This window comes from Pelobates fuscus, chromosome 4, assembly GCF_036172605.1.
Source record: "Pelobates fuscus isolate aPelFus1 chromosome 4, aPelFus1.pri, whole genome shotgun sequence".
Lineage (NCBI taxonomy): Eukaryota > Metazoa > Chordata > Amphibia > Anura > Pelobatidae > Pelobates > Pelobates fuscus.
In genome coordinates, this window is record NC_086320.1 from 366,397,001 (window position 1) to 366,469,089 (window position 72,089).

The 72,089-nt window shown below is 39.8% G+C and overlaps 1 protein-coding gene across 1 annotated transcript; it reads left to right on the forward strand.

Annotated features, from left to right (window-relative positions):
* The first annotated feature begins 12,702 nt into the window (after positions 1-12,702).
* PAXIP1 (PAX interacting protein 1) lies at positions 12,703-54,937 on the forward strand. Its single transcript, XM_063452680.1, has 21 exons — positions 12,703-12,789; positions 15,253-15,387; positions 19,395-19,438; positions 22,275-22,338; positions 24,388-24,501; positions 29,951-30,586; positions 31,488-33,084; positions 34,404-34,498; positions 35,045-35,140; positions 35,980-36,117; positions 36,761-36,882; positions 41,463-41,647; positions 42,576-42,619; positions 49,030-49,091; positions 49,774-49,876; positions 50,210-50,378; positions 50,676-50,776; positions 51,247-51,381; positions 52,491-52,566; positions 52,654-52,713; positions 54,251-54,937. Exons 1-21 carry the CDS (start codon positions 12,709-12,711, stop codon positions 54,265-54,267), a joined length of 4,074 nt encoding a protein of 1,357 aa, XP_063308750.1. The 5' UTR covers positions 12,703-12,708; the 3' UTR covers positions 54,268-54,937.
* Positions 54,938-72,089: the final 17,152 nt, after the last annotated feature.

Sequence of the window (72,089 nt, forward strand, 5' to 3'; positions counted from 1 at the left end):
TCCTCCTCCAGCTTAGCTTCGGGCACCTCTCAAGATACCACGCACCCGCCTGCCGCCACCACCAACACTAGCACCACAGCCGCTTCACTTTATCTGTCAGAGGAGTTATTTACACATCCGTTTGAAGAAATGAGTGATGCGCAACCATTATTGGCAGAGGATGTAGATAACAGGGATATGTCTCAATCAGGCAGCATAACACACATGGACGTACGGTGTGATGATGATGTACCCGCTGCTGCTTCCTTTGCTGAGTTGTCAGATACAAGTGAAGCGGTTTATGATGACGATGCGTCCATGGATGTCACGTGGGTGCCCGCTCGGCAAGAAGAAGAACAGGGCGAAAGTTCAGATGGGGAGACAGAGAGGAGAAGGAGACGAGTTGGAAGCAGGGGGAGGTCGTCACAAGGAGCTAGTGGCACAGTCAGACAGCATGCATCGGCACCCAGGGTCAGCCTGACAGCATGCCAATCAACACATGCTGTGTCCACCACCAGAATGCCATCATTGCAGAGCTCAGCAGTGTGGAATTTTTGTTGTGTGTCTGCCTCTGACAACAGCGATGCCATTTGCAACCTGTGCCAAAAGAAACTGAGTCGTGGGAAGTCCAACACCCACCTAGGTACAACTGCTTTGTGTAGGCACATGATCACACATCACAAACGCCTATGGGATCAACACATGAGTACAAGTAGCACACAAACTCAAAGCCGCTATCCTCCTCCTGGTCCAGCATCTTCAGCCACATCAACCACTGCTGTCTTCCTTGCCCCCTCTCAACCATCCGCCACTCCGTCTCTCGCCTTGAGCTGTTCCCGCTCATCTGCCCACAGTCATGTGTCTGTCAAGGACATGTTTGAGCATAAGAAGCCAATGTCAGAAAGTCACCCCTTTGCCCATCGTCTGACAGCTGGCTTGTCTGAACTATTAGCCCGCCAGCTTTTACCATACAAGCTAGTGGAGTCTGAGGCGTTCAAAAAATTTGTAGCTATTGGGACACCGCAGTGGAAGGTACCCGGACAAAATTTCTTTTCACAAAAGGCAATCCCCAACCTGTATTCGATTGTGCAAAAGGAAGTAATGGCATGTCTGGCACACAGTGTTGGGGCAAGGGTCCATGTGACCACTGATACCTGGTCTGCAAAGCATGGTCAGGGCAGGTATATCACCTACACTGCGCACTGGGTAAACCTGCTGACGGCTGCCAAGCATGGAATGCGTGGCTCTGCAGAGGAGTTGGTGACACCGCCACGACTTGCAGGCAGGCCTGCTGCCACCTCCTCTACTCATCCTACTGCATCCTCTTCCATAATCTCCTTGGCTGAGTCCTCTTCTCCTGCTGCGTCTTGCTCCACATCAACGGCACCCCCCAGCTCCCCAGGTACTATTCCACATCCCGGAAACGGCAGTGTCACGCCATCTTGGGTTTGACTTGCTTGAAAGCAGAGAGTCACACCGGACAAGCACTCCTGTCCGCCCTGAACGCACAGGTGGAAAAGTGGCTGACTCTGCAGCAACTGGATATCGGCAAAGTGGTTTGTGACAATGGAACAAATTTGTTGGCGGCATTGAAGTTGGGCAAGTTGACACATGTACCACAGTGGTTTCTTGAATTTTTTGCTTTTACTGACAAGCCTAATGCAATATTCTGTTGCCTTCAGTAGTGCAACTTTTAAATAATCCCATTTCTCTTGGACGCCATTTAAATTGCTCCAGTCTGATAATGACTCCTTTACACATATTCTAATTTTAGAAAAGTCTGTTTTTCTAAAGTCTAAAACTTTTGTTTTTGTGTGGTGTGACTCAGTCACTGTTCTTGTATTAAACCACACTGACTGATGATCACTGGATCCTAAACTTTCACCTACAGTAATATCGGATACCAAATCTCCATTTGTTAACACTAAATCTAGTATGGCCTCTTTACGAGTTGGCTCCTCAACGACTTGTTTTAGAGACAATCCCAGTAGGGAGTTTAGAATATGTGTGCTCCTGGCACAAGTAGCTATTTTTTTTTTCCAATTCACATCAGGAAGATTAAAGTCACCCATGATGATAACTTCCCCCTTCATTGTCCTTTTAGCTATTTCTTCAACTAGTAGATTATCTAACTCTTCAATTTGTCCTGGGGGGCTATAAATCACACCTACACGAGTTACTGTGTGATTACCAAATTCTAACGTAATCCAAACGGACTCTATGTTCGCCTCACTAACCTTTATTAGGCTAGATTTTATGCTATCCTTTACATACAGGGCCACCCCTCCCCCTTTCTTGCCTTCCCTGTCTTTTCTATATAAAGAGTACCCTGGTATTGCTATGTCCCAGTAATTTTTCTCATTATACCATGTCTCAGTAACAGCGACTAAATCTACACTATCAGTTGCCATTATTGCCACAAGTTCATGGATCTTATTCCCTAAACTGCGAGCATTTGTAGACATGACTCTAAGCTTATCATTTTTTAACACACTTGCTACAAGCACCTTCTGTCCTTGTTTTGAGGGACAATTGGATTGATGTTTTATCACCCTTTTGCCCCCCCTCCTAGTTTAAATACATCCTAGCAAAACCTCTGAACTGCTCACTAAGAACATTTGTTCCCTTTTGAGACAGATGCAAACCATCTTTTTTGTACAGTTTATTTCCATTCCAAACGGAGCTACCATGAGCAATAAAGCCAAATCCTTGCTCCCGACACCATTCACGAAGTCACAAGTTAAAGTCCCTAATATGCATCCGCCTATCATTCTGAGTGTTATGCACAGGCAGAACTTCAGAGAATGACAGTGTGGAAGCAACCTGCCGTATATCATTGGCAAAAACACTAAAAACTTCCTTAACCTCTGAAACCTCATTGCAAGCCAAGTCATTTGTCCCTAAATGGACAAGTACATCCAATTCCCCTTCCTGCTTTGCTTGCTTAACAATATTACAGATACGTCTCCTGTCTCTGTGAGCAGTAGCTCCGGGAAGACACCTCACAAGACCACCATTGTCCATCTCCACACCTCTTATGATGGAATCCCCCAACAACAACTGCTTTCTATTAGGCCTCACCATAGTCTTCAAGCCTCTCTGCACAACACCACTAGCCTCAGTGCCTCTCTCCACAACACCACTAGCCTCAGTGCCTCTCTCCGCAACACCACTAGCCTCAGTGCCTCTCTCCACAACACCACTAGCCTCAGTGCCTCTCTCCACAACACCTCTAGCCTCAGTGCCTCTCTGCACAACACCACTAGCCTCAATGCATCTCTGCACAACACCACTAGCCTCAATGCCTCTCTCCACAACACCACTAGCCTCAATGCCTCTCTCCACAACACCACTAGCCTCAGTGCCTCTCTCAACAACACCACTAGCCTCAGTGCCTCTCTCAACAACACCACTAGCCTCAGTGCCTCTCTCCACAACACCACTAGCCTCAATGCCTCTCTCAACAACACCACTAGCCTCAGTGCCTCTCTCAACAACACCACTAGCCTCAGTGCCTCTCTCAACAACACCACTAGCCTCAGTGCCTCTCTCAACAACACCACTAGCCTCAGTGCCTCTCTGCACAACACCACGAGCCTCAGTGCCTCTCTCCACAACACCACTACCCTCAGTGCCTGTCTCCATGACACCATTACACTCTGAAAGTGCAGAAAATGAATTATGTAGAGCAACAGACTGTGCAATATGCCTTTTATCCACAACTCTAAGTCTACCAGATCCTACAGTAATCCATCTGCCATTCCTAGTATGTCTCTGTGGCAGTGGCTTTGCAGCAGTTCCAGCCTGAGTTTGTTTACCAGATAATTTACAAATCTCAGACTTCAAAAATACAATCTCCTGCTGCAAGATAGAGAACTGTCTACAGATTAGACAACAACTAAACCTCCAAAAAGTGGAACGCGAAACAAATGCATAGCAACTATTACACTGAACTAAGTCTGCCATTCCATTGAGGTAAATAATTTAAATCAAAGAAATCTTAACTTTCTATTTATCCTCCTGAATACCTCAGATTACCTCCAGTTTATCTCCAGAATATCTCCAACCCCACACAATTAGAAGCAACACTCTCCAGAATATCTCCAACCACACACACTTAGAAGCAACACTCTCCAGAATATCTCCAACCACACACACTTAGAAGCAACACTCTCCAGAATATCTCCAACCACACACACTTAGAAGCAACACTTAGATGAAGCAACCAAGCTATATTAGCCAAGCTAATGACAACAACCCTTATATACTCCTAAAATCACCTCCCACTAGGAATGTTTAACACCTGGGTAGGCCTCTGCTTATTTGCAAACAATAGCTAATTTAAACAGCAATCAATAGCAAGTAGCTACCTAATCAAATCAAATGCCTTATAATTACCAACAGGAAATCACACCTTGTGCAATCAGTAACATTTTCCTACAGATGAATCTTACCTGTAACAGTAAAAAAAGAAAACTCTTATCACAAATCTTAGACAGTTGAAGCTTCTGTAAAACTCTCCAGAATATCTCCAACCACACACACTTAGAAGCAACACTTAGATGAAGCAACCAAGCTTAAAAAAAAAAAAAAGGCACATAACAGGGATTAAACTGATAGGAATAGTACTAATTAACACACCACTCCTATCTGGTGGCACATTAGATTGCACGCGCAGTGCGCCAAATTTGAAGTAGGAGGACCGACCAACCATCTTTTTCCATCTCCCGGTTCCTAAAATCGATGCCATATACACGTCCCCTGATAGGGCGCCAGCTCGTTATTCTCTTGGGCGCCAGCTCGTTATTCTCTTTTTCACTTCACTAGGGACACTATGGGCACTTAGACCCACTCTTTGTCTTGCACAGTGTTATTCCTAGCCAGCATCTGTGATGGGAAATCAGGCAGTCATCTAAACGTTTAGATTGAGCTTTAGCTTAGAACACCCTTGAAGGTGTTTAAGGAGATTAGGGCTAGTTTAGAGGATTCTTCTTAGACCTCTCTGAGTCTTTATAGCCCTTCTACCTATCCAGCATTTCTGGAAACTAGCTAAGAGAAAGGGTGGAAGTGTGTCTGTGATACATTTAACTTTATATCACCTTATTGACACTTTTTATGACAGCATTACTCCGGTCTCCATACTCTCTGCCTATACCCATCTATTTAGAGGGAATTTCCTTGCCCCTGCCAATATTATATAATAGGTAATAGTATTACCATTATTACACAATTAGCCACTATAGGGGATGAGTATAGTATCCCTTTGTTATTTATAAATAATACAATAAAGACTTTTGTCCATTACTCAATTTACTTTAACAAAGGGTACTAACCACGGTATTAGGAAGCATTACTCTGCTTTCCCTTTCTTCCTATATTATACACCTATGCTCACTAGGATTTGTAGGTATCACTTTATTATAGTTGTCTAACCTTTTCCCATGCCAGTTTTAGATCTCCTTCTTGGGAGATTTTTAATTTTTTCAGTTTATTAGCATACCTGGGTACAAGCCCTCGGTGGGGCTGGCACCACCACCTGACCACATTTCCTCGTTTCTTCCACTCATACCGCTTTTTCCATCTTTGAAGGGGTTTGGCGAAACAAGGAAATAGTCCTCTACTCGTAACAGGGATTAAACTGATAAGAATAGTACTACTTAACACACCTTAAAATAACGCAGAGAGAGGTAACGCAGAGAGAGGAGTCTGAAGAAGAGGAGTCAGAGGAGGAAGGTGGCTTTGAGGAGGTGGAAGACCAAACACAGCCGGCGTCCCAGGGGGCTTGTTGTCACCTTTCGGGGACCCTTGGTGTTGTACGTGGCTGGGTGGAGGAAGAGACCTTCAATGACATCAGTGAGGACAAGGAACGGACATGGCTAGCTTGGTGTCCAACCATGTGCAAATGGAGAGTTTGCGGTTGTGCAAATGGACTGTTTGCGGTTGTTTGCGGTGCGTTAAATGGGGAGTTTGGTCTGTCACTGTGAAGCGGGCGTAACCCTTACACTACCTGATCGATACAACATCATACAGTAGGTCCCCCCTCATTATTTTTATGGCCCCCACCCACCGCTCACGGGTGGGGGTGGGCGGGAGGAAAGTAGGTCCCCCCCATTGTGATTTATGGCCCCCACGCACCGCACAGGGGTGGGGGCCAGGGGGGTGGACAGTAGGTCCCCCCCCTTATCCTTATTTACTGAATATTCCCCTGTATAACGTACATGTTTGGCATTTAGTGAATATTCCCTATTCTGCTCTGTGTCAGTGTGTATCAGGGTCTCTGAGGACAGGTGTCAATCCATATCTGCCAAGTGACCCTGTGTAGGAGGAACAGTCCCTATTCTGCTCTGTGTCAGTGTGTATCAGGGTCTCTCAGGACAGGTGTCAATCCATATCGGCCAAGTGACACTATGTAGGGGGAACAGTCCCTATTCTGCTCTGTGTCAGTGTGTATCAGGGTCTCTGAGGACAGGTGTCAATCCATATGTCAAGGTGTCAATATGTCATATGTCAGGTGTCAATCCATATCCATTGTGATTTAGGAATGTTAGGTGTTTTATGCCCTTTATGGATTAAAACCAGACTCTGCATCAACTGTGTAATTTTCCATGGGAGTTTTGCCATGGATCCCCCTCCGGCATGCCACAGTCCAGGTTTTAGTCCCCTAGAAACAACTTTTCCATCTCTATTGTGGCCAGAAACAGTCCCTGTGGGTTTTAAAATTCACCTGCCCATTGAAGTCTATGGCGGTTCGCAAACATTTGCGGAAGTTCGCGTTTGCGAACCAAAAATTTTGTGTTCGCGACATCACTAGTTATATCCCACTGGTACTACCACTATGCACCTGGAAAAACAGAAATTGTACTTATCGTAAATTTTTTCCCCCTTAATATAGTGGCAGTACGATTCCCTCCCTTTTGATAATAAATTTATACTGAGCATGATGTGGCCTATTGTGTTTTTTTTCTTTTCATTTACCGACGGTCCTGGGTTAGTCCAAGGTTTTAAAGGGGAATGAGTAGGGACTATTTACATTTTTTTAAAATTTATTTATTGACAGTCTGCTTTTCCATCAAGAGGATACAAACCCACTGGTACTGCCACTATATTAAGGAAAAAAGAATTTACGGTAAGTAAAATTTCTATTTTTTATTGGACTACAATTTGGAACATGCTTCTTAAAAATATGACATTTAGAGTGTAATGGATCCCTTATAGGCCACCTGAGTATATACGTTGCAGAGTCTCCCAGATCCCGAAGTGAAGCAGTGATTATAAATCTGATCTCCCAAACATCAACCAATACTTGATGAATGGTAAAAGAAGAACTATTTTATTAGCACCCCTGCACCCCTACAGTCCGTAATGAACGCTGCTGCTAGACTGATTTTCCTCTCTAGTCGTTTCTCTCACACCTCACCCCTCTGCCAGTCCTTACATTGGCTTCCTGTATGCTATAGGAGTCAATTCAAGGTACTAACTCACACCTATAAAGCACTGAACAACTCTAGCCCCTCTTATATCTCCTCACAGATCCATAGGTATGTCCCTTCTCGGTCTCTCCGTTCTGCCCGTGACCACCTCCTGTCCGTTGTCCGCACTCGTACGGCCAACTCGCGCTTGCAGGACTTCTCATGGGCGGCTCCCTTCCTATGGAATAGCCTGCCTACCGCCATCAGACTCTCCCCTAGTCTTGCATCTTTTAAGAAGTGCCTTAAAACCCATCTCTTTAGGAAAGCTTATGGCCTCCAAGACTAACCCTTACCTCACATACCTGTCTCTTGCCCTCTCCTAAAGGGCAGCCCACCTTATTTGATTGTAAATTCCTGTCTTAATGTGTTTTACACCCCACCTCCTATAGAATGTAAGCTCGTTTGAGCAGGGTCCTCTTCAACCTATTGTTCCTGTAAGTTTATTTGTAATTGTCCTATTTATAGTTAAATCCCCCTCTCATAATATTGTAAAGCGCTACGGAATCTGTTGGCGCTATATAAATGGCAATAATAAATAAATAAAATTAGGCCCAAATGGCCTGTTTATATATACAGAACCCCAGCAGGGAGTCTCCATTCATTACAATGGTAAGCCCACCCAGGCATCTCAGTCTGGGAGATAAGGGAGCTTGCTTTAGCTTAAACTAATTATCTCTAGAGGTACAAAATATTACACAAAACACCCCAAAATATACATATCGATAGGAACCCCCACAAGTATATCCCGGGATAGCCTGGATCTAAGCGCCCAAGTTGTCCAAATAGCGCTAAGATCCATGAATTCTAGCCGAATCGCCACCGGGGTAAAGTTCTGACTGGCCGCACACCTGGTCCCATTCCCAAAACTGTTATAGGGCCAAGTGCCGCTGCCTGAGTTCAGGAGACTAGACTATACGAATGGCGGCCACCCAAAGCACTAAAGTTTGTGGTTGTTTTGTAGTTAACGAGCCAAGGGGGTGGTCGATGTTCGATAGGTTGCATATACCGAATGAAGGAAATACACTTTGGGTTCTGGGTAAACTTGCAACCCGAACTAGGAGAAATTGCTCTTAGAAGCTGAGGCATAGTGAGGTCGTCACAGGCGGCTGGTGAGTTTAACTCCCGAACAGGGCCTCCAACCTAGACCATAGTTGGTGGGCAGGAGGCCAGCTGCCACACTCCTCCAGGAGTTTGTGGCAAACATCTTTGGTTAAAGAGCGTTTGTCACACAGAGCATTGCTAAACAAAAAGCCACATATGATAAAAATCTGTTTTTTGACATGGAGGTTAAAGCAATAACAGCAAGGATGTACCCCTATAGAACAACTCAGGTTTTCAGTCGTGGCTCATTATAAAACTAGCCCTCCACCTAGCAGTCAGAGCTTAGTACAAACTATACCCTCCCCCCCACTCACAGCCAGGGCTCAATATAAGCTAGATCACCCCCAACGCCAGCAGTCAGGGCTAGATTATTATAATTGGGATTTATATAGCTCCAACTTATTTCGCAGCGCTTTACAATATTATGAAAGGGGGAATTTAACAATAAATGAGATTTACAAAATGATAGAAAAACTATAGGTAGATGAGAACCCTGCCCAAACAACCTTACTGTCTAGAAGAGGTGGGGTACAAAAGCACAACAGGCAGCAAGGTGGACAGCAACCAAACAAGGTGGAAATGTAACATAACTTGATTGTGAGAGTGGAGTGTGGCTCTTTAGGTGAGAGCAAGAGACAGATGTGAAATAGAAGTTACTCTGGGAGGCCATAAGCAATTTTGAATAGATTAGTTTTGAGGGACTTCTTAAATGACTGAAGATAGGGGAGAGTCTGATGGTGGTAGACAAGCTGTTCCAAAAGAAAGGAGCCACCAGTGAAAAGTCCTGCAAGTGCGAGTTAGCAGTCAGGGTCTGAGCAGCGGACAGGAGGAAGTCAACAGCAAAGCGAAGAGACAGAGGGTATATCTATGAATCGGTGAAGAAATGTAACGGGTGCTAGAGATGGTTAGAGCTTTATAGGCAAGGGTTAGTATTTTGCATTGACACCTATAGAATACAGGAAGCCAGTGTAAGGATCAACAGAGGGCCAAGGTATAGGAGGAGCGACAGCTGAGAAAGATCAGCCTGGTAGTAGCATTCGTCATATATTGTAGCGGGGCAATTCAGCTTCTGAGGAGACCAACAAGGAGAGAATTACAGTAATCCACGCAAGAAATTACTAGAGCATGAACAAGCTCCTTGGCAGAATCTTGTGTAAGAAAGGGGCGGCTGCGGGCAATGTTTTTAAGGTTTTAGCAACATGCTAGATATAAGGCACGAAGCGGAGGCCAGGATTAAAGAGTTGAGTGAGTTGTGTATGTGACGTTGACAGTATTCCTCGAATCCAACTCACTGCTTCAATCTGGAATCCACGCTCGTCACTCATGTTGAAATAGTTGTGACCAAAGTATCCAATGATCTTATCACTGCTAAATCCCATGGCCACTACCCTATCCTAATTCTCTTTGACTTTTCTGCTGCCTTTGACACTGTTGATCATCAACAGCTTCTTCTCATCCTCCATAATCTCGGTCTACGAGATACTGCTCTCTCCATCAGCTCCTTCAGCCAGATTTCTCACCACCCCTCTTGACTCGTGTCTCTGACTGCCTCTCTGCTATTTCCAACTGGATGGCTGCTCATTTCCTTAAACTGAACCGGTCCAAAACAGAACTTCTGGTCTTCCCTCCCGTAAATGTTGCTACTCCCTTGTCTGTGTCCCTCCAAGTCAATGGTGCTACCATCCGCTCTACCTCTAAGGCTCGCTGCCTAGATGTTCTCTTTGACTCCGACCTCTCCTTCATCACTCATGTCCAATCAATCACCAAATCCTGTCGCTTCCATCTCAAAAACATTGTACGCATCTGACCCTATTTAACGCCTGATACAGCAAGGGTGCTTGTCCATGCTGTTGTCCTCTATCGCCTTGACTACTATAATCCACTTATTAGTGGTCTTACATGTTCCCATCTTGCCCAGTTACAGTTTTTAATAAATGTGGCGGCAAGGGTCATCTTCCTGTCTGCCCGCACCTTCACGCCTTCCCCCTGTCAGTACCTCCATTGACTTCTCGGAAGATATAGGGCTCAATTTAAGATCTTGACACTTGCTTACAAATCTCTACACAATGCTGCTCCCACCTACTTCTCCTCACTAATACACAAATATGTTCCATATAGGCCCCTATGCTCTGCTGGAGACCTACATCTAACCTCTGTTCGTACTCCTACCTCCAATGCTCATCTTAGACATCTCTAGGGCTGAACCATTCCTATGGAATGCCCTTCCCCTCTCTGTTAGACTTTCACACAATCTCCACTCCTTCAAAAAAAAAAAATCTTTGAAAAACATATCAATTAAATGGTCAATAGCTTTCCCTCCCGGCACCCTAAATCCTCTCCTGAAACAGTCATCAAAACAAATTACTAAGCCCTCAATGAACACTATCCCAGCAACCTACTTCTCTACTCTACTCCCTCTAGCATGTAAGCTCATTGAGCAGGGTCCTCAATCCCTCTGTTCCTGTGTGTCAAACTTGTCTGGTTACAAATATGTGTCTAAGTCCACCCATTGTACAGCGCTACAGAACTTCTTGGCGATTTATAAATAATAATAATAATAATAATAACACCAAGACAACGAGCTTGCAGGATGGACAGATGCAAGTACCATCAACTTGCAGGGAAAACGAAAGACAAGAATCAGCATTATGGGGAGTAATGATAAGAAGCTCTGTTTTAGAGAGGTAGTTTCAGAAAGCAGGAGGACATCCAAGCAGAGATTGAATAAAGGCAAGCGGTTACACGTTATGGGACAAAGGGAGAGATATATTTGTGTGGCATCAGCATACAGGTGGTAGCAGAGTCCAAAGGAATTAATGAGTTTGCGGAGAGAGGCAGTATAAAGAAGAACAGAAGGGGACCAAGAACAGATCCTGATTCAGTCAGGATGATGGGGGATGCAGTCAGGGATAGCAGTATGATGCAGTCAGTATGATGGGAGATGCAGTCAGGGATAGCAGGATGATGGGAGATGCAGTCAGAGCTAGCAGTATGATGGGAGATGCAGTCAGTATGATGGGAGATGCAGTCAGGGATAGCAGTATTATTCAGTAAGTTTGATGGGAGATGCCGTCAGGGATAGCAGTATGATGGGAGATGCAGTCATGGATAGCAGTATGATTCAGTCAGTATGATGGGGGATGCAGTCAGGGCTCGCAGTATGATGGGGATGCAGTTAGGATGATGGGAGATGCAGTCAGGGATAGCAGTATGATGTGAGATGCAGTCAGGGATAGCAGTATGATTCAGTCAGTATAATGGAGGATGCAGTCAGTATGGTGGAGGATGCAGTCAGTATGGTGGAGGATGCAGTCAGGGATAGCAGGATGATTCAGTCAGTATGATGGGAGATGCAGTCACAGATAGCAGTATGATGGGAGATGCAGTCAGGGATAGCAGTATGATGGGAGATGCAGTCAGGGATAGCAGTATGATGGGAGATGCAGTCAGGGATAGCAGTATGATGGGAGATGCAGTCAGGGCTAGCAGGATGATGGGAGATGCAGTCAGGGCTAGCAGGATGATGGGAGATGCAGTCAGGGCTAGCAGGATGATGGGAGATGCAGTCAGGGATAGCAGGATGATGGGAGATGCAGTCAGGGCTAGCAGGATGATGGGAGATGCAGTCAGGGATAGCAGGATGATGGGGGATGCAGTCAGGGCTAGCAGGATGATGGGGGATGCAGTCAGGGCTAGCAGGATGATGGGAGATGTAGTCAGGGCTAGCAGGATGATGGGAGATGCAGTCAGTGGTAGCAGATGTGTCTCAGGCTGTGACATCCTATAAAGGCGCCTTTTCCTGTGCTTCCCGTGTGTTTATAGGGCAGGCGCTCGGACTGTACCATGTATAACGGAGGGGGAGTATAACTGAATCCTCCCATATCCCGATCCCCCCTCTCGCTCGGTGTACGGCGGTATAATCACAGAGTATTTCCCCGTATAACGAACTGGTTTCCATAGCCAGCCTGTCTCGGTCCTCGGGCCAGCGAGGTCTCCCCGGCTCCCAGCCCCTCCCCCCCCTCCCCGCCTGGCAGTGGTACGCTCCGCGGCGCGCTCTCCGCAGCCTGCTGACCGTGTGGAGAGTTCCCGCCTGACAGCGAGAGCCGGGGCCGTGGCATGTAACCAGAGCCAGTCCGAGCCTCTCCTACCCGGCGGTAACATGGCGGAGGGCGAGCCCAAGGTCCCCGAGGAACTCTTCAAAGATGTCAAGTATTACCCAGTGGGCGACCTGGATCCTCAGGTAGGCGAGTGAGTGAGTGTGGCCAGTGCCAGGCTGTGAGCCATGGCCCCCTCTGGGGTCTCAGAACTGACTAAAATACCATAATCTCTACCGGGACTACAACTCCCAGCGTGCTCAGCCTGGCTCAGGGCTCAAAACTGAATAAAATACCATAATCTGTACCAGGACTACAACTCCCAGCATGCTCAGCCTGACTCAGGGCTCAAAACTGACTAAAATACCATAATCTGTACCAGGACTACAACTCCCAGCATGCTCAGCCTGGCTCAGGGCTCAAAACTGAATAAAATACCATAATCTGTACCAGGACTACAACTCCCAGCATGCTCAGCCTGGCTCAGGGCTCAAAACTGAATAAAATACCATAATCTGTACCAGGACTACAACTCCCAGCATGCTCAGCCTGGCTCAGGGCTCAAAACTGAATAAAATACCATAATCTGTACCAGGACTACAACTCCCAGCATGCTCAGCCTGACTCAGGGCTCAAAACTGACTAAATACTATAATCTGTACCAGGACTACAACTCCCAGCATGCTCAGCCTGACTCAGGGCTCAAAACTGACTACCATAATCTGTACCAGGACTACAACTCCCAGCATGCTCAGCTTATCTAAAGAGTTCCAGAGCATCATGGGAGTTAAAGTTCTATAACAGCTGGAGATCTAGCCCTGTGCCCATAGCTGCCCCCAGGTACCCCAGCTCTAATTAATCCCTTCTTGAAATCAGCTGGCTGAGTATCATGGGAAATGTAGTCAGCCACAGGTGGAGAGTAAGGGGGTTAACTGCTAAGCCATCACTGTGCCTGGGCTGCTTTATGGAGCCTGAGGATATTGTTTGCCATATAGTGAGCTAAGCTGACAGGCTGTGGGTGGCAAGGGCTGAGGGTGATGACGTAATGCAGGCACTTCCTGCTAAATAGTGACCCTCACTCTGTTGGTTAACACTGGGTTGCTCAGTCTGTGCTTCTTGTCACCAAAGGGGGCAATTCAGACTCAGTAATTCTACTACAAGCCAGAACATAAAACTAGCCTTCATTGATGGTTTATTGTTACTTAAAAAATAAAATTATTATTATTATTATTATTGTGGTTTATACAAACTTAAGTATTTGCAGCACAACTCTACCAAAACCACATCTCCCCTTTTGAAAATTGGATAAATTTCCTTTATTCATTTTCATTTTATTTGTTTGGAAGTCGTAGAAAACAATTAGGACATCTCAATAAATTGAAGTATGATACTCTGGTGTAATGAAATATCGGTTTTGTATATTAAAGGGATTCTATGGCATCAAAATTAAACATTTTTATTTTTAATGTTTGCTTATAGTCTCTCACCCCCTTGTTAAATAACAAAACAAAAAAAAAAAAAAACTCATGGATCATGGCAGTCTCTTTGCAGAAACTGTGCCTCGACTTCTGAGATCATCCTGATGTGTGATCTGTAGATCAATACAATGCTTCTGATAGTCTGACAAATGTGAAAACATTTGAAACTTGAAAGTCTTGAAGAGGAAATGTGTCCATTGTCTGTCAGCCTGATAGCCACTGGAGGCATGTTTCTGGCCCTGCGTAAACAATGCCACAAAAAAGGCTACAGGCCTGATGAAATTGTTTTTTGAAATTGGTTATGGCTGTTATCGGTTTACAGAGCAACGTCACTTGTCCTGTATGATGAGTGGAACTACTTCTAATATAAACTCATGATAGACAAAGGTTGATGGGATAAAAGCAGACTACATTATTATTATTATTATTATGTTATTATTTATATAGTGCCAACAGATTCCGCAGCGCTTTACAGTGGGTGGACGAACAAACATGTAGTTGTAACCAGACAAGTTGGACAACACACAGGAACAGAGGGGTTGAGGGCCCTGCTCAGTGAGCTTACATGCTAGACCACAATGAGGCTCCTGGTTGCGGAGTCTTTCCTTGGTGAGAGAAGGACCTGCCTTCTACTTTATTCAGCAAGTGTCCACTTAATTAGAAACTTTCACAGGGTTTATTTGTGCATTATCTCTGTTAGGGATTGACCAATTATCAGTTTAGCCGATATTATTGACATATATTCAGGATTTTGGCAAATATGGACTCATAATGATACTAATATTGCCGATAATGCCTGCGGCAGTGGAGGCACCAGTGCATGCTATCTTCAGCATCTCTCTCCAACTCTTGTGAGCTCACGGCTGTAAAAGCGTTGCCGCATGTTGCCACGGCAACACTCCATGCTGCATACTAGGCTCACGCGAATTTGAATTTATGGGCTAGGCAAACCCCAACATGCAATACGTTGCTTCTGTGTATTTCTGGGAAAAATGACTTCCTGGCTTCTGTTTTGTCAAGCTTTACCTTACAGAGCTTGAGACTTGACAAGTGAATTGTGCATTGTAGAACCCAATGGTCGAATTATTGTTTTCTCACCTAAATCTTGCATATTTCATGTTTATTTTGTAGGTTGTTCAGATGCTGAAAGCTGGCAAAGCAAAAGAGGTTTCATACAATGCGTTAGCTACTCACATTATCGCTGAAGATGGAGACAATCCTGAAGTTGGGGAAGCACGGGAAGTCTTTGATCTTCCAATTGTGAAAGTAGGTGACTAAAATTATGCAATAAACGATACAGTATCTTTGCGCAAATGATTTGGTCAGAGAATTACAGGAAATTCAAAATGATCTATGCATTGTGCTGAATATAGAGCTAGTAGTGGTAAAAGTAGGTTAAAAATACAGAATAAGGCAGTAAAAATAACACTGCATTTGTTTTTAAAATCAAAGCCTTCTCATAGAGAAGCATTGTGCATCCCATTTGAAGATCTACAAATATGTAAAACAGTTGTTGGTATGCAAATATATAACATTGTTGGAGAGTTACTCCAATCACCATGACCACTTTAGGGATTTTATGTGGTCATGGTGGTAGGATTATGTATGTGCAGTGTTTCTGCTCGAAACACTGCACTTCCAGAGTAATAGTCACTTGTGTAATGGGGGCAAGTTGCACACGTGACATTGGCTCTGGGCTGCCTAATATGAATTCTGTGCCCTCAAAGGGAAGCTAGCCCCTTGCTCGCTCGCTCGCTTTCACCCTTCATGGCAAGCAGCTTTTATTAAATATCCTTCCTTCGCTGGTCCAGGTGCTAGCATGCACTCTGAGCCAGCAATTGGTGAGAAGCCTGTGTATGGACTGAGCATCGGTCCTGTGACTTGAGAATGTGGAAGGGAGCTCTGGGAGCTTCACCTGATGCTGAAATCCTGGTAAGTGAAAAACCTTTTTTCACAAGTTTAACTGCAATCAGAGCAGGAAGACCCTGTGCATAGTGCCCAATAGAACATTTTACAAACAAAAAAGATCCCCCACTCCAAAGGGTTAAAGTAAATTACTGAGTCTTTTAGACATTATATGAAAAAAATTAATAAAACGCATTGGTTGTAATAGGTCCCAAAATGAGATTCTCTGACAAGTCTGCACATTTCAAATAATCCTTGTTTCTTCCTGTGAACTTTTGAGTTCTTTGTCTAATATCACACAGAATGTTGTTAGGGCTGCAGAAATAAATAGGTTTACTTTTAAATACCAGGCAAATGAGCAGTGAGCCTGTTGGGACATGATTTATACACAAAACCAGTGGATTTGGCTAAAGTTGTTTAAATTGCCCTTTTTAGAACTCTATAATTATCTAATGGAAAAAAAAATTATTGTTGTGTAGTTCTTATAAATAAATACATCGTCATTGTATGATTTGGGTGTTGAAAAGTAATAAAGGTAGTATTATATTCACCCGAGTAGGCAGTAGAGTCCCTTTAACGTTGATATGGTGCTCATTTTAAATTTAGTGAAATTATGAAAATGGTGAGAGAGAGAGACAAACTGATTTTATATAGATAGACCAGCCCTACCAAATATGGAAAGCCGAGCTGATTTATGCTTTAGTAACTTATTCTTATAAATTAAATAAATTGCAGTCACTTCCAGGTCGGATGTTTGATATTAAAGATTGCAGTTATCAAGAAGCTAGGAAGCTATGGGTAAAGTCCCTTAGCTTGATTTCTTTCTCCCAAACCCCAGATGCTTAGATTGCAATGTTAGATGTCTGACAGTTCACACAGCTAGCTCCCACTGTACCATGAGAGAAAGAACTGGTGGATAGAATGATTCGATTTTCTTGTTACTATAGCCCTTTCCTCTGCACAAAATGTATTCAAGCCTGGTGTTTCCATTCTTACTTATTCTACTCACAAGGTTTTTCAGATTATAGATGGAACCTAGTTAAATGTAACCTACATAAGTCAAGATGAAAGGATAATAAAAAATATGTTTACCTGTCACGGGTACTCTAATGTAGGGTCTGTTATTATTCAACAAAAACTCTAATATCATTTCATGTTAATTACTACTAACATTTGAAATTAAATTATGAATACATAGTAATCCTACAATGTATCTCACTTCTAGAAAGCCAGGTTAAAATGGACAGGGCTAACACATTTGCATTTGTTTTGCACATTTGTGCCTAAAGAGAAGACTTGGGGTTTACTCCACTTCTAGTGTCTGTCTTTCATGTTCCTAATGGAGTTTTACTCTGTTAAATGACGTTGGACATCCTTATGTTTTGCATGAGGACATCTAACGCCTTCAAATTTACCATAGGAAAGCAAAGACTCGCTGCACATGTGCGCTAGATCCTCCCCTTGCTGTGCGCTAGATCCTCCCCTTGCTGTGCGCTAGATCCTCCCCTTGCTGTGCGCTAGATCCTCCCCTTGCTGTGCGCTAGATCCTCCCCTTGCTGTGCGCTAGATCCTCCCTAGCCAGCATTGAGGGAGCTTCAGCGTTGAGAAAAGGAAAGTTTAAATAAAATGTTTTTTAACTCTTTCTTTCATGATCAGAGGAAGGGTGTCCCATTAGGGACAGGAGCACTATAGCTTTAGGAATGAAAAATAAATCCTCCTCATTTTTACAGATACATTTTTATGTGTGCTAGATTTCTTGGTACGTCAAGTATTGTTACATGTGATTGCATATATAAAAGAAAATAAAAAAAATTTAGTTTATGGAAAACTAAATGAGCTTTCTCCTGCAGAAATATTAGAGCTTCAATAGAACAGAAATAGCTTCAGGCTATTTTCATCACACTGGGTGCCATAACTTTAGGCTGTAGCCAAACTGTAAGATTTAATTTTGTGAAAAAATCCCAGTCTAACTTAGAAAGAAAATGCTTCAAAGTCATAAATACAATTTTTAGTTCTTGTAGAACTTCGTTTCAGCACAAATATAAGCAGGCGGCTGTGACCTTCAATATAAAATGTAAAAATCAAAAATTTCAACCTGCTGAAGTGCGTTATAGGTGAGGAGTATCCTAGCTTAACCCCAGTTTATAAAATTGCTGATTTTCTATGAGAAATCGTCACTTTTATAAATTAACTAAGGAACACCACCCTGTCTGTAAAACAGCCAGGGAGGTTTGCAGCTTCCTTCTGTTAGCTCCCTGAACTAATGGAAGTGGCAGGCACGATCTATTTGAGTGTGCCTGCCTCCCACTCCTCCACAAACCTAAGACTAGGCATGCAGACAAGTCAGAGGCTCCTTTATGAGTTTTTCCCTTTTAAAAAGCCTGAAAGTTTCTCTTTTGGGAAAATAGGGTAGGGCTTGCTAAGGCTGCAGTTCGTAAGACCTGCAGCATTTGCAAGCTCTTTTAAGATCTATCCCCAATGAATAAATACATTATATTTTTTTTTCATGTGGAAGATGAAGTGCTCCTTTAAAGAAGCACTATAGTTCGTATTCCTGACACTATATTTTTAAAATCACTCTTTAGACCCCAGCTCCCACCTTTTTCTATACCCTAAAAAGGTTAAAAAAAAAAAATCTCATCTTTTTTTCGAGCATCGTTCTGGTTTCGCTCCTCCTCCATGGCTGTGATAATCAGATTTGATGATCTCAATCCAATTCTTTCCAATTGGAAGCTCAGCATCTCCTCACAGAGATGCATTAAATCAATGCATCTCTATGGTGAGTGTTTGCTGAATGCCAGTGACTGAACACTGTGCAGCACTGACCTGTCTGAGTAACTGGTCAGTAATGGAAATACTGCCTTTTCGCTGAAGAGGCATTGTTTATATTAAAAGGCCAGCAGGGACATTCAGCTGTAGTGGTTCTGGTGACTCTAGGGTCCCTTTTTAAAGTAATGGGAAATTTCTATACTTATGCATGCTATTAAAAACACCAGATGTATTCTTCTGTAACAATGTAAATTTGATGTGAGAAAATGTGCCATAGTAAGTATATAACAGTTTCACCAAAACAAAGAGATTGCACCTGTCCCCTTCTTGAGTCATAAGCACTACGAGTTGCGATAAAATGTAACAAATTTAAAGAGAAACTTCTACTTTATGTTCAATGTATTTTTTTCCGTCAACATAAGTTTATTTTGTATAATAAGCATTAAATCGTATATGTATGTACACGTTATGAGTGTTTTATTATTTATTTTGAATAAGTATTAATGGTTCATGATTCATATTCTTCTTAGAAAATTATTGCATTTTTAACTATATATTGTGGAAAACAATTGCTAATTGTTATATATTTTCTTTTGCAGCCTTCCTGGGTCACATTATCTGTTCGTTGTGGTGCCCGCCTTCCGTATCCTTTTCTGTTTTAAAATGTAGTTTCTCATATATATATATTTTTTTTTTAAATTTGTAATTTTTCTGAAATATTTTGTAATACTTTATGCTTTCTCCATTCTGATTGTCCCAAGCCTGAATAAAACAAATTTTAGAAGCAAAATACAAAGGGGAGTGTGCTATTCAGAAAACCACTTTTCAAGAATTGTGTGTTGTAAAATTAAAACAGACTTCTGGAATTCAATATGTTCTCAACTTCTCAATATATAAAAGCCTAGTCATTGCTAGCTTGGAGCCTCTTTGAATATTTGTGGGGCCATTCTTAATATCCTTGAGCTATTTTGCTAATTAGTCTTGGTTAGAACTTCTTTTATACTGGGACCGGTGAAGTGACTACCGAGCGTTGAAGAACTATATAAAATGTTATATAAAAATTACATAGTGACTCTGAATATGCAATAAAATTATATTTATAGTTTTAAAAAGTCAAATGCATAGATGATGATTTTTATTTTTTTGTTGATTTTTTTCTGCCCGTGCACTGGACTTGCTGTATCAGTGTAAAGCCACAGTGATTAATATGTGGCTGCCTGCCAAGACTTCTGGTTCCATTTACAACATCATAAAGAGAGCAAACGTAACATGTGTTCCTCTTTACATGTTGCTTTGACGTTCTCTAGATTAGCATGTATTGGTTACTTGAATTGGATCTTTCGCCATCCACACCTTATCTAGAAAACAAGTACACTTTAAGCCAGTCAACAGTGAGTTGGAAACAGGATTATTTACTAAAGTTTTCGAAGTGAATTTCTAATTAAAGGCCGAAATCGCTTATTTGGGGAAATAAGCTATGTCCATGTTATCTATGCTTCCAGTTGGTCTGTATAGGCCTTAGATTCTCACTTTAGTAAATAACTGATCAACTTTTTATTTATAGAAAAAAAAACTGTGCGTGTTTTCTCTTACTTGAGATGCACCTGCAATTTTCTAGGTCAGGGTTTCTTTCCATCTTCCTGATCTAAGCTTTACCATGTTAAACATAAAGTTTTATTTTGTACTATTTAGGAACAAACATGCCTTTAGTGGTGCCTTAAAAGTAGTAGTTCTAGCACCAGAAAAAAAAAAAAAAAATATATATATATATATATATATATATATATATATATATATATATATTTTTTTTTTTCTTCTTCTTTTAACTTGTAAACAAGCACTAGAGGCCAGTGCGAGATGTGCTAGTGCATACGCTTCAGAGAAAACACATAGGGTCCCCCCATTTGCTGTAAGTCACAGGGGTATCAAAGTAATTGTGTTCTTTTTAAAAATGTTAGATCTAAATGTTTGTATAAAGATACTTGGGTGCAAAAAATAGCTTTTTATTTTTTGGAGGATTGGAGAATAAGTTGAAAGTTCAAGTCTGTGAAATAATAGTCCAGTTAAATTCACATCACACATTATATGTGTAATGCTAATCCAGTCTGACTGTAATGAATAGCTGATCATGGGAAACTGGTGAAGCCCAGACAACACAATATGCAATAATTCTAAGAGCTGCATGTAGAGGTGGAGGGGAGGCTGGTGCACCTGAATATGAATAAAACCATAACTGACTTTTCATTTAATCTGGTAAGCAGACTTACCATAGGCTTATTAGGGAATAAAGAGCCAGATAATGACTTCAAATGCAAGTTGCATGATAAATGATTTTCAATATATATTACCTATTTATTACTTCGAAGGTTTTGATTTGAAGTGGTCATGCTGGTAGAAGTCAGTAAATGCAGTGTTTCAGCTGAGACATTTGTAATTGCGTGCTGGGGACTACTTGCATCCTCAGCAAACGTGACATTGGAAGTCCAGAACTCTGTGCATAAAATACGTCTGTTGGCGCGCACTGCTTCCTGACAACAGACGTAGCTCTACCCACTCACCTTCTCTACATTCCCTCCTGCCTTCTCCGTTCCACATTGTTTTGTTTAAGAAAAAAAACCTCCCTCGCATGCCCAGACTGCGCCCATGAGATCGAAGTATGTGAAATGGTCCAATCAAAGGATTCTAAGAAGCCTGTGAGTGGAACGCTTGCGATGTCAGAGGGGGTGTGGAGAATCAGCGTTGGGAGCTTTGTCTGTCCAGATGAGAAAAACCTTATTTTTTCCAGGTTTTATTGCAAATTGAGAGGGGGAGGGCAGCTTCTCCACAGTGCCCAATAGGGCATATTACCCAGGAAAGGTCTCCTCTCTCAAATGTTATATTAATACTTTAAAACAAAAACGTTGGCATTTACATCCTAAAATGTCACCTACGAATACTTTTATTGACGGATATTGATATAGTACATCAAATTAGACAAGACACTACCCAGCAGTACTTCTCCACTTGATATGTGTCATGGTACACAATCGCAATACTAGAAACATAGCATTCATTGCCACTGGAAGAAATTTGCAGTGGTGTATTTTGAATAAGTAGGTAATCTTAACATCCACACATCTTCCACTCCGTTCACGTAATATCATCCAACTGGACTCAGTCATTAACTATAAATGAGTTCATATTTATAGCTTGCATGCAGGTCTAACAACATTTTATTTAACAATGTTTCTTAGTCAGTTTTGTCTTTTTCTTGCTTTTTTTTAAAACCCATTTGCTATATTTCTTTTTCATTTGCAGTGCCTGCCAAATATGAGCAAATAGATTAATTACGGTATTTTTATTTTACGTGCATACCTCTTTAGTTCTAAGTTATAGTCATCTCCAGTCTAGGTACAGATATAAATTTGGAAGAGGTGGAAGAGGTCATTCTCATCTATGTGAAAGTTGTTAAAACCATGTTCCTTAATTAATACAAACAGTGAAAATGGATTTTCTCCAGAATCTGGTCAGATCTTTTTTGGGGTAACTGCTTGCCTCTCACAGGTATGTATATAGAATGTAACAGATTGTAAATGGTGCTGCTACATAGATAGTGTGTATGACTTTAATTTACTATTAACTCTTTTACATTGTAAAGTTAGTTATACGAGACATGATACAAAGACAAGGTCATGTTACATAAAATCTTCATTTTTGTAGGAGCAGTGAAGGTTTCGTTATGGTTTATTTTTGTGTTTCAAAATAATGAAGAAATGTTAAATTTAATTTTATTTACTTGATTCATGGTTTTTGTGTTGTATTATTCCATTTTTAAAAACATTTTTATTTTATTTTTCCTTTAATGTGTAGTTTTTGCACCCATTATTGCATACATTTGGACCGAGTGAATTATACAAACCATAAAGGTTATGTCTGCCATAAAAAGAGCCATATAAAATATTGCAGAAGTGCAAGCTAATCTAAGGTTGGACTGAACATGAATTTCAATTATGTACCCCCTGTGACTATGCATGCAAATGAGCTGCATGGTCAGGGGCAAGTTTATGCAAGGTCACATCCCTGAGTGTACCAACTGGTTGGTTGGCTTCTCAAGATATATTATATTATAAAGTGCACAAAGATAGAAGATGATCTAATAAGAATGAGAAATTAACCTGCATGAAATAGTGACCTTCACCCCCACAATACAATTATATTTGAAGACTGGCACGCATTAAAGTATTTAAAAATAAAATGTGGGTGGGGCTTAAATATAATATGACTGTTTCCACAACCAGTTAAAATATTTCTACATTCCCTGTAAAGCTGCTGAACTGTTTAAAATAAGTACGAAGTGGCACACTGGCTCATTTTTGACAATGTTATGCATATGTGCCAGAGGACATATTTAAGGGACACTATAGTGACCAGAAAAACCTCAGCTTAATTTAAAGTAAACTATTATTTTCTCTGGACTTTTTGTTTTTACTTTTTTCTCTCAAGTTTGCCTTATGTTTTTTTCTACAATTTCCTATACACTCAGTGGATTATACTAGGATTCCCTGAACATTGGACTATTTTTTTTTATTATTATTTATATATATATATATATATATATATATATATTTTTTTTTTTTGCTCTCTCTCTCTCTCTCTCTCTCTCTCTCTTTGTGTTTTTTGACATACCGGTCAAAAAACACAAAAAGAGAGCGCGAAAAAAAAAAATAGTCCAATGTTCAGGGAATCCTAGTATAATCCACTGAGTGTATGGCAAATTGTGTACACTCTATTTCTTTGGGTTGAGTGAGGGATATACACATATTTATTAACTTAAGGAATTTTTTCTCATTCATTTTTCTTTTTTATGTAATTAGAATTATGTAACCATATTCATTTATTACTGGGTGGATCCACCAGTTTAATGATAAACGCAGGCAACACTCCACTAGTAAGGATGGTATATTTATTGATAGGTAAACCACCCCATAGAAAGTGGGACGTTTCGGCAGTCACTCTAAGCACCCTGCTTTAAACTTGTGTATGGGATAAGAACAAACCACACAGATCTGAATGAGTGTTTTCTTATTTGTGGAGCCTACTCCTACTTATTTGGGAGGGATTTTCTCCTGCTGATTGCCTGTGAATTGCTGCTGAAATACATTCACGTTTTTATATATAAATAACTTTGTTCCTTCGAATGCATTAAAGCCAGTGGTTGTAATGTTATGAGTAGCAAATTGTAGCCCAAAATTTGGCAATTTAAAGGAAAAAAATAATCTCCACAATTTATACCTTTTTAAAAAGAAATGTAACTTAAACATCATAAAACATTTTCAATTCTATTGTTAATTTTCCATAAAAGTTTAGTGACTGCATTGCTAATTATGCAGTTTGGTGGCTTGTCAGCAGTTCATATATTCTAGCATAAATCATCACTTTTTGTTTTATTTAATTTTTAAATAAATTTTGCTATTCTCCTAAATCACCAAAATGTTTTTATGGATTTAAGCCTGATGGAGCAAGATCTATATGTACAGATGATTGTAGTTATTTTATATCCGCTTCTAGCATGTGTTCAGGTACTGATAATATATGTTTGTTCTTATGTTACAGGTTTCCCCTGAGGATCGTAATTCTCTCTGGGCCTTAACTACATTTCATGGAGCGGACTGTCAACTTAGTCTCAATAAAAAATGTACTCATTTAATTGTTCCTGAACCAAAGGGGGTAAGGATCAGTTGCATTTTTATTTTTTTATGTGTGTGGTTTTCTATTTTATTTTCATTTTTTCCCTGTTAAACTACGCTTAAAATTACTATTTTGGAAGTTTAATTTTCCTTATATAATCATAACAGGTACTCAGCTGAGCTTATTTTAATTCATAAACCTGTCCAAACAACAAACTGCACTCTGATGCATGGTAAAGTGCAGAAACCATTATATTTAAATGTATATAAACCTTGTATATATGTCAAGACGTCTCTCCCTTCTAACTATATTTCTGAAAACTGAAAGTGCTTTTATTTTTTCTATATTTTTCACTCCAAAAGTGCACTATTTAAAGGGACACTCCAGGCACCCAGACCACTTCTGCCCATTGGAGTGGTCTGGGTGCCAACTCCCACTGCTCTTAACCCTGCAAGTGTAATTATTGCAGTTTTTTATAAACTGCAATAATTACCTTGCAGGGTTAACTCCACCTCTAGTGGCTGTCTACTAGACAGCCACTAGAGGGCACTTCCTGGTTCCTAGCACAGTGTGAGGTCCTCCAGCGTCGCTCATTTCCCCATAAGAAAGCATTGAAAATTAATTTCATTAATTTCCCTATGGGGAGCGCTAATGAGCATGCGAAGATCAGTCTCGCCCACCGGCTAACGGAGTCAGAAGGAGGAGTGGCGCGGAGGAGCAAGCAGCGACGAGAGACATTGTCGCTGCCTCAGGTAAGTTACTGAAGTGGTTTTCACCCATTCAGCAACTGTGGATTGGGGGGTGGGAGGGAAAGGGAACCTGCAGTGCCAGGAAAACAGATTGTTTTCCTGGCACTGGAGTTTCCCTTTTAGTGTGTGTGTGTGTGTGTGTGTGTGTGTGTGTGATTTTTCTTAGTGTGCGCAGAGAATTTTTACTGATCCAAAATCTTGTGTGCACTGAATGTTTGTGCAAAAGTAAACTTTAATTTTTGTACAGCACAGCCTCTTTCTCATGGTTTATAAAACTACATTGCAGTATTACTATGTGATAATGTAGTGTTAGTAGTTAGACAGCAGTATTACTGTAATGTCAGACATTCAGACACAGCAGTATTACTGTAATGTCAGACATTCAGACAAGACTCTGCTAATGCCCATTTTGGTCTGTAAGACAGTCCATAAAAAGCAACTGGCAGACTAGGGTACATCCAATTAAGAGTTTTCCATCCTGTTGCCTATATATTTTGCAAAAAAAAAGCTTCAGCCCCACCTTCATCACAGTAAATAGGCAATTTAATCCATAAAATAAATTGTCCTTTCCTTCAGCCAAAAGATAACATTGACTGTATTTGGGCAAGCGTGTTAATTCCCCAGCTTGTCAGAAAAAGTCAATGCAGTCTAATAAATGGTGATCTATACATACTAAATGTTTCTAACACATAGATCAAATTCAGATGACACAATTATAGCAAACCGTATATGGAGAGATGTCATGTCACCAAAGAATTTGCAAAGTCCGCTCTTTGCCCAATAAATGGTGATATTTATTAAGTTATTAATTAAGCATTTAAGTTATGAATGCTTCTTAAAAACAAAAAAATCTTCATTTGATGGGATATGTCCAAAGCACACAGGTGAAACCAACAACCCAATTCAGTGGATACCAGTAGTAAACATTATATGGAGAAATGTAACCCATAGATTTTTCAAAAGTAGCTCTTTGCCTATTAATGCTTTTTTAACACACACGCAATCTCACTGATTTAAAACACTCATTGACCGACACACACTCACACATGTATACATTCTTGCGCACACACACACATTCTATTTATTTATTTTAGGCCCATCCAGCCTTCATACCTTTAGGAGAGTTGGTGTAATTGCTCTCACTGTGGTCCAGTTGGGATTGTCTGCCTGGGATTTAGTGCAGAATGGATCTTCCATTTCCTATCTGCTCCCTCATGTACCCCTATAGTTATGCCAGGGCCACAGTGACCTCATATTCCATCTCCTGGCATCACTGCACAGGGCGCGCAAGGGAGCAGAGAGGAACTGGAAACATGTCATCACTGCTCCCTTGCCACCCCTGCTGGATGCTTCCTCTCTATCTCCTGCTTCCTTCTGGGCCCCCTGTTACAGCCATTGAACCGCTTCTCACGGGACGCACAATCTTCTGGCAAATGCTGCAAGGTGCTGTACACAGATCGAAACCTCTGCGCTCCATCGAGAAATTGTGTACACATTCTCAGAGGGAACAGTGCTTATAAGCCATCTTAAATGTGCAGTGTTGGGAAGAAAGGGCCTGTGATACTTAGGACATGGTTGAGCAAGAATAATCTTCACTGTGGTAGCCACTTACATTATTTAGAGAGTTGATATGCTTTTTGAACATATTATAGGTTTGTGTTTTTCTTCAGTAGCAAGCTCTATCTAGCTAAATTTCCACCTGGTATCCTAATAAAATGTTTTTTATAGTTTCTTTTAGCCTAATTGTCCTATTCTCTTGCTGGCAATGTATCCACTACTAACCCTAGACATGCCTTATGATAAAAAATATAAAATGCTTATTTCTTTGTTAAGGAAATACGTTAAAGTGAAACTTTAATTACAGTCACCTTACAAACGACTGTCTGTATTTTGAGTAGCATAGTCATAGACTTGTTCCCTGATCCAACTCCGGTCCATATTGTAGACTTTTTTTTTATCGACGACCTCGAGCACATGCCTATTCCATCTCGGCAGTTATTTTGCTATCCAGTACTGGAGCAGGAATTTAGTCAGTGGTGCAGTAGAATCTGTTTTTTTGTTTGTTTTTTTCTAGTGAATTTTGGTTCTTGGAAGGGTTAATCTTTAATGTCTAACTTCTGGTTAGTGTTTGCTTTTTCTTTTTAGTATTCTAACATTGTCCAAAATAACTCAAGCTTGTTCTAAAAGTTGTCTAGTTGCTTCTGAATTATACATTTTTGTTTTTCTTTGCTGTTCTTGGTGCTAGATATGTTTACTGTGGTATTAAGTTGATCTTATTTCCCCCTACCCCACCATATGAGCATTTGTTTTTCTGTACTGATCATAAACTGTATTTTCTAGGCTGTGCTTGAAAAAAAAAAAAAAATAGAGTAAGCTTGGATAATCTTAAAGAGACAGTAACGATTAAGCTCAAAGGAACACTCCAGGATTATATTTTATGATATATAGTACATTTTATTTATAGTGCCCCTCTCCACCCCTCCCCCATTCTTGATAAGTAATGCTGTTACTCACCAAGCTATTCTCTGTTTTTGTCTGCAGTTTACCCTGATGGATTGTAAGCAAATTATCTTGGCAACTGAAGTGGAACTCTGCTTAAATTCTGCTCATTGCCAAAGATCAGTATTCCCCTATTTATGTAGAACTAAGAAACAAAGTTACAGTTAAAAAAAAAAAAAAAAAAAAAAAAAATATATATGAGGGGGGGCGGGGGATTAGAGGAAAAAACAAACTTCAAAATGAGAGCACTGCTTATAGTTCACGTAAAAAAAAACATATATGGATAAGCATAAAGTACACATTTTTTTTAAATACATATACATTTTGGAATGTGACTATTTTTACTATAATTTACTTATTTTAAATTTAAAGGCACAGTATAGGGTCTAAAACCCAAACATGCATGTCTGACCCTATAGTGTTAAAACCCACTATTTGTCCCATCTGGCTCCCCTTTGCCCTCATAAATATGGCAAAAGTTTACTCAAGTTTATTCCAGTCTGCTGGTGCTGACTCTACCCCCGATCTACTTCCTTGGCTGACGTCATCAGAATTGATGACCACAGCCAATCACAGTGCTTTCTTATAGAACAGAGGCGGGCCAGAGGTCAGAGTCCTGGCTAATCAGCATCTTCTCATAGAAATTCAATAAATCAATGCATTTCTATGTGGAAAGTTCAGTGTCTCCATGCAGAGGGTGGAGACACTGTATGTCACACTGTGCAGCACCTCCCCAGAAAGCACATCTAGTAGCCATCTGAGGAGTGGCCACTGGAGGTGTCCCTAGGATTTTATGTAAACATTGTCTTTTCTCTGAAAAGGCAGTGTTTTCATTGAAAAGCCAGCAGGGACTGACTATAATTACAAGAACAAATGCAATAAGCTGTAGATGTTCTAGTGACTTTAGTATTAGTTTTAGAAAACCTGCAGTAGATGAAAAAGTAGCTGTTCGATTACTTGCTTTTTCTTCTTACTCCTGATCGGTGACCGGAAATATTTTTTTGCTGCATTCAAAACCCCCAGGCAGCCAATCCGATATGGTTTTTATTTCAAATTGTTGTTGGATAATTGTTACCCATCACTCATTTTATTAAACTGTTTTGTTTTTTAATAATAGACTTGCACTAGCAAAATGCATAACCAGTAAGTTCCATAATCTTTATGTTAAAGGAACTTGCCATTGGAAAAAATAAGCACTATTTAATAGTTATACCCAAAATGAAGACACACATGCTTTTAATTCTAAATTTTTCCTTTGGGGTATATATAGATTCAGATTGTCTGCAGCCACGGCAGTCCTTCTCCTTCTCTCCTCTTTCCCCAGCCTTAAAATACACCAATCAGACTTCTCGTTGACAAGTCTCTGTACTGGAGTTACAAGTATGCATGCGAATGTGGCTTTCCAATGCTTCTCAATAAACTCAAGAGAAGCTCTTTAAAAAGGGGGGAAGTCAGCAACTCACCAGCCAGGGTGCCTGCCAATTCTGTTAGTACGGTGAAGCTAACATCTGTCTGCCTGACAGCTAGGGAGGTGTTTCTGCCCCCAGTTACAAAAGTGCTGATTTCTATGGAAACTGGCACTTTATATAAACTGTCACAAATATGACAGACTCCTGACTTTTGAAGTATTTCAACAAGCTAAAGTGCTTAATGTGCACTCTACAAGCTAAAGTTTCATTAAAAACCACAAATAATGCTTTTTGCACAAGTTAATAATGTCACCCTGAAAGTTATGTAATGCATGTTGCTTACACGTTTGCACAGCAGCTATAAGAGTTCTAATGGAAAGCTATGCACTGTTGTGTATGCCAATGTCATGGACAACTGTGCTATTGTAGCAAGTAGAGAATGCTAAAAAAAACTGGGAAGAAAGGACAGAAGAGGTTTGGGACAAGGTGTATTTCAATTATTTTGCTATACAGATCAATGCTAATTAAATGGTTATTATATATGCACACCTTGCCTTGTTGTGTAGTGTCACTCTAAAGTGTTGCTATTCATTTAATGTCCCTTTAAGGCAATACATTAAGAATTTGTGTTGGGAATAGAGTGGCTATAGAGTGACTACCATTTTAAATGGTCTGCTGTTATGTTTTTATCTCGATGTGCTAGTGATCATCTCTTCTCATGTAAAATCGAAGAAAGTTACATGTTATTAGACCTTTTTAAAATGTTTTATTTAGTGTTAGAAATATGATGCACTATAATAAATGTCTTTGTTTGCTTGTTTTTTTTTTTAGAGTAAGTATGAATATGCTTATCAACGAGAAAGCATAAAAATTGTTACTCCGGACTGGGTCTTGGACTCTATATCAGACAAAGCAAAAAAAGATGAAGCTCCGTACCACCCTCGTCTAATAGTCTATGAAGAGGAGGAGGATGAAGATGAATTAAATGAAGACCAAGACTCTCAAAATGCTAGTGGAGAAGAGGATAGATATTCATCTAAATCCAGCCCAGTTAGTTCCCGTGAAGGTTCTCCAGTCGGCAATGTAGAGTTTTCTCCAAAACGCAGCTCCAAAGACAAAACAAAAGGCGAACTAATGTTTGATGATTCCTCTGACTCCTCTCCTGAGAAACCCGAAAGAAATTTAAACTGGACGCCTGCAGAGGTTCCACAGGTGAATGCTGCCAAGCGAAGACTTCCGCAGGGCAAGGATTCTGGACTGATTAATTTGTGTGCGAATGTTCCACCTGTGCCAGGAAATATATTGCCTCCTGATGGCCGCAGCAACTTGCTGTCTTCGGTCCCTGGAACGCCAGCTCCTGAAAGGCCTGATCTAATGTCTTTTCGTAGTCCTGCAGTGAGGACACTTAGGAATATCACTAATAATGCAGAGATACAGCAAATTAATCGACCGTCAAATGTAGCACAGGTAAAATTCGGTTTGTGTTGGTGTATTCAATCCGCCAAATGTCTATTTTGTTTTATAAAATTGCTTTGATTGTAAATTCTCTGGTTACAGTATGTGTACATATCTTAGACCTGCAGTTTTTTGGTTTTGTTCAGCCTAGGAGCAATAATGCAGAAGTGTAAATTTTGTAGTTTGAAAGGAGCTGAATAAGGGTAGACTCTGTATGCTGGGAAGGCCCTTTCCATACCGTTACTGAAAGGTTTGACAAAGAACTAGTGAAAGACTACCAAAAACTACACTGAGAAACACTACACTGATTTGTAGTGATTATGTTGCCCAGAGTGCCCTTTTAGGTTGGGATATGATAAATCCTTCACATTGAGAGAGAACATTCTTGTTTTGTTTTGCTTTTAGAATCCAATAATATTATTTATCGGTATTATGATTATCTGAAATGTGTACTCTTTGCTTTTTCATGTTTGTTACGCCTCAGAGGGTAGTGTATGAAGTGAGAAAATCTAATTGTTGGGTGTAATAACAATATGCAGTATATCATGGAATCCTGGACCGTAGAAGAACACAGAATTATTGAATACAAAGGGGATGGGACAAAGACTTGACAAACTGAGGGAAATAAATAAAGGTGTTAGTTGATATGCTTCTGTAAAGAAGTATGGTTTTATTTATTTTTGGAATTTCTTGAAAGGCTGGACTGTAGCGCATGGATGGCTCTGTGTAAAATACATTATTATAGACAATATTCAGGGTTTTTAAAGCACGTAAATGACAGATTCTGTCTGTTGGGGTGTACTTGTTGATTGGTGATGATCTGTATTGGAGCACAGTAATAGAAAAAGTTTGTGCTTTTAAATACACTTGTTATGATGTTTTATTTAAAATCTTTGGTTCTGTTTTGTTTTAGATTTTGCAAACCTTGTCGGCTTCTACTAAAGGTTTAGAGCACCAAGTTAATCACCCACAGCAAGGGCATCCAAATTCTGTGTTGTTCAGCCAAGTGAAGTCCTTAACGCCCGAGACTCAACAATTGTTGCAACAGTCCCATCAAAATCAACAACAGCAGCAGCAGCACCATCCTCTAGTGCAACTCCAACCTCAACAACTTCTACAACTGCAACAGCAACAACAGCAGCAGCAAATGAATCAACAGTCTTTCCCTCAGCATCAGTTTCCACAAGTTAACCAACAACACCATTTCACACAACTGCAGTTTTCTCAACCGCAGTTACTTCGTCCACAGCAACAAACAATTCAACACTTCCAGCAACAGCATGCACTACAGCAACAACTTCATCAATTGCAGCAGCAGCAGCATTTACAACAACAGCAGCAGCAGCAGCAGCAGACCTTGCAGCAGAATCTACAACATCAAACACTTAAGCAGCAGAACCTTCAACAAATCCTTCAACATCAGCAAAATCTTCAGCAAACTCCACAGCAGCAACAGACACTTCAGCCGCCTATTCAGCAGCAACAGACACTTCAGCAGAATATGCAGCAACAAACTCTGCATTCAACAATTCAGCAGCAACAAGCCCTACAGACAACCATTCAACAACAACAAAATCTTCAGCCTGGAATCCAGCAGCAGAATCTTCAGCAAAGTATACAACAGATTCAGCAACAACAGAACATACAGCAGATGCAACATTTGACGCTTCAGCAAAAGCAGCAAATTCAGCAGCATTCTCTACAGCAGCAGCAAATTCAACCACATACTTTGCAGCAGCAGCAAATCCAGACACATGCCTTGCAGCAGCCGCAGCAAATACAAACTCAGACCCTACAACAACAGCAACTTCAAGTGCAGACTTTGCAGCAGCTCCAGCCCCAAACTTTGCAACAGCATCAGATTCAGACCCAAACACTTCAACAGCAACATCAGATTCAGGGGCCGACTCTACAGCAGCCACCGCATACAATTCCGTCCCAGAGCCTTCCTCCGCAGCATCACATACAACCTCAAAATCAGCAGCAGCAACATCAAATACAAGCACAACTGCAACAGTCACAGAATCTTCAGCATCAGATCCAGGCACAGACTCATCAGCAGCATCAAATTCCACCTCAGATGTTGCAGCATCAACTTCAGCAGCAGAGTCTCCAGCTACAGCAACAGCAAATAAAACATCAGACACTTCAGCAACAGCAAATGCAGCAGCAAATACAGCAACAGCAGCAAATACAGCAGCAGCAGCAACAGCAGCAAATTCAGCAGCAGATCCAACAACCTCAAATTCAGCAGCAACAAACACTGCAGGCTCCGCAGATTCAACAGGTGTCAATCCAGCACCAACAGATACAGCAGAAGCCTAACTTGCAGCAGCTGCAACAGCAGCTTCAACAGCAGCAACTACAGCGCTTACAGCAGCAACGACAACTGCAAAATCAGACGCCGCAGCAGCAGCTGAATCAGATGTCTCAGCAGTTGCACAATCAGATTATCAATCATCAAACCCCGCAATCACATCAGCTGCATGGGCATGATCCATCCATAGAAAGTGAGTTAAATATTTAGAGTATATAACTTGAAAATCATTGCTTTAAAGAAACATTCCACGCACAGTGACCACTATAGCCTGCTCTAGTGGTTATGGTGCCAAAAGTGTCTTGGTTTCTGTCCCATGGTAAGTAGTCAAGTGGTTTAGTACTGTTTGACAACGTACCCGAGTCCTGCCAGGCATCCGCTGCTGAATTCCCTGCATCCAGTTTTCTCTAAAGAGCAAAGCTGGTCCATGCAGAACTGTCTCAGCCAATAAGCAGCAAGCTACAGCCGTTATGGTGCTTCAAGCTTTTAACCCATAATTTTGATATATGCATCTGCAAATATCAAAAAAAGATTTTAAAGGCTTTACAAGATACAGCATTTTAAACAATTATGCTATATGCAGATACATTTATCAGTGCTTGTTAATACGTAAAGGGACACTATAGTCACCAGAACAACTACTGCTTATTGTATTTGTTCTGGTGAGTATAATCCATCCCTTCAAGCTTTTTGCATTAAACAGTATCTTTTCAGAGAAAGTGCAGTGTTTACATTACAGCCTAGGCATACCTCCACTGGCCACTCCTCGGATGGCTGCTAGAGATGCTTCCTGGGGCAGTACTGCACAGTGTGACTGCCATTCAATGATTCCTCCTTCTGCATGGAGACACTGAACTTTCCTCATAGACACATTTCTATGAGGAGATATTGATTGGCCAGGGCGGTGTTTGGCTTGTGCTGGTTCTACCCCTGATCTGCCTTCTTGACAAGCTCAGCCATGTCAAGAATGTGAAATATGAAAACATTGTGATTGGCTCAGATCACCACTTCTGATGATGTCAGGCAAGTCAGGGGCAGAGTCAGCAGCAACAGACTGGACTAAAGGTAAGATTATACTATATTTAGGGGACCAGGGTGGGCTAGCTGGGGGTTTTAACTCTAGAGGGTCAGGAATACTTGTTTGTGTTCCTGACACTATAGTGTTCCTTCAAGCACTACTAATCATCCGTTTAGCAAAAGCATCCCACAATTCCATAAGTGTGCCTGTCCTAATTAATGGTGGTATCTTAACATTGTGCACAGTGGACACCTGGACGTAAGCTTAAAGGAACCTGTATTCCTGTCACTATTGTCCTGAATTGACTGTTAAGGTGACATATTGGGCTGGGATAGATATATTCTTAATAGTTGGATAGATAAAAGCATTCTGTTGCTAATGCCGCATGTCTCACTGGATTCAGGCTCTCTTTGTTTTTGTTTTTTTGTAATGTAATAGATATCCGTCTTTTTACAAGTGTTCAAATATGTTCTTATATCCCACATCATTTATAGTTCCTGAAGAATATTTTTTGTCGGGATGTGTGTTTGCAATTGCGGACTATCCTGAACAGATGTCTGATAAACAACTACTTGCAACCTGGAAAAGGGTAAGACTTCTCTTAGTTGTGATTTCACATTGACTACTTAGACTTAAATTTCAAAATTCACATTTCAATTCCGTTTTGTAACCCGGATGATTGTTTCTCTTTACCTATCATTTAGTGGTGTTAGTGTTTCTCATGAGAGAATTCCTTATATACACATGTACAGGAACAAGAGCTGCAAAACATGGCATTTGGCATTCTGAAAACGCATTCTATAATGTTTGCAAATACATGTTGTTAAAACATTCCACACACTGATATCTGAAAATGTAATGTCTATCAAGCAGGTGACACAATTCACCTTTGCATTCTTCATTCTATATCTATGGCATTTAAGTCTCATTCTCTAAGTTCTCAAGAGAAAGGAAACAGGCATTAAATCCATTTATATCTGACCATTGCAGTACACCAGGAGAGATTCAGTTGGCATATTTCATATTCCATAATGTAACATTTTGCACTGGAGAATTACATTACACCATTAAATTGAGCTCTGTTCGAAATGTAATTTGTGTATGTATAATGAAAATATATTCTCTCTCTTTCAAGATAATTCAAACTCATGGCGGCACTGTTGACCCTACCCTTACAAATCGCTGTACTCATCTGCTGTGTGAAAGCCAAGTTAGCAGCATGTATGCCCAGGTGGGTGGAATGTCTACAATTTATTTTGCAAGGGTCCTTATTACAGCACACAGTAAGCTGTTATACTGTATCTAGTTTTGTAAGATACTTTAGCAGCCCCAATAAAGAAAATTTTCAAAAAATGAATCCCCCTTTTCCTTACTCGTATTTGTGTGCAGTCACCTTACAAACAAGCACCAATGAGATTTTACCACCCTGTTTTTATGATTGTTTAGACAACGCATCAAATGAAGAGAATAATGGACTTCTGTGCAACATTTGTTGTGGTTTCTGGTTGGGGGTTCACATACTTTTACCTCCTCTTGTATTTATGCATTGATATGTGGTGTCTTCTTATCCTGCTTATCGAACATTGGGAATTCTGTACAGCCCTGCAGTCACGAAATGAGTGGGGCTCTCAATTGTAAAATACTTGAACAGGTTGTTATAAGGTCTTAGCCAGTGCTTAGTGCCTCAGGTGTTACATAATTGCACATATAAGTGCTTCTCCTATACACCAGTATATGTAAAGACACTTGTTCAAACCGTTTATGTTTGCTTTGACATATTGTTTTATATATTGAGCTTGGAAGAATTAGATGAAATAGCGCTATGGTGAATTTATTGTTTAGCTTTTGTTTCTTCCTTTTCCTTTATGGTGGTGTTAGGTCCATGTTCTTCTGCGGCTGTTAGCTAACTTAAACTCCAAATTCTTACTCCCATTCAGCCTTAAGGGTTTGTATCTTATTGAATTAAAATTAAAGTGGGATTTTTAGATTGTGTTCTAAGTCTTATCCAATTAAAATTTCTGTTAATCCACTTATTTAACATGACATAATATGTATATGTCTGGTTCACAGGCTATGAAAGAAAGGAAGCGCTGTATAACTGCTCACTGGCTGAATTCTGTTTTAAAAAAGAAGAAAATGATCCCTCCCCATCGAGCTCTGCATTTTCCTGTAGCATTCCCACCAGGAGGGAAGCCCTGTTCTCAGCATGTAAGGAGGTTTGATTTTGGGCTACAGTTATCTTTTAAAATGTCAGCAGCCATTAACAGAAATAGTTTTTTATTAAAAATGTATTCTTCGTTCTAGGGAATTATTCATGTAAAACAAACAATTTAATACTTCATGTTATGTGGCTAAGTTTTTATATATATATATATATATATTTATTTTTTTTTAATCTCTTCCGCAGCAATTATTGCAGTTAGATTTCTTTCTGTTCAGGGAATATAATTATCAGCATCACCCGACCAACTATTTAGATTGCCTACTTGCATGTTATTTTTTAGTTATCTTTATATTTTTTTTGCGCGTTTTATAATAAGTACAGGAAATAACAAGGGGAGCTAAATAACTGTCAAATCGAATAAAGGCTATAGTGGCTGTGTGTAAACTAGACTGTATAAATCCATTTTGGTTAGAATTTTTAAAAAAAAATTCATATTCTGCAGCATTAGCTGTTAGCTGTTGCTTCCCTGGGCACTAGTTTATGTACACTGGTGGTTATTGTTTCCGTTGTATTTCTGTGTTTTTTGTTTTTTTTTTTCTTGAGAAAATGTTTCTATCAGTTTTATTTATGTATTGTTGACACAATCATGCGATTGGAGGAGAAAAATATCTGTTCTTGTCTTCTAAGATCATTTCAGTGACGGGGTTTGTTGACAGTGACCGAGATGACCTGAAGTTAATGGCCTACTTGGCAGGCTCAAAGTATACTGGATATCTCTGCCGCAGTAACACTGTTCTCATCTGTAAGGAGTAAGTGATGGTTTTTGTCTTCTCTATGATCTCTTTTACCTGGAGGCCTTCATGCAGACAGCACTCTTAATAAAATATGCTTTCATACTAGTCTCTTAAGGGAGTTCTGACATGAAAAGTTAGAGGTAGATGTGGTGTAGCAGAGAACTGAGTAGTAGTTTAGTTTTTTTGAAACAAAAGCTTGCATTTTGTGAGTATTCTACTTCTTTTCCAATTACCTGATAAATATGTGTGTGTTTGTTCTCAGGTAAAACTATTTATTATGGATTTTCTTCCACTTACCAAGTACTCAGAGGTCTGTTTGTTAATGAGGAACAGCTATATTTCTAAAGAGATAATGTTTTTTAAAAGCAGAATAAAATGTAAAAATAAATTAAATTAAATAATCATTACAAACGTTGACGTGTCAAGGTTGTTATCTAACTTTCCTACTGGGAGACATTTGAAGTTTGATCAGGATTCCGGGTTTAGCACTGCATATTTCCCTCCCATTCATGTATGTACTGGATTGACTTTAGTTTTACGTTGCAAAGTAAAAATAAACGTTTATCTTAACTCTAGTCTTTACCTAATCCTTTTAAAGGATGTGTCAATAAATGGAAATAATATAGTAAATGTACTTTCTTATTATAGACAAAGTTTCATTTTTGTCCAAAGTTTATGTTGTACATTTTTCTTCCATGTATGAATCAAACTTTTCTCTTACCTTTTCTAATGACTTATATAGACTAAAGATTAAACCAATTCTTGTGTAAATTATCTGCTACTTCTAGACTTAAGAGGCTACACCAATAATTCTGGTCTGTGTATTGTTTCCTTATATCATACACATATATTTCTGTTACATAAACAGGTGTTTCTGGTATTAATAGTTAAGGCATCCACAGCCACATTTTCTCTAATCAGATCTGATAGAGCTGCTGTTCTTCTCATCAGATCTGAGTGTAATTTCTCATTAAGCCAATAAAGCAGATTTTTCTCTTCTAAAAGGTCAACATGAGTTGAGTGCTATAACCGTTTTTAATCCTGATTTGTTGATATTACACTCACATCTTCAGGCAGATTTCTTCAAAGTGATCAGGTCAACCCCTTAACCCCTTAACACCGCAGCCAAATGTACAAGTTGTGAACGAAACAAAACGTAAACAAAACCTGGCATTTGCGCTATATGTCTGTCCAACCGTAATTCACCTCTTTCATATTAAATGCACCCCCCCTTATTATATATCATTTTATTCAGGGGAAACAGGGCTTTCATTTAATATCAAATATTTAGCTATGAAACCTAATTTAATATGAAAAAAATGGGACAAAATAAGATTTTTTTCGTTCTACATGACATTTTAACTGTCAATGTCATAATACTGTTTGCTTTTACTGCAATAAAATACACATATTTGTATTCAGCAAAGTCTCACGTGTAAAACAGTACCCCCTATGTACAGGTTTTATGGTGTTTTGGGAAGTTACAGGGTCAAATATAGCGTGTTACATTTGAAATTGAAATTCGCCAGATTGGTTACGTTGCCTTTGAGACTGTATAGTAGCCCAGGAAATAAATTTACACCCATAATGGCATACCATTTGCAATAGTAGACGACCCAAGGTATTGCAAATAAGCGATGTCCAGTCTTTTTTAGTAGCCATTTGGTCACAAACACTGGCCAAAGTTAGCGTTCGTATTTGTTTGTGTGTGAAAAATGCAAAAAACACCAATTTTGGCCAGTGTTTGTGACTAAGTGGCTACTAAAAAAGACTGGACATACCCCATTTGCAATACCTTTGGTTGTCTACTATTGCAAATGGTATGCCATCATAGGGGTAATTTTCATTCTTGGGCTACCATAGGGTCATAAAGGCAACGTAAGCAATCTGGCGAATTTTAATGTGAAAAAAATTAAACACAAGCCTTATATTTGACGCTGTAATTTTTGAAAACACCATAAAACCTGTACATGAGGGGTACTGTTGTACTCAGGAGACTTCGCTGAACACAAATATTTGTATTTCAAAACAGTAAAAAGTATTGCAGCAATAATATCGTCCCTGTAAGTGCTGTTTGTGCGTGAAAAATGCAAAAAACGTCACTTTTACTGGCGATATCATGGTTGTAATACATTTTACTGTTTTGAAACACTAATATTTGTGTTCAGCGAAGTCTCCCGAGTAAAACAGTACCCCCCCATGTACAGGTTTTATGGTGTCTTGGAAAGTTATAGGGTTAAATATAGTGCTAGCAAATTAAATTCCCTATACTTTCGGCATGGGTGGTCAGGCAGGTCCCGCTAATTGTAATTAATTAGGATACCTAATTATGTAAAATTATTACATAAATATATGTGTAGAATTAATATATGTATATATATATATACATATGTGTATATATATATACGTATATATATATATATATTTTTTTTTTAATATTTTTATTTATATATAGGTATATATATAGTGATATATACGTATATATTTATGTATATAGATATATATTATTTCGTTCTACGTGTATTTTGATATAAATATATATATATATTAATATCACAATACAGTTAGAACGAAATAAAACACATCTATATATTTTTTAATATTTTATTTTTAATTATTTATTTTTTTTAATTTTTACGTATTTACATATTTATTTTTTTATATTATTTATAAATATATATATAACAATAATTATATATATATTTAATCAGTATCAGTCTACGTGTAATTTGATATTAATATATATATATATATAATTATATATATATTAATATTAAAATACACCTAGACGGTGTATGTGTGTGTATGTATATGTGTATATATATACTTAGATCATATATATATAATATATATATATATATGATCTAAGTATACATTTTTTTTTTTTACACTTTTAACATTATTTTTATTTTATTTTCAGCCAGCAGGGGGACCAACTGTCATTACAGTTGGTCCCCCTGCTGGCAATGCCTGAGCCAGCTATCCCGGCCATGTGATTGTGAGGTCCTCGCAAGGACCTCACTCTCACATGACCGGGAGGCACCGGAGGAGGAAGATGTGCCGCGGGGGGGGCTCCCTGGGAGTCCCCCCAACCGCGATCGCCGGCGTGGGACCGCCGGCGACCGGGTAAGTTACTAAAAACCGGAGGGCGTACTATTACGTCCGGCGGCGTTTAGAGCCGCTTTTAAAAGGACGTAATAGTACGCCCTCCGGACTTAAGGGGTTAAGGACTGAGCCAATGTACAAGTTGTGATCAAATCAAAACGTAAACAAAACCTTGAATTTGTGCTATGTCTGTTCAGGCGTAATTCACCTCTTTCATATTATGTGTACCCACACTTATCATGTATCATTTTGTTCAGGAGAAACAGAGCTTTCATGACACATTAAATATTTTTATTTGACGCATAACTTTAATATGAATAAAAAATAAAATTTTATATAAAATTCAGGCAGACCCTAGGATCGCGACTGCTGTCGGGGGGGGAACGGCGGGGACCCGCTAAGTACAAAGGACGGCGGGGACGTTCTATGCTGCCTGCCGGCGTTTAGCACCGCCCCAAAAAGGACGGCATAGAATTCCCGCCGTCCTTAAGGGGTTAAATGTAGGAGTGTGTGGGAGGTAACTAGACTGTAAGCTTGTTTGAGCAGGGCCCTCATCTACCTATTGTTTCTGTGTCACTGTGTAATTGTCTCATTTATTGTAAATTTCCCCCTTTCATAATATTATAAAGCGCTGCAGAATCAGTTGGCGGTATATAAATGCCAATAATAATAAAAAGTGTTCCTGCAGCCTTGCTGAGAGAAACCCTACGTAGAATTTAGTGAGACTGAAAAGGTAATAAATCAGAAATCCTATATATTCTGTGAGAATAAAAGGCTCTTATCTACACTTTAAATCAAAGCTATTTCATGCCGTCCTCACAATCTGTGAATGAAATGCCTTTGCCAATGTAAAATAGCATCCCGGAGAGGAAGCTAAATAAGCTCCTAATGTGCTAAAAAGATAGATATTTCATCTGTGCGTGGAGACTTATGTGATCTTTTAGAAATCGATACTTTCTATATCGATTAATATATTGTCACTTTGTTATTCAATTGAATTTATGCATCAGCTTAAAAATACTCATATACCATGTAAGCTGTATCCTGATTGGGGTAAAAACACAAAGAATCCAGTGAGAAATAGAATTTGACTTCTTATTCTTGTCACAGGCATGAAACTACATACTGGAGTATAAACCTCTAGTAGACCTCTGTGCTGCATTATTTCTGGAAATACATAGTATTTTATACTCTAAAACTTGTTTCAGCAGTAATATCGTTTAAAGAGGTTATGCATTTTTGATGCATTCCATTCAGAGTAAAAGAAAGGTGTAAAAACGTTATCCTTAACACATTAAGGTTGGGAGTAAGGCTTGAATTATAAGCAGTCATAAGCATCCATTTCAGAAATGTTATGAGTATTTTCTAAAGTTGTCTTTTTCTTTTAACAAAAATGTAACTTTTTGTAAGTAATTTCACTTGACCGTGTTGACCACTTGACATTGCCTGTGTTCGTCACCTGTGTAAATTCTCTTTTTTTTTTTTTTCAGAACTGGTGGTTTAAAATATGAGAAAGCTAAGGAATGGAGGATACCTTGTGTGAACGCACTTTGGCTTTGTGACATTCTTCTCGGGAATTTTGAGGCTTTGCGTCAGATACAGCACAACCGGTACACAGTATTTAATCTTCAAGACCCACTGGCGCCTTCACCGCATCTTGTTTCAAACCTTCTTGGTAAGTACTCTATATTTTTAAAATTATCTTTTGCAGAGTTTTCTGTCATAAAAAGACTTTGGAAATTGCTATTTAAATAGCATCTCTTCCATTCCACTGTTAACACCATGTTCCACAATTATTCAGTTTGATGTGACACTTACTGTTTCTAACTTGGTCTGTGCCAGCTTAAGATGTCCTTTAGTAGGGGTGGAATTGCATCCTTTTTTCCTAACTTTGCTTAAAGTAGCTTACTAGCACAGCCTTATGCTTCTCAGAGCAAAAGGTATGTAGTATTTGCTTTGTACTTATGACAGCTGTTAGCCAAACTACAAGTTGCTTTCTAATGATGTAAACGGCTGCTTGTAAAAACATTGTTGGTTGAGAGGAACCTTTAGGGGACTGTGACATATGTCTGCTACAGTAACATGCAGTTAGGGGGTAATTTAGAATGGATAAGATGAGCAGAAGTCATGGTTAAGATGTGAAGGAATGCTTCAAACAGTGATATAAATTGTATGCATTTTATAGCTTTTGCTCTAAATAAATACTTTTCTTTTTTAGCTTTCTCAGTTGTGTATCTTTTTACAAATAATGTTTTTTGCATCAGTCTGCATCTTTAAATTCTTGCCTGTGGCGTTTAGTGTTGTTAGCTATTTTTGTAATATGCATGGCTGCATAGTGTTCCCAAGCTTGATTTGGGGACCAGGGACTGTTGGTGCAGTAGTTTAGACTGGCAGAGCATCCCGATTATGTTTTCTAACATACGCATAAAACTGTATGCTTAAAATTTAAAAAAAATCAATAGGTTGCAACGGGCATTTTCTTTTGCAAAAGTTAAAGTGGGACACTGTCCATTTCATAAAAGATTTTATTTATTTTACTCAGGCTTAACTTTTTTTTTATTTTGCATCTGCTTTAACTTTTTGTTTTTTTCTTTTACGTAAAGATGCATGGAGAATTCCATTAAAGGTGTCATCAGAACTCCTTATGGTATGTACTTTAATGATGTTATTCTTATCTATAAGCTTAAACGAATGTTACTCTTTATACGGTTGATTCACCTACACTGCTGTATCCTTTCCATGTCTAAAACGTTGTTTCTACATTTATGTTGTGATGCGAGGAAAAAAAAAAAATTGAATAAATATTCCATATGACCGTTAAAGCTGTATAGTTGTAGACAACTAATTGCTAGTTTTTGCTTTCTGCTGACCTAAAAATAGAAAGGGAAGCAAATTACCATTTCGTCTACACCTATAAACATTTAATGGCTAGGCTTTTAAAAGGTTTTTTTCCCACTCCAAATTAGAGACAGTGCAACAAGAGTAGGTCGGTAGGACGTGTTTTTTGGGGTTTTTTTTTTTTTGCCACTCACGTTTTTTTATTTTCCAGTTGAGGTAAGACGACTGTGGTTGGAGAGAGCTGCAGTTGTCCTGGAAGAACAGCTGTGCTTGTGTGCATGGTTCTTCCCTCTTCGAGTGGTGGAATACATGCTGGTTGCCGGTGTTCCACACTTGTATAACTTCCGTCCAGGTGCCTGAAGGGTTTGGGAGTGCGAAGGCGCACTGCTGTGAGGTCCTTAACCCCTTAAGGACCAAACTTCTGGAATAAAAGGGAGTTATGACATGTCACACACGTCATGTGTCCTTAAGGGGTTAAGGTGAACTGCACGTACCAGTTATGATGCGTTCCACCTAGAGATTGCAGTGCGCTACTTTGGCACCAATTTCATTCAAGAAGGACATGGAGGAGGCAGGCCCTAACTCCCAGGATGGCCGAACGTGTTTCTGAGAGCAAAAATTTTGTTAAAATCTTATGTAAGCTTACTGGAAACAGACTGGTGAACTTACCGCAAAAACCTCTAGAAGATCTTCTAATTTCAGGGCCCTCTTAAATTTCAAACGTCTTCTTCTCCATCATGTGCAGGTTCACTCAGACAATGTCACTGCAGTGGCCTACATCGACAGGCAGGAAAGAACACATTCCACTTCTCTAGAGAAGAACCTTTGCTCAAATATCATAATATGGCTAGAATTTCATCCTCATTCTTTTAACAGCAGTCCACATCAAATGGAAGAGCAACTGTTTAGCTGATGTTTTAGGCCAAAATCATCTAAAGCAGGGAGATTAGTTGCTTTCACCTCAGACATTTCTGCTAGCAGTTAATCTATTTGGAGAACCACAAATAGACCTCAAATCTAGTTACACCTTGCCTCCTGAGATTTCTACAAATGGGATTTGGTAAAAGTTTATGACCTGCTACTTTCTGTATTAAAGTCTGTGCAATCAGTTTTTATTCCATCATAGATTTGGCTTCGGATCCCTTGGTGGACAGATTCTTCAGAGCAGTTATCAACTTGCTTCCTACTATCTGTGAACTCACTTCTCCTTGGGATCTTACCGTATATACTCGAGTATAAGACGAGTTTTTCAGCACATTTTTTGTGCTGAAAAACCCCCACTCGTCTTATACTCGAGTCAGTTGTTTGTGCTGAAAAAACCCCCACTCGTCTTATACTCGAGTCAGTTGTCTGTATTATGGCAATTTTCATTGCCATAATACAGACAAGGACCGGGGGCTGTCAGGAAGCTGTAACTTACCTTCACCGCAGCTCCTGTCAGCTCCCTTCTCTCTCCTCCGTCCGTGCAGCTCCCAGGTCAGCTTCCTCTGCAACTCTCGCGAGAGCCGTGGGGTCAGCGCGTTGCCACGGGTTACCGTGTCAACGCTCCGCGCGGCCGCGAGACTTGCAGAGGGAGCTGACCTGGGAGCTGCACGGACGGAGGAGAGAGAAGGGAGCTGACAGGAGCTGCGGTGAAGGTAAGTTACAGCTTCCTGACAGCCCCCTCCTACAGCTCATCCACTGGACCACCAGGGAGTGAGAGCCCCCCTGCCTGGCCAGCTAACAAGCAGGGAGGGGGGACGAAAAAACAAATAAAAAAAATAATAATAATAATAAAAAAAAATAATAACAACATTTAAAAAAATATATATTACAATAATAATTTAAATAATAATAATTAATAAAATGCCCACCCCCACCAATGCTCTGCACTCACACACACTGCATTCATACACACACTGCACTGCATTCATGATATACACACTGCATTCATACATACACACACTGCACTCACACTGCACTCCATTCATTATACACACACTGCATTCATTATATACACACTGCACTCACACACTGCACTGCATTCATTATATACACACTGCACTCACACACTGCACTCATATACACGCACTGCATTCATTATATACACACTGCATACACACTGCACACACACTGCACTCATACACACACTGCACTGCATTCATTATGTACACACTGCACTCATGTACGCACTGCACTCATGTACACGCGCTGCACTCGTGTACACGCGCTGCACTCGTGTACACGCGCTGCACTCGTGTACACGCGCTGCACTCGTGTACACGCGCTGCACTCGTGTACACGCGCTGCACTCGTGTACACGCGCTGCACTCGTGTACACGCGCTGCACTCGTGTACACGCGCTGCACTCGTGTACACGCGCTGCACTCGTGTACACGCGCTGCACTCGTGTACACGCGCTGCACTCGTGTACACGCGCTGCACTCGTGTACACGCGCTGCACTCGTGTACACGCGCTGCACTCGTGTACACGCGCTGCACTCGTGTACACGCGCTGCACTCGTGTACACGCGCTGCACTCGTGTACACGCGCTGCACTCGTGTACACGCGCTGCACTCGTGTACACGCGCTGCACTCGTGTACACGCGCTGCACTCGTGTACACGCGCTGCACTCGTGTACACGCGCTGCACTCGTGTACACGCGCTGCACTCGTGTACACGCACTGCACTCGTGTACACGCACTGCACTCGTGTACACGCACTGCACTCGTGTACACGCACTGCACTCGTGTACACGCACTGCACTCCATTCATTATATACACACTGCATACACACACACACTGCATTTATTATATACACACACTGTAAAAAAATATTCAGTTAATATAACTTTTTTAGGATCTAATTTTATTTAGAAATTTACCAGTAGCTGCTGCATTTTCCACCCTAGTCTTATACTCGAGTCAATAAGTTTTCCCTGTTTTTTGGGGTAAAATTAGGGGCCTCGGCTTATATTCGGGTCGGCTTATACTCGAGTATATACGGTAATTTAGTTCAATCAGCCCTCTGTGAACCTCCATTTAAATAATTACAGGATTGCCAATGAAAGATTTTAACGGGGAAAACAGTGTTCCTGATCACGATTACATCCGCTAAACGTCTGGGTGAACTTCTAGCTTTGTCTGCCTATCCTCCTGATCTAACTTTCCATTTGGATAAGGTGGTTTTAAAGCGTTATCCTTCTTTTCTTCCTAAAGTGGCTTCAGCAGACCAGATGAACCAGGAAATAATATTGCCTGCCTTTTGTCAAAATGCAAAAAAAAAATGAGGTCTAGTGCAATAGTAATGTTTGTAAATGTAAGCATATGAATCTGTATGTTAAAGCTACAGATGATGTTGATGTTTAAATGTAAAAATATAATGAATATAGATGAACTGAGATGGTAATTTATATGTATATAAAATTAAAGCATTTATTATGGCAAGGAATATTCAACAACAAATGTAGCGGATATTTATATATAAACCTGGAAAAATCAAAGGAGAGAATATAAAAAAAATACAGAAAATCCCAAGGACAGAAAATTCCAATGTTTGGATGTTTAATGAACTCTTCTGTTACTTGGAGACAATGAAGAAAATCGGATGCTTAGATCACTTGTTTGTCCTCTACCAGGACCATATGGATCAAGGAAGCAATCTCTCTGGCCTACAAACCTCTACATCTTAACCCCTTAAGGACACATGACGTGTGTGACACGTCATTATTCCATTTTATTCCAGAAGTTTGGTCCTTAAGGGGTTAAAGATCATTCCACCAAAGCTGTGTCTACTTCATAGGCATCAAAAGCCTTTGCTACAGATTTGCAAAGCTGCCACATGTTCTTAAACTCACACCTTTTCAAAGCAATACAGATTAGACATACAGCCATCCGGGGATACTTTTGGGTGCAAGATGCTTTAACCCCTTAAGGAACAAACTTCTGGAATAAAAGGGAATCCTGACATGTCCCACATGTCATATGTCCTTAAGGGGTTAAGCAATATTAAAGTGAAAACATCCTACCATTTAAGATTGCATGTTCATCCCTCTTGTTGCACTGCCTCTATTTTGGAGGGAAATAACAACCTTTTTATTTGTTGTAAATGTCACTTTCCTTAAAATTAGAGACCGTGCACTTCCAATCCCCTCCCTTTTTAATGAATTTTGCTTGAGTTTGGGTTGTGTGCCTTCTGGGGCAATTGTGTGTTTTGAGGTTTTTATAGTACATAAGGAGGATTAGGATGAGCTTGAGCTCCTTTTTTTTTTTTTTTTTTTTTTTATGTATTTATTTATTTTACATTTCTATCTGCTTTTTTTCCTACTGATCGCAATGCTGATATCCCTCTTCTTGCACTGCCTCTATTTTCTATCACTTGTATGATAAATAAAATGTCTTTTTTTTTTTTTTGTTACTCACAAACTTCCATAGTAACACCACTTCCAGAGATCATTTTGGCTGTAACTGTTGTAGTGCCTTACTTCGTCCTGTAGGATGACAGAGTTTATACGAGTGAATGTTTGTTTGATTTCTGTAAAATTTCAGTTAGTATGTGGTTTGAAAGCACATTGACAAATATTTTCCTGAATTTTTAGAGCACATCCTTATCCATCAATCGTTCAACACAGCATCTTTTGAAAACCTCAAGAATTAATTTAGTTGGTTGGATATACATAAAATAAAAAGATAACCTAAAATGTTTCTTTTTGGAGGTACCTGTTCTCAAAGGTACAAGAGAGATAAAGCAGCACTAAACAAACTAAATACAGTAATAAGAGGAAGCACACCTGAAAGTAGGGGGATCCCGCCAAACCCCTAAAGAAACCAGAACAAGTAAACACAGAATTCAGGTAGCGCCAAGAATAAAATACTCCAAATAAAAACAATAAGATGCACAAAAAGATCTAAAAACAAAGTCCACAATAAAACCTTATGGTAAAAAATATCAAATGGTAAGGCACAGTCTTCTAGTTCTTATACGGTACTTATTGGATAACTCCACTTGATAGCCACATATGGAATAAAAACATAAAACAGAGGCGAACCAATAGTGTAAGTTTGTTGTAAATAGTAGAACAAACAACACTTTGAACAGTTGTCAACTCACATGTAGTAGAGCTATAACCAGCTCTAGGTGAAACCACATGAAGTGGTTTTGGATCCCCACTTGCAGGATATCCCTCTGATATGGGTGCACAGTAGAGTGGCAGTAAGGCAAGTTACATCATGATAACGATGAGGTAGATTATATGGAACGACAAAAAAGCAGCCAACACTGCTCTCTATATAGGTAAATATTAATAAGAAAATGAAATATACAAAACCCCTTAAGGACACATGACATGTGACATGTCATGATTCCCTTTTATTCCAGAGGTTTGGTCCTTAAGGGGTTAAGGACATGTGACATGTCATGATTCCCTTTTATTCCAGAAGTTTGGTCCTTAAGGGGTTAAAATGAGCAGACTAACTGCTCTATGTTTCAAGTGTGTTTGCATTAAAATGCTTGAAGGCACTTATTGTACTCACCAGAACAACTACATTAAACTGTAGTTGTTCTGGTGACTATAGTGCCCCTTTAATGTACATCTAGATCAGATTGTTTCTTTTCCATTGTAGTGTAATGGTTGGATATGGATTCAGCTACACACTTTTTTTTTTGGATTCCTTTGTAGATTGACCCATGGGTTAATTTAATAGATTCGATTTTGATATTATTTTTAACAGTGAAACAAGGACAATAGTAAGATCTAGGTGTAATATCTGTTTATACCACTGTTAATCCTGAAGACTACCCTTAAATTACAAGGTGGAGCGATATAGGGTTTAACCCTCTAATTGGTCACAATGCAATTAGTGCTTATTATATTGAAAGCTATGAATCATCTTCTTTTCAGATAATGAGACCTGTAAGGCCCGTGGGCAGCAGATAGCCTGTATCCTGATTTCTGAGCGAAATCTTAAACCCTTACTAGTGTGTCACTGATAATGTTTTCAATCTATATGTTAATACCCAACATTTCTTGTTTTATTATTTTTTTACCTCACCAAACTGTCCAGCTGGGATATAAATGTAACTTTCACCTGACATCTAGAATAGCAAGTTATCATGTGTCGCAGATTACTGGACTGTTAACTTGAAAACGATCAGGTTATATGCCTTGGTTTTAGAGACTACATTAATTCCATGCTGTACTGATTTTTTTATTTTTATGTTTTTTTTTTTTTTTTCTAGGGCATTAGAATTCCTCTTAAACCAAAGCAAAATGAACCGGCCGTTCAACCTAAACGAGCAAGGTAAGAAGACGTTACAATTACATTGAATCAAAGTATCCACCGTATGAAAAGAAAATCTTAAAGGAACATTATAACATTAGAAATATAAAAATATTTATTCCTAATGCTATAGTCTCCTACTAACCATTTAGATGTGCTCCCCCTTCAGCTTGATGATATCAGCTAATTTAATGCTTCCCATATGAAAAGCGTTTGACTCGGCAGTTCCCAACCCTCATAGGCACAGGATTGGGACATGTTTCATTAGTGGATGTATGATGTGCATTTGATGAATGAGTCTGAAACCAAAGCCCTATGCTACTGAAATGAGAAAAGAAATACATTTAAAAAAAATCATTAAACAAAAACCTAAATCAGAGGCCAAGAGACTCACAAAAATGTAACATTTTATAAAGTATAAGTGGATTATCGCAAAATTACTTAAAAAAAAAAAAAAAATAACATTACAAGCAGCTGAAGAAATCTGTAAGCAGTGAGTTTGCATAGAGGGGTTCTACTACACAAGCTATTTCGATAGCACATGTTCATCCTGTAGACTTAAGTATGACAACAAAAGAGCTTTTGCCTAATGCAAGCAATAAACCTAGAACGTACTGAGGTTTTGGAGATGCAGCTATGACTATTGGCTATTCGGAAGTAAGTCTTGTTAATATTTCAAGTACTTTGAATTTACTCTCCCCAGAATTGAAGATTTACCACCCCCAACTAAGAAACTGTCTCCTGACCTCACTCCGCATGTTATGTTTACCGGTTTTGATCCACAGCAAGGGCAACAGTACATCAAGGTAATACTCTCTTGTTAAATGTATCCATATAGGTACTTTGTATGTCACGTCACTTATGGACATGTTAAGCAGTCATGACATATTCTTTATAAATAGTTATGGAAAACTAGCTGGAGCAAAATTTGCATATGTTGCAATGTATCCAAGTATTACTGGAAATTATAGCAGGGCTCAGACAATTTGTACTTTTTAAATTATTCTACCACTAAATAAAACATTTAGCAGCATCTTGTTATACTTAGCCGTGGCTGCTTCTCGTTTAGTCAAGATCAGTAATACAAAGAATTATGGTTAGAGAAATACTTGATAATTTTGATATGTCTTCTTTTTCAGAAACTCTACATTCTTGGTGGGGAAGTGGCAGAATCCGCACAAAAATGCACGCATCTGGTTGCCAGTAAAGTGACCAGAACAGTAAAGTTTCTGACTGCGATTTCAATAGCTAAACATATTGTGACCCAGGAATGGTTAGACGAAAGTTTCAAATGTCAAAAATTTGTTGGTAGGTCTAAAGCCATATAAACCTCTGTGTACCTCTCGATGCAGGATAATGCTAGATTGTGTTTGGTTGATTTCCTTTACGTGTGTTGGCAAATCTCTTGAGTTAAAAATTATTTTTTTTTTAATTTTTTTTTTTTAAATCTGAGATTATATGTAAAACAAAGTACGTTTGTATAGTTTGTGTGCTTGTGGTATGGAAAGAAAGTTCCAACTACTTACAAATAGACTTTCTAGTTACTGCTGTTGCCTATTTGTTGTGTATATACTAAAGGGAGAACCTTGGGTTTTGTCTTTATAGAGGAGCAGAGTTACATACTGCGGGATGCTGAAGCCGAAGTATTGTTCTGTTTCAGCTTGGAAGAGTCCTTAAAAAGAGCACGTGGAACTCCTCTCTTCAAGGTATGTTTTTATATGCAAGTTTTCCAAAGCTTAAATTGTAATGATCAGTTGTGGAGAAATCTTCAAACAGTTGATAGAAACGCAAAAGATTATTTGTCTGCTAACTGAAAAAATTAAGCCGTTGGCCCTGAGGAATAGTCTTCTGGTGGGCAGCCTTTTCTATGCGTGTAAGCACAATATGTGTATTTTTCTGCACACTTATTAAATATATTCCTTTGCATTTACCTATTATTGTCTAAAATTTTAAGCGTTGATGATATTGGAGTAAATGCTGAATAAATGAATAATTCTGTTCTATAGGGTAAGGCATTCTCTTTACAAAGCATATAGTCCAGATGTTCATTACGTTGTTAATAGGGTGTTTCATTCTTTGTATGGTTTGTGAAATTACATTCACCATTTGATTAGTGGGTATATGTATTTAGAGTATATATTATATTAATTATATCTCTTGGTATATTTTCTTATAGGGTAAATATTTTTATATTACTCCTGGAATTTGCCCTAGTTTGTCAACAATGAAAGCTATTGTGGAGAGCGCTGGGGGAAAAATCTTAACAAAACAGCCTTCTTTTAGAAAAATTATGGAGCACAAGCAAAATAAGGTATGTAAATAGTTTATATCATGTTAACGAAATTGTTCTATAATATTGTTTGTAAAGGGTCACTCCCGGCACCAAAATCTGTTCAGTAAGCTGAAGTGGTTATGGTGCAAGTACCTTGTTCTGCAGTCTTCTTTTTCAAAGCTCATTATCTTTTAAGTGAATGCTGTGTCATTTGGAGCATGTAACAGGCATACCTATTCAGCAGTAGATCTAAGGAGATTTTACACAGAAGTTTTTTTTATTTTTTTATTTTGATCTAGTAGAAGAGAATCCAGTACCAGCATGTGAGAAAATATGTAAAAAAAAAAAAAAAAGTTTAGCTTCAATTATTTCCCATACCAAATACATCCTTATAATTTAAATGTATGGACTAATTTATATTCTAGCTTAGCTGTGTATTCCTAGAATTGCTACATAGGATTATAAAAATGCAAGTCTTCTTTATCTTTGAAAGTCAACATGGGTTACATTTTTTTTTTTTCTGCGTACGTATCATTAACAAATGTTTAGATAACAAAATAACATTTAAATAAAATATAGAATTGAAACAATCGCCTAGAGAAACTACCAGTAAAGGTATAGATTAAATGTTATACTTACACAAGGTTTGTATCTGTTGTTGGGTGTTGATTCCCTTTATGCATTTAAATACATAAAGGGAATAAACACAGTAAAGGAGGAGACTATATTTAAAAGAAGAAAAACTACCACAACCAGAGGACATAGTCTTAAATTAGATGGGCAAGGGTTTAAAAATAATATCAGGAAGTATTACTTTACTGAGAGGGTAGTGGATGCATGGAATAGCCTTCCAGCTGAAGAGGTAGAGGTTAACACAGTAAATGAGTTTAAGTATGCGTGGGATAGGCATAAGGCTATCCTAACTATAAGATAAGGCCAGGGACTAATGAAAGTATTTAGAAAACTGGACAGACTAGATAGGCCGAATGGTTCTTATCTGCCGTCACATTCTATGTTTCTATGTTTTTGCATCACTACACTCCCATTATGGGGAACCAAACGTTATCATTGTGGGGCAATGCTGATTTGTTTGTTTCTTCAAAAAACTGTTATCCAAGCTTTCTTTGTTTGTGTTTTCTTTTGAATAGAGTTTAGCTGAGATCATCTTGATATCATGTGAAAATGATCTTCATCTGTGCAGAGAATATTTTGCTAGCAGCATAGGTAAGGAGCTTCTCTCTTGTTTAGTTGTCTGATTGTGTAATCTTTCAGTTAATGTTTACTTTGTATTGTCTTTATTTTTTTTAACAGATGTTCATAATGCGGAGTTTGTTCTCACTGGTGTCCTTACCCAAACGTTGGATTATGAATCATATCCTTTACAATGTTTTATTGTTAATGTTTGATTATGTGGTACAACGGTTTACACTGACCAAGGAATACCATACATAGTCTTGAGTAGACCACTGCATTTTGCAATTTCAGAAAATGTAATGCCTATGTCTATTTATTCTACACTCCAATATGCATTATATTTTTTATTTGAAACTGTGAATTAGTTGGAAATTGCAAAATGTAAGGCGGGGGGAATACTTTTGGACTTCATATGAAACTTTTAACAGAATTAAAAAAACTTTTGCTATGCAGGAAGTAAGGTCAGGTATGTCAGATGGTTTTGATATGAGGGGGAAAAAACACACAAAAAATAGTGTAATGAATTCTACAATACATTGTGACAGGAGTATGAGAAGATGTGTATATACGCTCACATGGTACTGAACCACTCAGTATTTAGAATAGTGTTAATGAAGCAGAATATTTCCTACTATAAAGCCGATAATACAGACTATATAGACAATAACAATTGATATGGTGCGATAATATGGCTAATTTTCAGTCTTTATAAAGTCCGTACTCAGTTCAGACAGCAAGTGTGCTACGATCCCCACTGTGAATATAGTGGCATGGATGTGCAGTGTTTCCACTTACCGTAATCCTAAAGCGCAGCAGGTCATGAAGAATCCAGAGTATAAACGTAAAAAAAACATAAACCTTATTAAAATAAAGTTAGATTTTACCAGAGGCACATTTACTCTGCAACTACATGGTCGGTTTTAGAAGAAGCATTATATTTGGCATTGAGGGGATGAGGTTTTTTTTTTTATCTACAAAGTCATTCCATTCAATTTAAAAATAAATATATATTCGCTTTACCATTTCTGATTGTTCTGAAAATTGGGTAACAATATTTACTTTTGAGCAAACTTTAGTTTTTATAAATTTTTGGCATAAAATTTACCTTTGCATGGCATTTTTGGATTGCCATAATATATTAATATCTTCCTCAATATGTAGAAAATGGTAGTTTGTTTAGTTTTGGGATCTCAGACTCTGGCTCACTCCCCCCTTGTTAGTGGCCTACAACTTCTAGTATTCTTTGAATGCAATTAATATTCAGAGACTCAAGAGTTCAGCAACATCTGGGAGGGGGGCTTTAATTTGAGTTACCTGTTTATGGCATATTTAGCCGCCTTTGCAACATGTAATTGCATATATTATTATTATTTATATAGCGCCAGCAAATTCTGTAGCGCTGTACTATATTTCAGGACAAATTTGGTGTGCCCAGTAAGGGTAACAGCTCTACACAATTTTCAGGAAAATTAGAAATGCTAAGGCAATCTACAGTTGTATATCTGACATGGAATTGCCCTGCAGATATTATTGCAAATTCATTTGACACAGACGTTACAGTAAGTTCTCTTTCCCCATTATCCGGGCAAAATAATGGTGTGGTTTAGCTGGGCATTTGTGCTGAGACACCTTACAAGTGACGTAGTTTGGCAATTGTATAAAACTGTTTTTTGTTTGTTTTTTTAACTGTTTCTTGCTTTCCTTGACGAGCACACATATAAATTTACATGATGGTCTTGAAGGACCCTGTTGCTTCACAGACTTCAGTCGACTTGAAGAATACATACAAACCCTGCTCTCGCTCTTTATTTTTTTTTTTTTTTTCTTTATTTTAATCCTTTTGTGGATACGTGGCAGTAAGCAGGAAAAAACTAATTATGGGCATCTTTTCTTAGGATGTATGTTTTTTGTTAAAAATATGCATAAATTATTATGTTCTGTATTATAGTATGATCTTAAGAGCCCACAGAGGTTTAAAAGTGTTCTTTTGTGTTTTTTTTTTTTTTTTTTTTTTTTAATGTAATTTGTAAAAATAATGAAGGTACTGAAAGTATTTTTGTGGCGAAAGGGCTAATGTTAATGTTTGTTAAATAACAAGATTAGAGAAATAATTTTTTTGTATTATTTTGTATTTCTAAATCCAAAGTTTCTTTTTTATATTGATATTTTCCAAAGTTTAAAATAAATATACTTTGGTTGTATACTGCTTTTGTTTATTTAAACCCATCTAAAAATATTTACATGGGATTGCACTTTTGATGAAGTTTGTTTTCTATTTAATTGTGCCTCTTAAAACTTTTGTACAGCGCTGTTACCCCTTTATGCAAAAATATTCCATTACTGCCAAAATATCAAGTTACTTGCCTCAGATTCATGTGTTGCTTGGTACAAAATTATGGAATTTACGTGATTGCAAAGTCCAAACTTTTTTCCCCTGTAAATCAAACTCCACTTTTGGTAACGTGTTTACCTGAGCTTTCCTCAGGATAGTGAGCTCATAGAGAACAAAGACACAAGCTGATACAGGATCACTATAGTGTCAGGAAAACAAACTCGTTTTCCTGACACTATATAATCCTTGTGGGACAAATTGTAAAACCGTCTGTAAAATAAAAGGATAGGAGAAAACACAAGAAATTCCTTACATATATAATTTACCCCTAATATATGTCTTGTGGGAGATTCATGTGTTACAGGTCTCCTGGTAGTTGTAAAAAAAAAAAGGAAATCTCTCTCTGGATGGTCCAACATGCTCCATATATACCTTAAACTAGTTTTTCTCAGTGGGCAGACCCCCGGGCACACAATTATCGTGGGCCCTACTGTAACACAAACCAAAGCGCACTTGGGGATCATTGTCCAGGCTCTACAGGATATTTGGGAAGTTCTGGGCTAGGTTGGCCAGCAGACTGCAAAACCCTACACACAAGTTCTTTGCCGCTGCCCCACCTCAGCAACCACAAAAGGTTTCTGTTCCATGGAGAGTCATGACTGCCAGAGGAGGACAGGGCCCGAAGTTGCAATGAAGGCCTAATAGACACACCAATGCTGCAAAGGCTGTCAGACCACGACCCAGTGCTCGACAACTCGAAATGGGACTTACCCTAAAGGGTTGTCTCAACCTCAAGCCGTGCCACAATGTCAGAAGCGGTCAGAGGACCTGTTGATTTGGGGGCAGTTGGATAATGGGCCTCGGTCTGCTATGTGGAACTCTGCTCTCCCTATAATGGGATTGGCTGGCTGCATCTTGGGACAGGGCTGTATACCATAGTCTTGGGGGGTGCTCTCTCTTCATCATGTACCCTACTTATCTGTGGGACCCAGCGGGTTCTCAGTGTTGAGCTGCTTTGTATTATATTCTTTCAAATTTATTTTATTTTTCTATTTATTTACTTAGAACAAGCCATTATATGCCATGCTAATATTTATCTCATTTTCTTTAATAACAAAATGTGTAGTTTTCTGTTTACATTGTCTTCGCACAGAATGCGCAGCACTCATCTAGACCCAAATTCTACATAATTTTTTTTTCCCCCTCATTATGCGAGCTCACAAAGTATCTTAAAATTATATATTTGTCACACTTTTGGTGCACATACTTGGTGCATTATACTTCTGTAATTATTCCTTATATTTGTGGGTATTAGCGCTACACTTTAAGCATGTGTGCTTTCATTCTTGTCTATACTCTTGCACAATAAAAGAAAAAAAATTCAACAGAATTATTTATAAAATAATTTACCAGGAAAAGATACATTGAGATTTCTCTTGTTTTTAAGTATGTCCTGGGTCCACAAAACATTGCATTGATACAATAGGGTACAATAAAATAAAAAAACAATATTAATACACAATATATACAAAATTTAACATAGAACAGGTAGGAAATATATAATCAACCATGACACGAGCATTCTGTTTTGAGGTATGTAGAGAGGGATCTCTTAAATGACTTTAGGCTTGGGGAAGATTTTAGTGTGCGTGAGGTCGTTCAATAATTGCGGTGCTCTGTAGGACGAGGAGGATTGGGCCGCATTCTTTTTGGGGTTTTTTAGGTAGACTAAATAAAGTAGAAATAAATAAATAAGGTCCAAATGAATGGTCCTAAGAATGGCTAAAGGAAAAAAACTCTCAACTGAATAAAGGACTCCACTAAAGTGTCCCTATAGATGCAATAGGATTGAAGGAAATATCAGATAAAATCTAATATATATTCAGGAGTGGTATGCCTTTAAATAGAAACAAATGCTGGGCAAGATAAATTAGACGATATATGGCTTAAAAATCTAATACATATTCTGAAGTGATATACCTTTAAATATGAACAAATGCTGAACAAGATAAAATAAACAATAAATGTCTTTAAAATACTGAACTATTATATAGTGATATACACAGAAAAAGAAAAATATAGATAAATTGATATGATTGAAAAGTGTCTCTATTTGGATACAATTGTATCTGTAAAAAGAAAGTTCACAATAGTCCAAAATGTAAGCTTGTTACAGCGATTTCCAGTTATCAAAGAACTGGTAAGCTGAACAGGCTAGTTTTGTATAATACACAATAATTTACTGATAATATAGTGTATATAATATTGGTAATAATATACCCAGTATGTAATTATGTGACTAACAGATCATAATTGATGATCTGTAGTAAATAGAACGGAATCTCTCCTTTTATATAAAAAAGTAGATCGAAATCCAAAAGTGCTTCTTACTGGTTAAAATCCATTTATTTAGTAGAATAAAAACGAAAGTAGTGCACTCACAGTATGGTAAAGAGTCTTTGATGTTAGACTGGAACCTGGGAAGTTGCGGTGTTAGCAGCTAGATGTTCTCTCTGTCTGCCGGCAGATGGATGGACCTGGTTAGTAGCCGCGTGCGTGTCACCGATCTTCCTGCGTTCCATGTGAGGTCTGCTTTACGATGTGTGCCAAAAAGTGAATAAGTCCTTACGCGTTTCGTGAGTCAAAAGCTCACTTCATCAGAGGATGTTTGAGCAGGGGAAAACCGCGGGTTTAAATAGCCGGTTTCTGCTATGGCTTATTTAACTCTTTGAGTCCTGGGTTTATACTTGATCTATTAATTATGTTAAAAAATCCTACATTGGTGAATAAATGTCTAACATTGCATACATATATAATGTTACAAATGGCTTTTGGAGTTATAAGGCTGGAAAACATGAACAAAAATATGTGCACAAAAATGGGACATACTAAAAGGAATGACAGATTGGAATGCCCATAGACTTTAACAAGGCAGTGGAATGCCCATAGAGAATAATGGACATAAAAGGAATGCCCATAGAGAATAATGGAAACAAAAGATTTCAATTAGAGACAAAACTATTACACATATGAAATAAATCTTTTGTCACAATACTCTCCAGATTCAGTGTCAATTTTTGAAATTGAGATTAAGTGGGATTATCATTGTTTTCTATGGAATGACAATGGTGAATGACTAAAGAGAATGCCCATAGACTATAATGGGAGGCAACACATGAACTCATTTGCAGGTAAATCTGTGTAATGTAGCAAATTAATCTTTACCACAGGTGTTCCCCAAGTACAGCAGTAGATTGTCAAATTAAAAGTAACTGGGATTATAGCTCTTTTCTATGGAATGACCGGTAAATGATACAATGGAATGCCCATAGACTATAATGGGAAGCAATATGTGACTTGGAATCTGAACCGTGAAACATATCAAGTAAATATTTTGCAGGCATACTCTGCGAGTTCAGTGTCAATTTTTGAAATTGAGATTAAGTGGGATTATCATTGTTTTCTATGGAATGACAATGGTGAATGACTAAAGAGAATGCCCATAGACTATAATGGGAGGCAACACATGAACTCATTTGCAGGTAAATCTGTGTAATGTAGCAAATTCATCTTTACCACAGGTGTTCCCCAAGTACAGCAGTAGATTGTCAAATTAAAAGTAACTGGGATTATAGCTCTTTTCTATGGAATGACAGGTAAATGATACAATGGAATGACCATAGACTATAATGGGAAGCAATATGTGACTTGGAATCTGAACCGTGAAACATATCAAGTAAATATTTTGCAGGCATACTCTGCGAGTTCATTGGCAATTTTTAAAATTGAGATTAAGTGGGATTATCATTGTTTTCTATGGAATGACAATGGTGAATGACTAAAGAGAATGCCCATAGACTATAATGGGAGGCAACACATAAACTCATTTGCAGGTAAATCTGTGTAATGTAGAAAATTAATCTTTAGCACAGGTGTTCCCCAAGTACAGCAGTAGATTGTCAAATTAAAAGTAACTGGGATTATAGCTCTTTTCTATGGAATGACAGGTAAATGATACAATGGAATGCCTATAGACTATAATGGGAAGCAATATGTGACTTGGAATCTGAACCGTGAAACATATCAAGTAAATCTTTTGCAGGCATACTCTGCGAGTCACATTCTAGGTTTCTAATTTTCTTTGTTAACTCACTGAGGGTTATTTTATATATATATATATATATATATATATATATGTGTGTGTGTGTGAGCGAGGGTGCTGTGTGTCTGAAGGTGCGCTGTGTGTGTCTGGGGGCGCTGTGTGCGTCTGGGTGTGCTGTGTGCGTCTGGGTGTGCTGTGTGCGTCTGGGTGTGCTGTGTGCGTCTGGGTGTGCTGTATGCGTCTGGGTGCTGTGTGTGTGTCTGGGTGCTGTGTGTGTGTCTGGGTGTACTGTGTGTGTCTGGGGGTCCTGTGTGTGTCTGGGGGTCCTGTGTGTGTCTGGGGGTCCTGTGTGTGTCTGGGGGTGCTGTGTGTGTCTGAGGGTGCTGTGTGTGTCTGGGGGTGCTGTGTGTGTCTGGGTGCTTTGTGTGTCTGGGTGCTGTGTGGGAATGTATTTTTTAATTTAAATTAAAATATATATTTTTTTTATAAATAATAATAAAAAAAAATTATACCCCCCCCCCACTCCCTTCTTACCTTAGCCTGGGAGGGGGTGGGGAGCCGGTCTGCCTGGGAGGGAGGTGGGGATCCGTTCTTCCTGGGGTGGGGAGCCATGCTTCCTTCCCTGGTGGTCCAGTGGTGAGAGTGAACTCTAACCTGCAGGCTAGTGTTCACTCTCGCGAGATCTGAGCGTTGCTGCGGTAACCGCGGCAACGCTCAGACCTCGCGATAGGACCCTGCGGAGCTGCTGGCTAGAGCTCCGCCGGTACTCTCTCCTGCCTCACTCCTTCCCTCCCCAGCCCGCGGCCGCATCTCAATGTCTCTGGGCCGGTGTGGGAGATCTTTGATCTCCCCACCGGTCCATGGAGACGCACAGCAGGGTTGGCGCTTGGATAGCGCTGGCCCTGCAGGGGCTGGCAGGGGAGATTTCCCCTGCCGGCCTCGGCCCCACGGCCATCGCGGCCCACCGGGCATTTGCCCGGTGTGACCGATGGCCAGTCCGGGCCTGCTATACAGGGAGTGCAGAATTATTAGGCAAGTTGTATTTTTGAGGATTAATTTTATTATTGAACAACAACCATGTTCTCAATGAACCCAAAAAACTCATTAATATCAAAGCTGAATATTTTTGGAAGTAGTTTTTAGTTTGTTTTTAGTTATAGCTATTTTAGGGGGATATCTGTGTGTGCAGGTGACTATTACTGTGCATAATTATTAGGCAACTTAACAAAAAACAAATATATACCCATTGCAATTATTTTTTTTTACCAGTGAAACCAATATAACATCTCAACATTCACAAATATACATTTCTGACATTCAAAAACATGACAAAAACAAATCAGTGACCTTTCTTTGCAAGGACACTCAAAAGCCTGCCATGCATGGATTCTGTCAGTGTTTTGATCTGTTCACCATCAACATTGCGTGCAGCAGCAACCACAGCCTCCCAGACACTGTTCAGAGAGGTGTACTGTTTTCCCTCCTTGTAAATCTCACATTTGATGATGGACCACAGGTTCTCAATGGGGTTCAGATCAGGTGAACAAGGAGGCCATGTCATTAGATTTTCTTCTTTTATACCCTTTCTTGCCAGCCACGCTGTGGAGTACTTGGATGCGTGTGATGGAGCATTGTCCTGCATGAAAATCATGTTTTTCTTGAAGGATGCAGACTTCTTCCTGTACCACTGCTTGAAGAAGGCGTCTTCCAGAAACTGGGAGTTGAGCATGACTCCATCCTCAACCCGAAAAGGCCCCACAAGCTCATCTTTGATGATACCAGCCCAAACCAGTACTCCACCTCCACCTTGCTGGCATCTGAGTCGGACTGGAGCTCTCTGCCCTTTACCAATCCATCCATCTGGCCCATCAAGACTCACTATCATTTCATCAGTCCATAAAACCTTAGAAAAATCAGTCTTGAGATATTTCTTGGCCCAGTCTTGACGTTTCAGCTTGTGTGTCTTGTTCAGTGGTGGTCGTCTTTCAGCCTTTCTTACCTTGGCCATGTCTCTGAGTATTGCACACCTTGTGCTTTTGGGCACTCCAGTGATGTTGCAGCTCTGAAATATGGCCAAACTGGTGGCAAGTGGCATCTTGGCAGCTGCACGCTTGACTTTTCTCAGTTCATGGGCAGTTATTTTGCGCCTTGGTTTTTCCACACGCTTCTTGCGACCCTGTTGACTATTTTGAATGAAACGCTTGATTGTTCGATGATCACGCTTCAGAAGCTTTGCAATTTTAAGAGTGCTGCATCCCTATGCAAGATATCTCACTATTTTTGACTTTTCTGAGCCTGTCAAGTCCTTCTTTTGACCCATTTTGCCAAAGGAAAGGAAGTTGCCTAATAATTATGCACACCTGATATAGGGTGTTGATGTCATTAGACCACACCCCTTCTCATTACAGAGATGCACATCACCTAATATGCTTAATTGGTAGTAGGCTTTCGAGCCTATACAGCTTGGAGTAAGACGACATGCATAAAGAGGATGATGTGGTCAAAATACTCATTTGCCTAATAATTCTGCACACAGTGTAGACAACCAGATCACTTCATCTGTTTTAAGTGTCTCTATATTGTAAGCTTGTCTGAGCAGGATCCTCATCAACCTATTGTTCATGTAAGACTTTATAATTGTCTAATTTCATTAAATTTCCTTCTTTTCTAATATTGTAAAGCGCTGTGAAATAAGTTGGAGCTATATAAATACCAATAATAAGTGGTTTGGTACATTGCTGTTTAGCTATGTGAGCTATGTTTTGTTTCCATTGGCTAATCCAGTTGTTCCCAAACATTTTAGGTTAAAGGTGCCCTTAATATTTCAGTATTTTCCCAGGGCACCCCAAGTCAAAATTTCTAGGTTGTATACAGGGCCGCCGTCAGAAATTTTAAGGCCCCTAACTTAGCTGCGTGTCTGGGCCCCTGGGAGCCCGCATCCAAGCCCGCCCACAGGAATACACACACACACAGACACAAACACACGCACTGATACAAAAGGACACAGATACACACAAAGATACATACTAACAGACACGCATACTGAAATAGACATACACGCATATAGGCATACATACTGACACACATATACAGACACACAGGCATACATATTGACAGACAGACACATAATAACATACATACTGTCAGGATCCCGCGGGCGGCTGCGAGGGGAGGCTGCAGTCCGCTCGCGGCACTCACCCTCCAGCCGTCCGCGGGTCCTTTCCCGGCATACGCTCGCTGGGCGGCATCCTCCCAGCCTCGGATGCCGCCCGCGTCCTCCTCTCCGTCCCCCAGCGGCAGCATGCATGACGCTGAATGCTGGGGGACCGCCCACTCTTGTACACACCGCGGTCAGCCACCTGACCCGGCGTTAAAGACACAGTACGACAATCACAGTGGGAGACATAGATATCTCCCACGTGTGATTGTTAATTCTGATTGGAAGTTATCCAATCAGAATTAACCACAGGGTTGAAATACTTACCTTTCCTGTTCCTCCCTGCCCTGTTGTGGTCTTTGCTTACTAGTATTGATACTGAACATGTGTTTCTGGTTACGTACTCTCTGGCTTGTTAAACTGACTTTGTGACTTTCTCCTACCCTTTGACCTCGGCTTGTTTCTCGTTATCCTGTCTTCTGGTTCCCCTTACTTGGCTTGTCTCCTGACTATTCTGTGTGTGCTTAGCCCGGCCACTCTAAGGTCCGGTACGGCACCCTTTCTGTGTGTGTGTTAGCGTGTTAGGTTCCCCGAATCGTGACACATACAGACACACACACGCATAAGGACATACAGACACTGACATACATACATTCATACTGGCATACATTGACAGTGGCATGCATACATACTGACAGACATAGATACATGCATACTGACATACATGCATACAGACATACATGCATACAGACACTGATATCCATACACACACACACACCGACATACATTCATAATGACATACATTGGTACTGGTATACATACATATATGCATACTGACATGCATGCATACAGACACTGACATCCATACATACACACAAACATATATTCATACAGACATACATTGATACTCATACATACATATATACATACTGACAGACCTACATATATACACATACTGACAGACGTACATACATACTGACAGACATACACACTGACACAGACAGCTCATTTGTCAGCCACCCTCCTGTTTCTTACCGTTTCTTTGCAGGAGGGTGACTGGGGCTGATGGGAGTCAGCGTGGCTCTCCCTCTTCAAGGCCTCCACGCTGCCTCTCCTCCTGCGCAGAGTGAGCTGGGAGGAAGTGACCGGCCGTCACTTCCTCCGAGCAGCACTTGCGTTGCGGCTGCATTTATTTTTTCTTCAAGGGGCCCTGTCGCGCTATTACACGGTCACAGTGCTGACAGTGCCCCTGAAGATATAGGGCCCATCGGGTGGCACTAAGTGGATGGGCCACCCAATGGGCCCCATTAGCGTGCGGGCCCCGGTACAACTGCACCGGCGGCAGTTCCGTCGCTACACGTGTGGCTTGGGCAATTTCAAGAATTTACACTGAACCTTCACGGTTCAGAGTCCAAGTCACATATTGCTTCTCATTATACTCTATGGGCATTCCATTGTATCATTTACCTGTCATTCCATAGAAAAAAGCTATAATCCCAGTTACTTTTCATTTTACAATCTACTGATGTACTTGGGGAACACCTGTGGTAAAGATAAATTTGCTACATAACACAAATTTACCTGCAAATGAGTTTATATGTTGCCTCCCATTATACTCTATGGGCATTCTCTTTAGTCATTCACCATTGTCATTCCATAGAAAACAATGATAATCCCACTTAATCTCAATTTTAAAAATTGACACTGAACTCGCAGAGTATGCCTGCAAAATATTTACTTGATATGTTTCACGGTTCAGATTCCAAGTCACATATTGCTTCCCATTATAGTCTATGGTCATTCCATTGTATCATTTACCTGTCATTCCATAGAAAAGAGCTATAATCCCAGTTACTTTTAATTTGACAATCTACTGCTGTACTTGGGGAACACCTGTGGTAAAGATGAATTTGCTACATTACACAGATTTACCTGCAAATGAGTTCATGTGTTGCCTCCCATTATAGTCTATGGGCATTCTCTTTAGTCATTCACCATTGTCATTCCATAGAAAACAATGATAATCCCACTTAATCTCAATTTCAAAAATTGACACTGAACTCGCAGAGTATGCCTGCAAAATATTTACTTGATATGTTTCACGGTTCAGATTCCAAGTCACATATTGCTTCCCATTATAGTCTATGGGCATTCCATTGTATCATTTACCTGTCATTCCATAGAAAAGAGCTATAATCCCAGTTACTTTTAATTTGACAATCTACTGCTGTACTTGGGGAACACCTGTGGTAAAGATGAATTTGCTACATTACACAGATTTACCTGCAAATGAGTTCATGTGTTGCCTCCCATTATAGTCTATGGGCATTCTCTTTAGTCATTCACCATTGTCATTCCATAGAAAACAATGATAATCCCACTTAATCTCAATTTCAAAAATTGACACTGAATCTGGAGAGTATTGTGACAAAAGATTTATTTCATATGTGTAATAGTTTTGTCTCTAATTGAAATCTTTTGTTTCCATTATTCTCTATGGGCATTCCTTTTATGTCCATTATTCTCTATGGGCATTCCACTGCCTTGTTAAAGTCTATGGGCATTCCAATCTGTCATTCCTTTTAGTATGTCCCCACAAAAATATGTGGAAAAAAATAGATAAATCAAAACTGTGATAGTAATTAGGAAACAATTGTTAAATTGCACAGGAGAAGACATCATGGAGAAATACTTTTTACATAACCATAAATAAAATAGAATAGAATACTAGTATAAAAATGCATATATATAATACCATGATTACAACATGATCATATATGGAGTGCATAATAGATTTCAACATAGAGATGAATAAATTGAGATAAATAAAGGAGAAAGAATATATATATGTCTAATTGAAAATTTAAATGACATAATAAATGTATAGGCTAAAATAATTCTAAAAGCAGACTACTTGATAAAATATTAGCTTAAACGAGACACGTATGTAATAGCAAATGATTTAAAAAACTGTAAAATATTTTGAATATTAAAAACATAAAAAATATTAAAGATATTGAAGATGAATATTTATAAAAATGCACGCAACTCAAAGTCAACATTGAGTACTTTAGGTTCCAATGTATCTAATTTGAATATCCAGCTAGCCTCTGTTTTATCTAGTTCTTTATCCATGTCGCCTCCTCTCCATGGGATATCCACTTTTTGTATTGCCATAAATGTAAGACTAAATAAAGTGCTTGTGTAACACTGTCCCAACCAGTGGCGCAAGCAGTCAACGAACTCCATTCCATAACTTTTTTTTTTTTTTAATCTAAAAAAAAGCTGATGACTCTAATTAGGTAAGTAGCATTCGTTCATGATTGCAATCCTTTCTAATTCATGAGTGTTGGTGTCTTCACAGACTGTTCATTAACACATTTCATGCTAATTTTGTTTTAGGCATTTTAGGTGTGCCGAGGTATTGCTAGACCATTATTTATGCCCTTACTTGAGATCTTATATAGACTTTAATTGCTGGCAGTATGTGCTGAAATCTCCCTCCTTTCACACCCTTTCGGTAGGCACACACACTTTTTTTAGGTGTGCTGAGGAACAGGAAGCGTTCTTACTAGTATCTAGTAGTATTATCTGTTTAGGATTTATAGGGATCTAGTCAATGCTTATGCTTTAGGTATTCCCTTTATTCAAGGCTCAACCTTTTGGTAGGCACACAGGTATCAAGGTGTGCAAAGGTGTTGATAGATGCTTACTTTTAACCTATTGGGTCTTTTAAACAGGAATTGCCTGCGGGAGGTTTACTCTGTACCCCTTTGTTATCACCCTGTTGAATTTATACTTCCTATGGGGTATTGGTATATGCACATTCCGGTCCTTTTTTTAGTCCCCCCCGGACCATATGTGTAATGCTTTTTTGCATACTGTTTAATAAATAAAATAATTTATTTTTGTGCATGTCTGGAAGATTTGTCATTATCCACATATTTAGGGGCATAATATATTAGCATTATATTGTTTTATGCTCACAAGCACATTATCACTCGGTCTAATGTATAATTTATTTACGTTCTTGTGACAATCGTCCATTGAATATACTAATCACCCTCTTATAGATCTAACCACTTTGATTTCTGGATTACTTTGATTTTATAGGTTTACTCTATTGTTCTATTTCAAGGGTTATCCCCTATTGCAGAGCAGTGTTAATTTTGGTGGCAAATTTCATTTTAGTTTTAGTCTTTTGACTAAAAAGCCATTTTAGTTTTAGTTGTATTTTAGTCTCTGAATTGTTTTAGTCTTATTTTAGTCGACTAAATCTCCAGTAGGTTTTAGTTGACTCAACTCAAAGCCTCGATCTGTCTCTTTTGCCCCTTCCCCAGACCCTCTGTGTCTCTTTGGATCCCCCAGCCTCCCTGAGTGTATCTCTCCCAAGCCCCAGTCTGTCTCTTTTGCCCCTTCCCCCAGCCTCTCTGTGGCTCCCTCACACGCTAGTGTTAATGTTGGCGGCAACATACTAAAAAGCCATTTTAGTATTGTACAGATAAAGGGAATTAAAGGGAAACATCCACCATTAATCCCTTAAGTGGAGCGCTGTAAATAAAAACTCACCCATAATATATGGGTATCGGTAAGTCCAATATATGTATATATAAAAGGGAGAGAAAAACAGCTAATAGTGAAGTATATTGAGTACTGTGTGACTTAAACAGAAATTTATAAAGAACAAACTCACAAGTGAAGAACCAAATGTGGGACTGGCTCAATTCACGACCACTTTGGTGTATTAAGGTGACACCCTCCCTCTTCGTTCTTTCCTCGAATACTCAAAAGCAAACTCAAAGAGTCAGGTGTCATATATAAATGAATAAACAAAATAGTTGTGCTCACCTTTTTAAGAGCCAATATAGATAACCAGGCTATAAGTAAAAAAAAAAAAAAAAGCTTGTTACCCACTAAAGGTAACTATACCTTCTTTGTTGGAGGTAGATGGAGTCTGCAGCCAGTGGGACTTTAAAAATCCATTGGATAAATTTATTAATTAATTGTAAAATATTGTCCTCTTATAAGGCTTGCTATCTTCGAGATGCATTTCACCCATTCCTAGGGCTTTCTCAAAGTTATCAAATTTTCTTTTCACTTCCTCCTTTTAAACCCGACTCTCGCTCCGTGATTCGTCCTGTGGTGGATGTTTCCCTTTAATTCCCTTTATCTGTACAGTACTTGAATTTTTGGTTGATTGGAGAGATCTCCACAACAGTGTTGCAGCAGCTGATAGATCGGCATTTCAAATATATTTTTATTTTAAGCGCCTGTTTGTATGCACAGAGCACTTTTCACATTCTAAAAAGCCATTTACTTTTAGTCGTATTTTAATCATCTGAATTGTTTGTTTTAGTCGACTTAAATTGTTAGTCTACAAAATTAACACTGTTGGCAGAGTCTCTGGGACAGCTCTTTTTCTGACCCGTTGGCTCATCTTTTTTTATATACTGACTAGAGATGTCCCGAATAGTTTGCTGGCGAATAGTTCCTGGCGAACATAGCTTGTTCGCATTCGCCACGGCGGGCGAACATATGTGATGTTCGGTCCGCCCCCTATTCGTCATCATTGAGTAAACTTTGACCCTGTACCTCACAGTCAGCAGACACATTCCAGCCAATCAGCAGCAGACCCTCCCTCCTATACCCTCCCACCTCCTGGACAGCATACATTTTAGATTCATTCTGAAGCTGCATTCTAAGGGACAGTGTGCTGCTGCTGATTTAATAGGGAAATCGATAGCTAGGCTTAGGCTAGTGTATTCAGTGTCCATTACAGTCCTGAAGGACTCATCTGATCTCTGCTGTAAGGACAGCACCCCAAAAAGCCCTTTTTAGGGCTAGAACATCAGTCTCCTTTTTTTTTCCCTGTGTAATCTAATTGCAGTTGCCTGCCTGCCTGCCAGCGTGTGTGTCAGGCTCACAGCGTATACTGTGCCCACTTGCCCAGTGCCACCACTCATATCTGATGTCACAATAGCTTGCATTTGAAAAAAAAAAATACCTTTTTTGACTGTAATATAATAGCAGTCAGTTTCCTTCACACGTGTGCGTTTGAGGGCCTGCCAGGGCACAGTGTCACACCAGTGCAACTCATATCTGGTGTAACAGTAGTGTACATTTAAAAAAAAAAAAAAAAAAAGCTAGAAATTTGACTGTGAAATAATAGCAGTCAGTTTCCTTCACACGTGTGCGTTTCAGGGCCGACCAGGGCACAGTGTCACACCAGTGCAACTCATATCTGGTGTAACAGTAGTGTACATAAAAAACAAAAACTAGAAATTTGACTGTGAAATAATAGCAGTCAGTTTCCTTCACACGTGTGCGTTTCAGGGCCTGCCAGGGCACAGTGTCGCACCAGTGCAACTCATATCTGGTGTAAAAGTAGTGTACATTTAAAAAAAATAACAATTTTTTTGACTGTAATAGATAGAATAGCAGTTAGTTGTCTGCAAGCGTGTGTGTGTCAGGCCTACAGTGTCTAGTCTGCCAACTTCTGCCAGTGCACAGTGCCACTCATATCTGTTGTCACAGTAGCTTGCACGCATAGTACCACTAATCCAAAAAAAAATGACAGGCAGAGGAAGGCCACCCGTCGTGGTCGTGGTGCTGTGATATCCTTTGGCCCTAGAATAATGCCCAGTGTTCAGAGGCCACGTACCCTGAACTCGAAAAGTTCTGAGGACATAGTTGACTGGCTAACACAGGACACCCAATCTTCTACAGCTTCCGCTCGGAACCTTGACGCACCATCCTCCTCCAGCTTAGCTTCGGGCACCTCTCAAGTTACCACTCGTCCACCTGCCGCCACCACCAACACTAGCACCACAGCCGCTTCACTTGATCTGTCAGAGGAGTTATTTACACATCAGTTGGAAGAAATGAGTGATGCGCAACCATTATTGCCAGAGGATTTAGATAACAGGGATATGTCTCAGTCAGGCAGCATTACACACATGGACGTACGGTGTGATGATGATGTTGTACCCGCTGCTGCTTCCTTTGCTGAGTTGTCAGATACAAGTGAAGCGGTTGATGATGACGATGCGTCCGTGGATGTCACGTGGGTGCCCGCTAGAAGAGAAGAAGAACAGGGGGAAAGTTCAGATGGGGAGACAGAGAGGAGGAGGAGACGAGTTGGAAGCAGGGGGAGGTCGTCGCAAGAAGCTAGTGGCACAGTGAGACAGCATGCATCGACACCCGGGGTCAGCCAGACAGCATGCCAATCAACACATGCTGTTGCCACCACCAGAATGCCGTCATTGCAGAGCTCAGCAGTGTGGCATTTTTTTTGTGTGTCTGCCTCTGACAACAGCGATGCCATTTGCAACCTGTTCCAAAAGAAACTGAGTCGTGGGAAGTCCAACACCCACCTAGGTACAACTGCTTTGCGAAGGCACATGATCGCACATCACAAACGCCTACGGGATCAACACATGAGTACAAGCAGCACACAAACTCAAAGCCGCCATCCTCCTCCTGGTCCAGCATCTGCAGCCACGTCAACCACTGCTGTCCTCCTTGCCCCCTCTCAACCATCCGCCACTCCGTCTCTCGCCTTGAGCAGTTCCTGCTCATCTGCCCACAGTCAGGTGTCTGTCAAGGACATGTTTGAGCGTAAGAAGCCAATGTCACAAAGTCACCTCCTTGCCCGGCGTCTGACAGCTGGCTTGTCTGTACTCTTAGCCCGCCAGCTTTTACCATACAAGCTGGTGGAGTCTGAGGCGTTCCAAAAATTGTAGCTATTGGGACACCGCAGTGGAAGGTACCCGGCCGAAATTTCTTTGCACAAAAGGCAATCCCCAACCTGTATTCGATTGTGCAAAAGGAAGTAATGGCATGTCTGGCACACAGTGTTGGGGCAAGGGTCCATCTGACCACTGATACCTGGTCTGCAAAGCATTGTCAGGGCGGCAGGTATATCACCTACACTGCGCATTGGGTAAACCTGCTGACGGCGGCCAAGCATGGAATGCGTGGCCAGGGGCGTACCTAGAGCATTTGGCACCCGGGGCGGGTCCTATTTTTGGCACCCCCCTGCCCCCCCCCAAATTTAAATATAAAAACAACCAATTTTTTTTAAATGTATTTAGCACTAAGCAGTGTTTGTGTGTTTGAATGTATGCATGTTTTTGTATGGAGTATATGTTAGTGAATGTAGCGGTGTGTTTGTATGTAGTGTTGGCGTTTGAATGCAAGCATGCATTTGTGTGTTGTGTGGTATTTGAATGCAGTGGTATGGTTATATATAATGGTGGGGTGTGTATGTAGTTTTGACGTTGAAATGCATGAGTGTATTTGTGTGTAGTGTTGGCGAGATTGTTAGATGTCTGCACATATACACATATACGGACATACCCACATGCAGATACATATACACACAAACACAGTCACACACAGATACACATTGACACACATGCAGACATCGTGGCGACTCTAGGAACAATATATATGGGGGGGCACATAAGATACCACAGTCAAAACAGGAGGGGGAGGGGGAGCAGTAAAACTTCTCACTAGGGGATGGGGTAATATGCTGCCATTGGCTGTCTGATGCCAGCATGCTGTGTTCTGCATGCTGGCATCTGACTACACATTTGCATATTATTCACATTAGCCACCCAGATTTCTTGTTGTGGGCTGGCTGACAACTCTTAATTTCAATCTTTGTTTAGCAGATAACTCCTATTTGCTATCCTTTGTGGGATTGCCATATTTAAGGACACCAAATAAGGTGCTATCTGCTAAACTGCACCCTCATTTAGTATCTTTAAATATGGAAATCTCACATACGGGCACCAATTCAGGGAATGATCTACTAAACAGATAAAGGATAAAAAAATGCCCTTTTCTTATTTTCAGTTGTTTAGCAGATAAATCCCTTATTTGTTATCCTTATGTGGGATTGCAATATTTAAGGACAGGAAATAAGGGAGCTATCTACTAAACACATACGCAGAGATACACACAATCACACATAATCACAGATTTACACAAACACAATCACTGACCCACAATCACATACACACACACAAATATTACATACATACACACATTTAATCATTAAGAGGTCCACCCAGCCTCCCTACCTTGCTCTAGAAGGGCTGGAGTGGATCCTCAGTCCCTGGTGGTCAGTGGTTGCTGCTGGGATCTCTGTGCTCTTTCTGCACAGGTCCATCGCACGCCCTGTAATGATGCAGAGGCCGCGATGACATCATATCCTGGCTGCCGGCTCACTGCACGGCGAAGACCGTCAGACACAGTCACTCACACACAGTTACAGGCAGACAGTCAAACACGCAGGCAATCACACAGGCAGACAGTCACACATACACACACAGATTCACAGACAGTCACACCCACAATCACAGGCAGACAGTCACACATACACACAACATAATCACAGACAGTCACACACACATAATCAAAGACGGTCACAATCACAGTTACACACTCACACACAGTCAAAGACAGTCACAATCACACTTACACACTCACACACAGTCAAAGACAGTCACAATTACACACTCACACACAGTCAAAGACAGTCACAATCACAGTTACACACTCACACACAGTCAAAGACAGTCACAATCACAGTTACACACAGCACACACAGTCAAAGACAGTCACAATCACAGTTACACACAGCACACACAGTCAAAGACAGTCACAATCACAGTTACACACAGCACACACAGTCAAAGACAGTCACAATCACAGTTACACACAGCACACACAGTCAAAGACAGTCACAATCACAGTTACACACAGCACACACTCTCTCACTTACAGTAAGATTGGGCTGGAGGAGGAGTGGATCCAGTCCCTCCTGTGCTGTAGTTGGGGAAGCAGGGACTCCTTCCTGCTTCCCCTCTCTCTGTGTGCAGCAGTATGAGGCTGCATTTAGCTCCGCCCCCGCATCCGGCTTGGCTCCGCCCCCACGGCCGTTTTAGCTCCGC

What these genes read in the sequence shown, in the direction of transcription:
- PAXIP1 (XM_063452680.1), top strand. Translation starts at nt 12,709, where the DNA reads ATGGCGGAGGGCGAGCCCAAGGTCCCCGAGGAACTCTTCAAAGATGTC. An exon ending in TAACTGCTTGCCTCTCACAG is followed by an intron (nt 22,339 to 24,387) that starts GTATGTATATAG and finishes CTTATGTTACAG; the next exon opens with GTTTCCCCTGAGGATCGTAA. An exon ending in GACCGTCAAATGTAGCACAG is followed by an intron (nt 30,587 to 31,487) that starts GTAAAATTCGGT and finishes GTTTTGTTTTAG; the next exon opens with ATTTTGCAAACCTTGTCGGC.